The sequence below is a fragment of the Heptranchias perlo genome, unplaced genomic scaffold (assembly GCF_035084215.1).
Source record: "Heptranchias perlo isolate sHepPer1 unplaced genomic scaffold, sHepPer1.hap1 HAP1_SCAFFOLD_125, whole genome shotgun sequence".
Lineage (NCBI taxonomy): Eukaryota > Metazoa > Chordata > Chondrichthyes > Hexanchiformes > Hexanchidae > Heptranchias > Heptranchias perlo.
This window is the reverse complement of record NW_027138483.1, coordinates 245,714-317,802: the sequence shown is the minus strand read 5'-3', so window position 1 is coordinate 317,802 and position 72,089 is coordinate 245,714. Positions and strand designations below refer to the sequence as shown.

General features: G+C 42.9%; 3 protein-coding genes across 3 annotated transcripts; 2 read left to right on the top strand and 1 right to left on the bottom strand.

Annotated features, from left to right (window-relative positions):
• Positions 1-20,979: 20,979 nt before the first annotated feature.
• Positions 20,980-22,785, bottom strand: LOC137308248 (probable G-protein coupled receptor 139). Its single transcript, XM_067977082.1, has 2 exons — positions 22,716-22,785; positions 20,980-21,881 (listed from the first exon to the last, which is right to left on the bottom strand). Exons 1-2 carry the CDS (start codon positions 22,783-22,785, stop codon positions 20,980-20,982), a joined length of 972 nt encoding a protein of 323 aa, XP_067833183.1.
• A 28,050-nt stretch (positions 22,786-50,835) lies between these two features.
• On the top strand, positions 50,836-52,147 carry LOC137308247 (probable G-protein coupled receptor 139). Its single transcript, XM_067977081.1, has 2 exons — positions 50,836-50,905; positions 51,231-52,147. Exons 1-2 carry the CDS (start codon positions 50,836-50,838, stop codon positions 52,145-52,147), a joined length of 987 nt encoding a protein of 328 aa, XP_067833182.1.
• Positions 52,148-61,841: 9,694 nt separating this feature from the next.
• LOC137308246 (probable G-protein coupled receptor 139) lies at positions 61,842-64,376 on the top strand. The gene is made up of 3 exons (XM_067977080.1): positions 61,842-62,075; positions 62,948-63,020; positions 63,469-64,376. The coding sequence occupies exons 1-3, from the start codon at positions 61,842-61,844 to the stop codon at positions 64,374-64,376; spliced, it is 1,215 nt and encodes a 404-aa protein (XP_067833181.1).
• Positions 64,377-72,089: the final 7,713 nt, after the last annotated feature.

Below are 72,089 nucleotides of genomic sequence, written 5' to 3'. Positions count from 1 at the left end.
AGTGTCGCACTAATGTTATACCGGCTGCTGTGACACGATTGATCACTCTACTAGTGTCGCACTAATGTTATACCGGCTGATGTGACACGATTGATCACTCCACTAGTGTCGCACTAATGTTATACCTACTGCTGCGACAGCAGTGATCAATATGCTAGTGTCACACTGATGTTATACCTACTGCTGTGACACTAGTGATCACTCTACTAGTGTCGCACTAATGTTAAACCTACTGCTGTGACACCAATGATCACTCTACTAGTGTCGCATTAATGATATAACTACTGCTGTGACACCAGTGATCACTGTACTCGTGTCGCACTAATGTTATACCTGCTGCTGTGACACGAGTGATTACTCGACTAGTGTCGCACTAATATTATACCTGCTGCTGTGACACGATTGATCAATCTATTAGTGTCGCACTAATGTTATACCGGCTGATGTGACACGATTGATCACTCCACTCGTGTCGCACTAATGTTAAATCTACTGCTGCGACAGCAGTGATCAATCTGCTAGTGTCACACTGATGTTTTACCTACTGCTGTGATACCAGTGATCACTCTACTCGTGTTGCACTAATGTTATACCTACTGCTGTGACACTAGTCATCACTCTACTATTGTCGTACTAATGTTATACCAACTGCTGCGACAGTAATGATGAACCTACTAGTGTCGCACTAACGTTATACCTGCTGCTGTACACGAGTGATTACTCGACTAGTGTGGCACTAATATTATACCTGCTGCTGTGACACGATTGATCACTCTACTAGTGTCGCACTAATGTTATACTGGCTGATGTGACACGATTGATCATTCCACTAGTGTCGCACGAATGTTATACCGGCTGCTGTGACACGATTGATCACTCCATTAGTGTCACACTAATGTTATAGCTACTGCTGCGACAGCAGTGATCAATCTGCTCGTGTCACACTGATGTTATACCTACTGCTGTGACACTAGTGATCACTCTACTCGTGTCGCACTAATTTAAACCTACTGCTGTGACACCAGTGATCACTCTACTAGTGTCACACTGATGTTATACCTACTGCTGTGATACCAGTGCTGACTCTACTTTTGCAGCAATGTAGTTCTAGCTACTGTTGGTACCCCAGTGCTGACTCTGCTTTTGTCGCACTGATGTTATACCTACTACTGTGACACAAGTGCTGACGCTACTGTGGACTGGAAGTCTTATCTTTAAAGTAATTTGCAAAAGAACCAGATAGGTGATACAAAGCTTTATTTTACGCAAGGAGTTGTTATTTTCTGGAATGCACTGCCTGAAAGGGCGGTGGAAGAAGATACAATGACAACTCTCAAAAGGAAATTGGATAAATACTTGAAAAAAATGTAGGGCTCTGAAGGAAGAGCAGAGGAGTGGGACTAATTGGACAGATCGTTCAACGAGCCGGCACAGGCATGATGGGTCTTCTACTGTGCTGTAAGTTTCTATGATTCTGTGATTTTATGAACAGTCTCCGGCCAAAAATGAAATTAAATTGCGGTCAAACATGTGTCACATTCTTTACCTCTGATCACTGATTCCCTGCCAGGCCGATCGAATGTATTCAATTTTACAAATCGGAAGGAAGCCATTTTGCCCATCAACCCTGTGCCGCCTCATTGGAGGAGCCATCCATTCATTCCGAGCCCTCTGATTTATTGAATTATAATTCATTGAGCTGCAGGCTCTGATCTTCCACGCTCGGACACAAAATTTCACATGGGTAGAGCGCATATTGGAAAATCGAGCGAGAATGAACACATGCCTGGAAGTGAACCCGGAGCCCGCCTGAAAAGGGAACCTAATGTTAAGGTTATGCTGCCTTCTTCTGGACTCCCCCACCAGAGGAAATAGTTTCTCTCCACCTACCCTCTCAAATCCTTTAATCATCTTAAACACCTCAAGTAGATCACACTTTAATCTTCTATATTCAAGGCAATTCAAGCCTAGTCTATATAACCTGTACTCATAATTTAACCCTTTAAGTCCCGCTATCATTCTGTTGAATCTGCACTGCGCCGCCTCCAAGAGAAATATAGCCTTCCTGAGGTGCAGTGCCTTGAACTGAATGCAATACTCCAGATGGGGTCTAACCAGAGCTCTATACGAGAGCAATAGCATAACTTGCATCACTTGGTATTGCAGCCCTGTTGAGATAAAGGCCACCATTCCATTCTCCGTTTTAATTATTTTTATCTGTACTTGTCCATTAGTTTTAAGTGATTTCTGTACGTGTGCCTCTAAATCTCTATGCTCATCCACAGTTCCTAGCTTCTTGCCATGTTAAAAATACTCTGCTCTTTCTTTCTTAGGTCCAAAGTGGATGACCTCACACTTTCCTACCCTGAATTCCATCTGCCATCATTTTGCCCACTCATTTAATGTATCAATGTCCCTTTGCAACGTACTGCTCCCATCCACACTGTTTAATGTGGCACCTAACGTAGTGTCGTCAACAAACTTAGATATACGGTTTGCTATTCCTTCATCGAAGTAATTTATAAATATAATGGAACGCTAAGGTTCCATTACAGATCCCTGGGCGACAACAATAGCCATCTCTTGCCAATTTGAGCACATACCCATTGTCCCTAATCTCTGCCTCCTACCATCTATCCAATTCCCTATCCAGCGAATAAATTGACTACAATTTCACGCACTCTCATTATTGTTAACAGTCTGTTATGTTGTGCCTTGCCAAATGCCTTCTGTAAGTCCATATAAATAACATTCATATTCACTCCCTTTTGTACCACATTTGTTACCTCCTCAAAAATTCAGCTAGGTTTGTTAGACATGACTTACCTTTTACAAGTCCACGTTGTCTCTCTCTGATCCGCTCATATTTGTCGAAATCCTCAGTCACTCCTTCCCGAATGCCAGATTCCAGTAACTGCTCCACAACTGACGTTTGATTAATAGGCCTGTAATTTCGTCATTTATCTCTCCTACCCGACTTAAATAATGGAGTGGCATTGGCAGTTTTCCAATCCATGGGGACAATTCTTGAATCGAGAACATCAATAATTTCCTCGCCTACTTCTTTTAATACGTAGGGTCCTGGAGATTTGTCTATCTTTAATCACATTAGTTTCTCCATCACCATTTTTGAACTTATATTAGATCTAGTAATTTCCTCCCGTTGATTTATTTTCCATTTTCCTTGTATCGTTGATCCGATATTCCCAATTACATTATCACCTGCGTCTGTCATTATGGGCCATGTTACTACTCGCCACCCTCTTTCTCTTAATAGATTTGTAAAAACAGTTATTGTTTTCCTTGATATCCCTCGCAAGCTTTATCTTGCATTCCCTTTTTGCAAACCTTACCTCTTTCCTTGTATCCCTTTGCTGTTCTTTATATGTCTCTCAGTCCACGGGATGTTTACTGTGCTTTGCGTTCATGTAAGCCCTTACTTTTAGTTTCATTCCATATCTCACTTCCCTTGCTGACCAAGATTGTTTAATTACACACGTAGAGCTGTTGCCCCTGACGGGGGTGTACAGGTTTTGTATTCGAGCAAATGCTTCTGTGAATGCCTTCCACTTTTCATCCATAGTTCTCTCCGTTAATAGTTTTGCCCAGTCTATTGTGTTCAATTCCGACTTCATCTCTCCAAATTCAGCCTTAACTAAATGGATCACCTTAGTTCGTGACTCACCTTTCTTATTTTCATGCCTAATATCGAATTCTATCATATAAAGGTCAGTGTTAGCGAGGTGTTCCCTTACCGTAAGATTATTGACTCATTCAAGCTTATTTCTAATCTCTGATCTGAATCTGGCCCGTTTCGTTGTTGGTTCAAGAACATATTGTTCCAGAAAACTGTCGCAAAGGTGAAACTTCATAATTTATTTAAAAATCATTATGAAAGTGAAAAGACGAAACCTCAATAATTATTCACACATATAAACATTGGAAAAAGTGCAAACACGACATCCTAACATCAATTCAGAAGTGTTAATAAAAAACGAAATTACACAATTATTTCAAGATTTTAACGTTGGAAAAGTGCAAACAAGAAAATTGAACAATTTTCAAAAAAACTCTGTCAGCTGCCTCCCCCACCCAACTCCCCTCTCCCTCAGTGGACGACAGGGAAGAGAAAGTGGAGTTAATAGAGACAAAAATGATGTTCATAAGAACATAAGGACAGAAGAAATAGAAGCAGGAGTAGGCCCTTCGAGCCTGCTCCGCCATTCAATAAGTTCATGGCTGATCTGATGCTAATCTCAAATCTAAATTTATGTCCAATTGCCCGCCCGCTCCCCGTAACCCCTAATTCCCTTTACTTCTAGGAAAATGTCTATTTATGTTTTAAATTTATTTAATGATGTCGCTTCCACAGCTTGCTGGAGCAGCAAATTCCACAGACCTACTACCCTCTGAGTGAAGAAGTTTCTCCTCATCTCAGTTTTGAAAGAGCAGCCCCTTATTCAAAGATTATGCCCCCTAGTTCTAGTTTCACCCATCCTTGGGAACATCCTTACCGCATCCACCCGATCAAGCCCCTTCACAATCTTATATGTTTCAATAAGATCGCCTCTCATTCTTCTGAACTCCAATGAGTAGAGTCCCAATCTACTCAACCTCTACTCATATGTCCGCCCCCTCATCCCCGGGATTAACCGAGTGAACCTTCTTTATACTGCCTCGAGAGCAAGTATGTATTTTCTTAAGTATGGAGACCAAAACTGTATGCAGTATTCCAGGTGCGGTCTCACCAATACCTTAAATAACTGCAGCAATACCTCCCTGTTTTTATATTCTATCTCCCGAGCAATAAAAGCCAACATTCCGTTGGCCTTCTTGATCACCTGCTGCACCTGCATACTATCTTTTTGATTTTCTTGCAGTAGGAATGAATCCCAGATTCCTTTGAACTGCAGTACTTTCCAGTTTCTTGCCTTTAAGATAATAACTTTCTCTCTGATTTTTCCTGCCTCACATTTTCCAATATTGTATTGCATCTGCCAAATCTCCGCCCACTCACCAAGCCTGTCGAGATCCCATAGTAGGTTTTTTATGTCCTCCTCACTCTCCACTTTCCCTGCCATCTTTGTATCATCTGTAAACTTTGATATATTATACTCTGTCCCCTCCTCCAAATCGTTAAAATAAATTGTAAAGAGTTGGGGGCCCAGCACCGACCCCTGCGGAACACCACTGGCTACTGGTTGCCAGTCCGAGAATGAACCATTTATCCCTACTCTCTGCTTCCTGTTAGAAAACCAATCCTCCACCCATGCCAGAATATTACCGCCAATCCAGTGATTATTAATCTTGAGCAATAATCTTTTATGTGGTACCTTGTCGAATGTCTTCTGGAAGTCTAAATACACTGCGTCCACTGGTTCCCCTTCATCCACCCTGTACGTTATGTTTTCAAAGAACTCAAGCAAATTTGTCAGACATGACTTCCCCTTCGTAAAGCCATGCTGACTTTGTCCTATTAAATTGTGTTGATCCAAATGTTCTGCTACTGTCTCCAAAATTTTACCCACCAAAGATGTTAGGCTAACTGGTCTATAATTTTCAGCCTTCTGCCTAATACTCTTTTGAAATAAGGGTGTTACATTCGCAGTTTTCCAATCTGCCGGGACCTTTGCCGAGTCCAGAGAATTTTGGAAAATTATTACCAAAGCATCCACAATCCCTACTGCCACTTCCCTCAAGACCCCAGGATGTAAGCCATCAGGCTCAGGGGATTTATACGCCTTGAGTCCCATTAATTTACTGAGTACCAATTCCTTAGTGATTTTAATCGTATTTAGCTCCTCCTCCCCAGAGTCCCCTGTTTGTCCAGTGTTTTGATATTCTTAGTGTCCTCTACCATAAAGACTGAAACAAAATATTTGTTCAGCATTTTTGCCATCTCCATGTTTCCCACCATTAATTTCCCGGTCTCATCCTCGAAGGGACCTACGTTTACCTTATCCACCCTTTTTCTTTTTATATAACTGTAGAAACTCTTGCTATCTGTTTTTATATTTTTTGCTAATTTATTTTCAAAATCTATATTTCCTTTCTTAATCAATCCTATAGTTACTTTTTGCTGTCTTTTGAAGACTTCCCAATCTTCTCTCCTCCCACTAGGTTTGGCTACCTTTTATGTCCTTGTTTTTAGTCGGATACTATCCTTAATTTCTTAACTTAGCCACGGATGTCTGTCATTTCTTTTACACCCTTTTTTCCTCAGTGGAATATATATTTTTTGAAAGTTGTAAAATAACTCCTTAAATGTACACTACTGTTCATGTACCGTCTTACCCTTTAATCTATTTTCCCAGTCCACTTTAATCAATTCCGCTCTCATACCATCATAGTCTCCTTTATTCAAGCTCAGTACGCTTGTTTGGGAACCAACCTTCTCACCCTCTAATTGTATATGGAATGTAACCATGTTATGGTCACTCATTTCAAGGGGATCCATAATTGTGACATTATTTATTAATCCTGGCTCATTACACAAGACCAGGTCGACGGTTGCTTTACCCCTAGTAGGATCAGTTACATACTGCTCAAGAAATCCATCCCGAATACATTCAATAAACTCTTCCTCAAGGCTGCCGTGCCCAATTTGATTTGTCCAGTTAATATCATAGTTAAAATCCCCCATAATTATAGCTGTTCCCTTATTACATGCCCCGACTATTTCCTGATTAATACTTCTTCCAGCAGAGTTGCAACTATTAGGAGGCCTATATACTACGCCCATTAGTGTTTTTTCCCCTTATTATTCCTTATCTCTACCCAAATTTTTTCATTATCTTGATCCTTTGTCCCAATATCATTTCTCTGTATTACAGTGATTCCTTCCTTTATTAACATAGCCACCCCACCTCCCCTTCCTTCCTGCCTGTCCTTCCTGATTGTTAAATACCCTGGCATATTTAATTCCCAGTCGTTGTCACCCTGCAGCCATGTTTCTGTTTTGGCCACGTGATCATACCCATATTTGTGCCGCTAACTCGTCCATTTTGTTACGAATTCGACTTGCATTCAGACAAAGAACTTTCAATTATGTTTTGTGAGACTTAGATCCTGCTTTTTCCTTTTTTAACACTTTACCTTTTACTCCATACCTTCTGTCCCTTCCTGACACGCTTTCCTCTGTCTCCCTGCTCAGGTTCCCAACCTCCTGCCACAGCTTTGATGCTGGGTTAATCGCCTTACGCCTCCTTGTTTTTATTTTATCTGTCGTGCCAAGAGTACACTTTTTTTCTGCTGCTCTACGCTTTTCCCTTTCACTTGTTCCTGAACAACTGTTTGTACTATTTGTATTGTAGATTTCCCCTCTCTTGTTGCTCTCAACTTCATTCCCTTGTGACTCCCCGCTCAGGTTCCCATCCCCCTGCCACTCTAGTTTTAACCTTTCCAACAGCACTAGCCATCACCCCCGCGAGGACATTGGTCCCGGTCCTGCTCGGGTTCAACCCGTCATGCTTGTACAGGTCCCACCTTCCCCAGAAGCGGTCCCAATGTCCCAGGAATCTAAATCCCTCCCTCCTACACCATCCCTGCAGCCACACATTCATCCTGTCTATTCTCATGTTCCTATACTCACTATAATGTGGCACCGGTAGTAATCCTGAGATCACTACCTTTGAAGTCCTGCATTTTAATTTATCTCCTAACTCCTTAAATTCACCTTGCAGGACCCCATCCCTTTTTTAAATATGTCGTAGGTACCAATATGGACCACGACGACTGGCTGTTCACCCTCCCCCTCCAGAATGCCCTGCAGCCGCTCCGTGACATCCTTGACCCCAGCACCAGGGAGGCAACATACCATCCTGGAGTCACGTTTGGGGCCGCAGAAACGCCTATCTGTTCCCCTTACAATTGAATCCTCCATCACTATAGCCCTGCCACTCTTCTTCCTCCCCTCCTGTGCAGCAGAGCCACCCGTGGTGCCACGAACGTGGCTCTTGCTGCTTTTCCCTGATAAGCCATCTCCCCCAACAGTATCTAAAGCAGAATATCTGTTTGAGAGGGAGATGGCCCCTGGAGACTCCTGCTCTACCTGCCTTGTCCTTGTACTCTGCCTGGCGGTCACCCATTTACTTTCTGCCTGCGTAGTCCTTACCTGCGGTGTGACCACCTCACTGAACGTGCTATCCACGATAGTCTCAACATCGCGGATGCTCCACAGTGAATCCACCCGCAGCTCCAGCTCCTACTCTCTCAAGGCACCCCACTTTCCCCAGTGCCCTGATGAACTCTTCTATCTGCTTCCCCCTGCACTGTCTGCCAGTCACTGTAGATTGCACGTCTACCAGCGGTGTGCTGGAGGAATGTAGGTCTGATGAGCCTTTGGCCTGTGACTTGCCGACTCTTATGGCCATCTGTCTCTGGAGCAGGGATGCTGCTGCCTGCATTCTAGGATTGAGGTCCTAAGCTGCTTCGTGCAGTGTGCCGTGTGTAGCTGACAACATGCCTGCTGCTGTAAAGATGTGTGATATTTACTCGGCAGCTGATTCGATATCGCGCATTCTGAACTATTGCCCACAGATAGACTTAACCCCGGTGAACTGCAATAAGAATATCATTGGGAATCCGTCAACGCTTCAAACATGCAGCAACAAAAGTGAGATTGTCTATGGTGGGTCTTGAAGCTCAACCCTTTTATCGAACTGGAGCACTCAGTAATAAATTCAGCTTTTATAATATCCGGCATTAGTTCCAGTCTATTAACCAGGAAGTAGCGATATTCCAGTTCAGCGCAATACTGGACCGCAAATGGAGCAATGACGCAACTCAGCCCATGAAATTTTGTCCATTCAAGTTAAGGAATGTGAAATCAGACCGTTCATTGTGCGCTCTGGGCTCTCCCGGGACCACTGAAGTGAACATCCTCCCCACTCATTTTGTAATTCTGTGGAACATTTATAAAGATTCAAACATTGTTTGCAACGTGAAAGTTGTATTCGTGTATCCCGGGTGCTGACCCTACTCGAGTATTTTGGTGGTGATCCTGCACTACCGTTATCGGCGCAGATCCTTCTCGAAAATGACTGATCTTCACAAAACTCTTGCATTTCTGCAAGGCGACCTTCCTACTTCAGTACTGCTGATGACCACATACTTGCAGTGGAGCTCCTATCGATGTTCTTCAATGAACTGGTGGTGATCCTCCTCTTGTATTGTTGGTGGTGATTCGATTCCTGCGGAACTGGCGGTGATCCTCCTCTTGTATTTTGGTGGTGATACGACTCCTGGAGTACTGGCGGTGGCCGCCGTCTAACATTAATAATGAAGGTTTTATTCTGACAGCGTTTGCCGGTCACAATACTCTGATAGAAGCTCTAATCATCTCCTCTTGCATGATTTGTGTTGAGATTACTCTTTCATTGGTCGTGGTGAAGATAACGTCACAGTGCTGATGATGACTCCACTCCACCAGTGCTAGTGGTCACCTTCGTGTTGCAGCATTATTGACGACCCTATTCTTACAGTAAAGGTGGTGCCTCCAATCTCGCTGTCGCTGTGGTCACTGTACTCTTCCAATCTGAGTGATAACCTTGCTTTTACAGTGTGGGCGGTGAGCCTAACTTACAACACTGCCGGTCGCCTTATTTTTGCAAACTGTTGTTGTTTCTATTAATACAGGTGGTATCAGTACACATGCACCATTGGAGGCGACAGTAACATTGCAGTACTGAAGGCAAATGAAATTTGCAGTATCCTTGGTGACAACACACATGCAGCACCGATGGTGACCCAACGGTGACATTAATTGTGCTCACCCTATTCGTACAGTAATAATACCCACACTGCTGCAAACGTAACGGTAGTGACCCTGCTCTCGAGATACAAGTGGTGATCTTACGTTCGCAGGGCAGCTGGTGACTCTACTCCCAGTCATGTCTAATCATGTCCAGCTTGTAGCCATGTCCCGATTTGCAGTCTGGTGCTCAGATATAGTAGGAATAAAATATCCGCATTGTCCAGTTAAGTTTTGAAACTACATTTAGCGACCATCTTTTCTGACTCATTTGATCGTGCGGCCGCATAAATAACATGGGGGAATCTCTCCTGGTGCTTCCCAAGCCTAACTCCATTGGGGTTACTGCAGCCCCTGTGCCTGGCACGGCTTACTGTCACTTGCTGAGCGGTTTGGTCTTTCAGTTCAATTCCCACAATGCCCGAGTGATTCAGGCTTTGCACTCAAGGCCACATCTGCAACCAGTGTTTGTTCGACCAGCCTCGATGTATATCAGGAGTGAATATCTGAGAAACACTGACTCGGCCTGATTCCTCCCAGTATCGACGTTGGAAGCTGACTTGGGAAATGGCTCGGGTCACGTTTCTTCATTTTTTGTTCATTTCTTCATTTATTCGAAATGTCTCTTGATTATCAGGAATTCGTACAATTAAGGTTCTGTGACGTTGAAGCTGAACGAACAGTCTGATATATATATGGAACCTTCCCTTCCATTGAAGCACATGTGATTAAACGGACAGTGGTTTTTTGGGACCACTGCTCTTTCTGATTTATATTAATGACCTGGACTTGGGTGTCGAGGGCATAATTTCAAAGTTTGCAGCTGACACGAAACTCGGAAATGCAGTAAACATTCAGGAGAACAGTAAAAGGCTTCAGGAGGATGTAGACAGATTGTTGAAATGGGCAGACACATGGCAGATGAAATTTAAGGTATGGAAGTGTGAAGTGATTCACTTTGGGAGGAAGAATGAGGAGAGGCAATATAAACTAAATTTTAAACTCTTAATGGTGCCGCAGCAGCAGACAGATCTGGGGTATACGTACAAACGTCCTTGAAGGGGGCAGGAGAAAATTTTTTTTTAATTTATCATTGGATGTGGGCGTCGCTGGTAAGCCCAGCATTTATTGCCAATCACTAATTGCCCTTGAGAAGGTGGTGGTGAGCCGCCTCCTTGAACCGCTGCAGTCCGTGTGCTGAAGTTTCTTCCACAGTGCTGTAAGGCAGGGAGTTCTCGGATTATGACCCAGAGATGATGAAGGAACGGCGATATATTTCCAAGTAGGGATGGTGTGTGGCTTGGAGGGGAACGTGCAGGTGGTGTTGTTCCCATGTGCCTGCTGCCTTTTTCCTTCTAGGTATAGAGGTCGCAGGTTTGGGAGGCGCTATCGAAGAAGTCTTGGCGAGTTGCTGGAGTGCATCCTGTAGATGGTACACACTGCAGCCACAGTGCGCCGGTGGTGAAGGGAGTGAATGTTTAGTGTGGTGGATGGGGTGCCAATCAAGCGGGCTGTTTTGTCCTGGATGGTGTGGAGCTTCTTGAGTGTTGTTGGAGATGCACTCATCCAGGCAAGTGGAGAGTATTCCATCACACTCCTCTCTTGCGCATGTAGATGGTGGAAAGGCTTTTGGGAGTCAAGAGATGAGTCACTCGCCGCAGAATACCCAGCCTCTGACTTGCTCTTGTAGCCAAAGTAGTATGTGGCTGGTCCAGTTAAGTTTCTGGTCAAAGGTGACCCCTAGAATGTTGATGGTGGGGAATTCGGCGATGGTAACGCCGTTGAATGTGAAGTGAAAATTGTCAGGTTCTCTTTTATTGGAGATGGTCATTGCCTGGCACTTGTCTGGCGCAAATGTTACTTGCCACTTATGAGCCCCAGCCTGGATGTTGTCCAGTTCGTGCTGCATGAGGCCTCGGACTGCTTCATTAACTGAGGGGTTGTGAATGGAACTGAACACAGTGCGATCATCAGCGAACGTCCCCTTTTCTGATCTTATGGTGGAGGGACTTTCATTGATGAAGCAGATGAAGATAGTTGGGCCTATGACACTGCCCTGAGGAGCTCCTGCAGCAATGCCCTTTGGCTGAAATGATTGGCCTCCAACAACCACTATTATCTTCCTTTGTGGTAAGTATGACTCCAGCTATTGGAGTGTTTTCCCCTTGATTCCCATTGACTTCAATTTTACTAGTGCTCCTTGGTGCCACACTTGGTCAAATGCTGCCTTGATGTCAAGGGCCGTAGCTCTCACCTCACCTCTGGAATTCAGCTCTTTTGTCCATGTTTGGACCAAGGCTGTAATGAGGTCTGGAGTCCAGTGGTCGTGACACCCCATGGCCTTTCCACCATCTCCAATGCACAAGTTAGAACTGAGATGGATTACTCTCCTTTTGCCTGGGTGAGTGCAGTTCTAGCTACTCTCAAGAAGCTCTACACCATCCAGGACAAAGCAGCCCGCTCGATTGGCATCCCAGGCACCACCCTGAATATTTAATCCCTTCACTACCGGCGCACTATGGCTGCAGTGTGTACCATCTACTGGATGCACTGCAGCAACTCGCCAAGACTCCATCCACAGCACCTCGCAAATCCTCGAGGTCTACCGCCTAGAAGGACAACGGCAGCAGGCACATGAGAACAAAACCAACTGCACGTTCCCGTCCAAGTCACACACCATCCCGACTTGGAAATATATCGACGTTCCTTCATTGTCACTGGGTCAAAATTCTGGAATTCCCTACCGAACAGAACTGTGGGAGAACCATCACCACACGGACTGCAGCAGTTCAAGAGGGCGGGTGATCAGCACCTTCTCAAGCTCAATTAGTGATGGGCAATAAATGCTGGCCTTGCCAGCGATACCCACACCCCATCAACGAATAAAAAATAAGTAAAAATGAACAAGTGGCTCCGTTCGTATTGCTGAGATTATGACCCGTGTGGTCCGAGCTCCTGATGCTCCCTTACCTGGACCTCCTCCCTGTTCTTTCCTCTGTCATTGGACCCGACATGCCCCACAGCAACTGGATCTCAACCCTCCATTTTCAAGTTTCTCTCCAGTTGCGCTGAGGTAATTTTTATCCTGGCAACAGGGAGACAACACACTCTCATGGACTGTCGGTTATGACTGCAGTGGATGCTATCGAGACCCCTAATTATCCAATCTGCTATTGATGAACGTTACAAATTCTATTTTGAACACCACCACTCGCCACACCGCCTTGTACTGTCTCCTGCTCCACGTTGCCATGGTTAGCTTCAACGCATCCTTCCTACATCCTTCACCCTTATCCTCACAGGCAGAAAGTACGTTGTACCTGTTAGAAATAACCAGTGTCTGCTTGACTTGCTTCTCTGCCTCCACTAGGTTCTGCCTACCCTGCTGACTGACAGTCACACTCACCCCTCCCTACAGCTGTACTTTCGACTGAGCTTTGACTGTACTGTGGAGAGAACTATCCAGAAATTCCTTCACCTTCCATACGTGTCAGAGTATCTCTAACTCGCAGTCCAGCTCAATGATTCTGAGCTGGAATGTTTCAATGCAGAGATATTACCGACAGGAGTAGTTATCCGGTACAATCTCCCTGTTCACAATTTCCACAGTCTGCAGTCCCGACACATGGCCTGTGCTGTAATTTCTAATCTTTATTTAATTATTTATTCATTGTTAGCCGTCATTTATTTCTAGAGCTAATAGATTCATTTGAGATCTACATTATAATTAGTAGATGAATTTATTTTGATTTCACGTTGGTTAGTAATCAATTACACTGGTTATTAATTAATTATTTACTTACATTGCTTAAGATATTTAATCAAGGATAACAACCATATACTTAAAGTAGATTGTGGATGATAAATTAACAGTTAGCTGAAATTAATTGGGCTCCGCCGCTCCTTCCGTTGCATTCACCAGCACTTCAATTTTCTCGAATATTCCCCCGTATTTGTTCACCCTCTCGCTTGGCACCCTTTTTTGAAGGTTATGGGCCGCACCAGTGATGCTACTCTCCGAATTAGAAAAAGAGGGCAGGCAAATTAAGGGAACACAGTAAATGTGCAATTAAAAATAGTATACAGGGGAATACAGTAACTGTTTAATTAGAAATAGAGAACACGGGAATATAGAGGGAACAGAGTAAGTGTTTAACTAGAAATAGAGAAGAGGGGAATTTAGCGGAACACAACAACTGTTTAAATAGAAATAGAGAACAGGGGAACAGATTAACTCTTTAATTAGAAATAGAATGAAGGGGAATTTAGGGAACAGAGTAACTGTTTAATTAGAAATAGAGAACAGGGGAATTGAGCGGAACACAACAACTGTTTAATTAGAAATAGAGAATACGGGAATTTAGGGGAACAGAGTAACTGTTTAATTAGAAATAGATGACAAGTGAATGTAATGGAACTCGTTAACTGTCCATTTAAAAATCGAAACAAGTGAATTAAAGGGGAGTACAGAAATTTTTAAATTGTAAATAGGGGCCAGAGGAATTAAGGGTTACACAGCGACGTTTCAATTATGAATAGATCAACGGGGAATTTAGGGGAACAAAGTGACTGTTTAATTAGAACTAGAGAACAAGGTAATGTAGGAAGAACACAGAAACTGCTTAATTAGAAATAGAATAAAGGGAATTTAGGGCAATACAGTAACTGTTCAATTAGAGATACAATAAAGGGGAAAAGGCGGAATACGGTAACTGTTTAAGTAGTAAAATAATAAAAGGAAATATCGGGGGATAAAGCCTCTGTTAAATTAGAAATGCAATAATGGGAAATATCGTGGAACACAGTTAATATTTAATTAGAAAGAGTGGACTTAATTAGAAGTAGAATAAAATGGAATTAAGGGGAGCACGGTAAATGTCCAATTAGAAATAAAAGACGGGGAAGTTCGGGGAACACATTAGCTGCTTAATTAGAAATGGAGGACAGAGAAGTTTAGGGGAGCAATCTAACGAACAGGGGAACATTGATGAACACAGTAATTGTCTAATTAGAAATAGAGGACTGTATAATTTAGGGGAATAAAGTAACAGTTTAATGAGCAATAGAGAACACTAGAATTTAGGGGAGCACAATAACAGTATAGATGGGAATAGAAGCCATGGAATTTAGGGGATAATTAGGAATAATGGACAGTGGAATTCAGGAGAACACAGTAAGTGTTTAATTGGAAAAAGAAGAACGTAGAATTAACAGGAGCAATGTATTTCCTTAATTGGACCGAGAAAACAGGGGAATGCATGAAACACAATAGTGGTTTGATTAGAAACATAATTAAGGGGAAGGTAGGGGAACACAGTAACTGTTTGATTAGAAATAGAGGGCACTGGATTTAGGGAACACCGGAATTGTTCAATTAACAATAAAAAACTTCGAAATTTAGGGGAATACAGTAACTGTTTAACTCTAAATAGAATGAAGGGGAATATAAGGATAAAACAGGAACTGTCCATTTAGAAATATAATGAAGGGGAATATAAGGCGAACACAGTAACAGTTTAATTAGAATTAGAGGTTAGGATAATATAAGGGGAACTCAGAAACTGTTTCATTAGAATTAGAGGATGGATAATATGAGGGGGCACAATACCTGTTTATTAGAATTAGAGGACAGGATAATATAAGGTGAACACATTACCTGTTTAATCAGAAATAGAGGTTAGAATAATATAAGGGGAACAAAGTTATTCTTTAATTTGAAGTAGAGGATAGGATGATATAAGGGTTCACAACAATTCTTTAAGTAGAAATAGAAGAAAGGATAATATAAGGGGAGCACAATAACTGTTTAATTTGAAATAGTGGGCACGATAATATAAGGAGAACATATTGAAATAGATGAATTGTGAATTAATGTGAATACATCAACTGTGTAATCAAAAATAGAAGACAAGGCAATTCAGGGGAACACACTAACTCTTTAAATTGAAATTGAAGCCAGGAGAATTTAGAGGAACACAATGTCTGTTTAATTAGAAATAGTTAACGGGGTAATTTCAGGGAACACAGTAACAGTTCAATTAGAAATAGAGAAGAGGGGAATTAGAGGAACAATGCAACTGATATATAAAAAATAGAGGACAGGAAAATTGAGGAAAATATAGTAACTGTTTAATTACAAACAGGGAGCCGCGAAAGGCAGTAACCATTTACGTAGAAGTAGGGGACAGGGGATGACTTTGCTTTCTATTTTATCCTTAGTTCCTGACACTTCGCTTTCTCACGATTATAACTGGTTGCAGATGCATCGCTGACTGATGGAATTTAAATCCCAGCCTGATGCCTGACTCCTGTCTTAAATACTGTTGGCCGTTTGAATGCAGTTAAAGAAGAATGTGCCTGTTACACAGAAGTGCCTGCTACTCATCACCACTTCCTCCAAAAGCTGGACGCCAGCCGGATTGGCAGAGCCTGGGATGCACGGGGACCTGCAACTATGTGAAGTTTGGCATTTGGAGAAACTCAGGTTATTGTAGAAGGTGAGATAGTGACGGATAAAGTGGGCACCTAGTCACAATTGATAAATTAAGCCCAATATAATTAAAGTATAAAGGCTATTGTTAGTGTAAGGTTTTAGACAAGGCTTTTTCAAATTGAAGTGAGGTGTCATAGGTTTATTGAACACACAGAACATTCAATAGTGCTTAAACCTACACTTAAAACATAGTGATTAGAACCACAGCTGTTGGTTGGGGCATCAAACGTGTTCCAGTTCTGAGCTCATTCTCTTAGGCCTTTACGAATACGAATTCTCATCACAACTTGCTACTTTTTATACATTTTCTGACTCCCTGTACGTGTCAATCTACACAATTCTGCATTACATAGTCATATAACAGTTACAATACAAATCCACATATGGAGAATTGAATTGACTTTTCCTTTATCCTCTATCTAAACATTTCCGCCTTCTACCACTCTCTCCTCCTTTAAGACGCTCGTTCAAACCTATCTCTTTGACCAAGCTTTTGCTCATCTGTCCTAATACCTCCTAATGTGACTCGGTGATAAACTTTGTTTGCGAACGCTCCTGTGAAGCGCCGTGTGCCGTTTTATTACATTAAAGGCGCGCTATAATTGCAAGTTGTTGCTGATGTTTTTGAAGTTGTTTTTCAAGAACGATATTTTCCCTTACCTAACAACCTCTTTTCCAGTTCGGCTGACACCGAAAATTCACTTAGTTCGTTATCTTTTCAACAACTTCAGTCTTGATCCATTTCATTGCAATTCGACCAAGTGAAATCTATAAATATAAGTCTGTCTTTCTTTTGTATCATTTGTGCGAATTAAAATGAATGAAGAATGTCCAGAATCTTTCCTTTGCAGAACTACCTGCTTTCCCACACTGTTATCAAATCATGTATGTTCTATGAAATTGATCAATCAGTATATAATTGCATGTCTTTAATTAAATCTCTCACCACTTTATCCTGAAAATGACCATTGCCGCAGGGTCAACCCTGGCCCAACAGCGTAGTGGGACTTGAATTTGACTTATACTTCGTTGCTTAACAGGCAAAGGCGAATATTAAGGTTACTACAATATTCATTTAAACCAATACAGTAAAACATTAGCAGATCTCATGACAGTCTGATTCACCTTTTCATAGAGCACCCCCTTTGTTGGCATTAGAGTATTTAAGGTCAACAGTAAACAATATCTCATCACCATCATTTATCCATCTCGATCTATTGTATTGCGCAGGTCTCTGCTCGTTGATTTTACATTGTCCAGATCCTCATTACCCATTTCATGTAGTGTTGTTATGAGGAGACTGACCATGCCTTGGGCCCGTTCGTCAGCGTATTTTCATCATGCATGTCGAAAGCTGTTTGTTTCATGTGTAACACGTCACTTCTGTACACACAGCGATATCCCAGGCTCATGCAGCACGAGACATCCGATACAAGCCAGTCCTGTCCCTTCTGGATCTCTCTCAATAGATCGTGCAGGTGTTTGATTAGAATCTCCCCCTGCACGATCCCGATGTTTCGGGTAGTGGCCAAGCATCAAATATATTCATCTCATTGTTCAGTATAAGCAAGGACACAACCATCTCGAAGAGAAACATTACAAATAACTATCTTAACTACAGTTTCCTTAATTTCACTCGACTGCATATTGATACCAGATTGATATCTATTAACGAGTCGTGCCCGGGTGATTTAGGTTAGGAACGGATGGTACAGGATTAATATAAATAGACTGCTTCCATTCGTTGAGGGATCAAGAATTAACGGCCAAAGATGAAAGAATACATTGAAGAGATTTAAAACTGAGAGTAAGAGAAACCTGTTTTCACAGAGAGTTGGGAGGCAGTCGAATTCACGGAAGCAGAAATTAGATCAATATTCACCATTAAATTGGATAGAGAGATAAGGAATAAAAAGTTGAAGGGATGTTGAGGTAGAGTGGGTAAAGTAATTGGAACTATTTACTCAGTCGGAAGGTAAACGCCAACAAGGACTGGTTGGCTCGATTGACTTGTTCCCCTGGTATAATATTCCAATATTTTGATGGTCAGTTGAAACTTCAAGTAAATATCTGCAAACAAAGATGCCTAACGTCACAGTGACGAGTCAACTTCCAATTGCCTCCATCTTACTTATCAGTAAAGCCAGGACCGGTTCAATTTGGCCAGGAAACAATGGGGGGAGGGAGGCCGGAGTCTGCTGGGGAGACCAGCGGCAGCAATATTCACACCGAAATTACAGAAGAATTCCAAATAACTACGATTGTAACACATTTTGATTTCTACATTACAGAAAACTTTATCCATTGATTAAACTGACACGCCTCATGCCAATAGCTGCGGTGTGAGGCAGTTAACGCTGACGCCACATGTTCCACTCCACTGCTGAAGCTCAATCGTGAATGTTCTCTTTGAATCATGAGCGGAAATTCCGCAGTTTCAGGAAGAAATGATTCTGTTCACCCGCAGAAAGCAGCAGACATCAAAAAGCATGGGACAAAATGGACGAAATGTTCTCTGATACCTGTTCATTTTCACAAGGACAATCCGTTTTCTTCAAAAACGAAATAAGGCAATTCTAATAGGAACATGGATTGTAATGGGTTAATAAATGACAGCCAATATAAATTTGTTGAAGGCAAAACTTGTCTGATAAACTTGATTGAGTTCTTCGATGAAATAATAGAGATAAGGGTAGGACATTCTAAGTTGTGTTCATGGACTTTCAAAAAGGCGTCGAATGAAGTGTCACATAATTGACTTGTTAGCAAAATTGAAGTCCATGGGATTATTTGGGCAATGGTACCGTGGATTTGACTAAGATACAGAAAGCAGACATTGGTGAACGGTAATTTTTTCAGACAAGGAAGGATACAGTGGTGTCCCACATGGGCCAATGATAGGACAATTGCTCTTTTCAATAGATATTAATGACCTGATCTTGGGTATAGAGGGTATAATTTCAAAGTTTGCAGATGACACGAAACTCGAAAATCTATTAAACAGTGACGAAGGGATAGAAGGCAGAGAGCAGTGGTGAACAGGTGTTTTTCTGACTGTATGCTGCGGGGTCCCCAGGGGTCAGTATTCGGGCCAATGCGTTTCTTGTTATATATAAATAACCTGGACTTGGGTATAGAGACTACTATCTCGAAGTTTGTGGATGGTACCAAACTTGGCAACGGAGTTAATGGTGAGCAGAATAGTAGCAGAGCTCAGGAGGACAAAGGCAGACTCGTGAAATGGGCAGACACATGGCAGATACAACTTAATGCGGATAAGTTTGAAGTGATGCACTTTGGGAGGCATAACGTGGAGAGGCGGTATAATATAAACGGTACAATTTTGAGGGGGAGGGTCCTGCAAGAGCAGAGGGACCTGGGGTTGCATGTTCAGAAATCTTTGAAGATGGCAGGGCAAGTTGATAAGGTGGTGACGAAAGCGTATGGGATACTTAGCTTTGTAAATGGGGACATTGAATACAAAAACAAGGAATTCATGCGAAACCTTCTTAAATCAATGGTTGGGCCTCAGCTGGAGTATTGTTTACAATTGTGGGCACCACACTTTAGGAAGGATGGCAAGGCATTGGCGAGCGTACAGAGGAGGTATCCCAGGATGATATCAGGGATGAAGGATTTCAGCTATTTAGAGAGATTAGAGAAGCTGGGATTGTTTTCCTTCGAGCAGAGAAGGTTAAGGGAAGACCGAATAAGAAAGAAAGAAAAGAAAGACTTGCATTTATGTCTTGCTTTTCATGACCTCAGGACGTCCCAAAGCACAGGCAGGATGGGCCGTATGGCCTCTTCCTGTCCTTTAAGTTTCTACGTTTCTGTGATTCTAAGGATAGTGGCAATATTCGAGAGGGCATTGATAGACTGGTGAAATGGGCAGACACGTGACTGATAGAATTTAATGCAGAGACGTCTGAGGTGATGTATTTTGGAAGGAAGAATGAGGGGAGGCACTATAAACTGAATGGGGCAATTTTAAAGGGGGTGCAGGAAAAGACATATCTGGACCATTACGTACACAAATCTTTGAAGGTGGCGAAACAAGTTGATGAGGCTGTTAAAAAATCGGGACCTTGGGCTTTCCAAAAAGAGGCATAGATTACAAAAACAAGGAAGTTATGCTAAACCTTTGTAAATATATGGTTAGGCCTCAGCTGGGGTATTCTGTCCAGTTCTGGGCACCACACTATAGGAAGGATGTCACGGCCTTGGAGAGGGTGCAGAGGCGATTCACTTGAATGGTACCAGGGATGGGTGACTTCAGTTATGTGGAGAGACTGGAGAAGCTGGGATTGTTCTACTTAGAACAGAGAAGGTTAAGGCGTGAGTTAATAAAGGTGTTCAAAATGGTGATGGTTTTGAAAGAGTTTATTGGCAGAAACTCTACACAATGGCAGAAGGATTCATAACCAGTGGACAACGATTTAAGAACATTTGCAAAAGAAGCAGTTGGACGATGAGGATTTTTTGAAGCAGCGAGTTGTTCTGATCTGGAATGCACTGCCTGAAAGGGTGGCGGATGGATATTCAATCGTAACTTTCAAAAGGCATTTGGATAAATACTTCAAAAGTAAAAACATGCAGAGCAATTGGGAAAGAGCACAGGAGTGGAATTAATTGAATCGGTCTTTCAAGAACAGGCACAGGGACGATGGGCTGCAAGATTCTATAATTCTATATTTGAGCTTTAGTTAGGAGAGGAAGCTTGGGTTAGATTTTTCTTTCATTTCACCAATGTCAGAATAAACGTCCAAGGAAATGTCATCATCTTCTTCAGTTCTTCCCTGAATTTAGTTTGGGTCGCTGCATAAATACACGTGTTTGTACAGGAACTCAAATACATGAGCAGATATCCGGTTTCAGTGCTGATATAAGCAGGGGTTTCATACTCGCCTGGATAATGCACGGTGTTTGTCAGTTTGGTAGCTAAAAAACTCACTGCAGCTGTCAGCCACAACAGTATGAAACAGCCCGAAACCGTGAACAGTAAAACGATGGATTTCCTTCGGTTCTCCATCTCTGGATCGCTCTGATTCTCACTGCTGCGACCGCGGTTTCCCCTCCGGGCTCGACTGGCTACGACAATACGCCTGACTGTCAAACAATTGAACAGTAATATCAAAGCAAAAGGAAGCCATGGAATTAAAATACTGTGTAACCAAGAGTAGACGACGCCTGCAGGCTTTGAAAAAAAGTCCACTCTGATGCGGCAACCCCAGTGAACATTGTTAATTATTCGTTCAGGTTCATATGCAAAGCAAAAGGGGATGTCCTTTAAACAGAACAGGGCAGTGACGGTTGTTAAAACCGCAGCCGCAGTTCTCACTGTGCAACATTTTGTTTTAAACTTATGACAACATATAGCTACAAATCGGTCAAATGTGAACAAGACTGTGAACCACACCGACATATCCAGCGCAGCAGCATTCATGTAAATAATGAACTTACAAACGGCAGTGTAGGACAGGAATGAATATGGAAAGTGATAACTGAAAATGTGAAACACTATTACACTGAAGATGATGACCAGCAGATCTGCTGTTGCCATGGCCACCATGTAGACAGAAATACATTTGGAAAGGCCGCAATTTCCTCTGGAGAGAATCACGATTGTCACCAGGTGCGCTGTAAGAAAGAGGGACAAGAGGTAATTACCGGGGACACTCAGCTAAATCTCACAGCATATTGTGGAGAAATATTTAGATGTGTCCCTGCGTGGGTTATGTGCACGGATTCTTTTTTTAATACAGGCGAACATTGACAAAAGTTTGTTTAAAAGGAATCAATCATTGAACAATAGAGGGACTAAAAATCCGGCGTCCTTCCAGTATCCTTCAGTCAGACATCGTCAAGTACTGAATATCATTGCATAGGAATTACTGGAAAGATATGAACACAAATAAAACATTCAGCTGAGGCAAAGGCAGTCAATTCACGTCGAGAATGAGTTTTTTCTATTCATATTCGGCCCGAAGGAGCTGCTCGGTACCAGAGCTGGAGCTGGTGGAAAGGCGAAGGTTTTTTTTGCAGCCGAGTGGAAGAGAGCATCTCCCTGAACGGCAATTATTTCTGAAATTATCTTTCAAAGGCCCTTGTTGGGTGCAGATGTCTGCAGACCGAGGAATTATCAACTTAAAGTGGACCGGGAACAAAGGTACAAATAAAATGGTGACCATGGACACGAAGCAACACGTTCTTTAATGATCGATGTATTGTTAATTGGGCCGGGGAATCAGTCTCGCCCTCCCTCGGTATGATGAAGAAAGTTGATCGCTCGTTGCCCACAATCTATCGACCAGAGCAGCGGCTCGCCGGCCTTGAGGACCGGTAAGATTCCTGCTGCTATTCACCAACTTATCCCGGTGGATAACTGACTCTGCAATGAGAACAATCTCGGAATCTGTTTCAATAACATTGAGACAGTCAACAGCTATTAAACAACAGGACTCATTGACTTACCGGGAACACCAAAGGCCGCGAGAACAGGGTAGTAGGTATTCTTTATCTGTAAAATTATTGGCAGTTCCATTATATATAATAATGGGTGAATTCTGTCCGGCTTTACGGTTCCGATTGGAGTGTGTCTGAGATCCGTAAATATTCCCCCTTTATAGAACAATCGGTGTCCGGTGAGAAAATCAGGTTACACAATAATTGGCATTAGTTACAGTCACTTAACAAACAAGGCGCGATTTTCCCTTCTGTGCGTTGGGAAGTCAATGGGGAAATTGCACATCTCCGTCTATGAAACTCCGTCGAATAACATCAATGAGCAGAAAGGGCTGTTTCATACTGTTGTGGCTGACAGCTGCAGTGAGTTTTTTAGCTACCAAACTGACAAACACCGTGCATTATCCAGGCGAGTATGAAACCCCTGCTTATATCAGCACTGAAACCGGATATCTGCTCATGTATTTGAGTTCCTGTACAAACACGTGTATTTATGCAGCGACCCAAACTAAATTCAGGGAAGAACTGAAGAAGATGATGACATTTCCTTGGACGTTTATTCTGACATTGGTGAAATGAAAGAAAAATCTAACCCAAGCTTCCTCTCCTAACTAAAGCTCAAATATAGAATTATAGAATCTTGCAGCCCATCGTCCCTGTGCCTGTTCTTGAAAGACCGATTCAATTAATTCCACTCCTGTGCTCTTTCCCAATTGCTCTGCATGTTTTTACTTTTGAAGTATTTATCCAAATGCCTTTTGAAAGTTACGATTGAATATCCATCCGCCACCCTTTCAGGCAGTGCATTCCAGATCAGAACAACTCGCTGCTTCAAAAAATCCTCATCGTCCAACTGCTTCTTTTGCAAATGTTCTTAAATCGTTGTCCACTGGTTATGAATCCTTCTGCCATTGTGTAGAGTTTCTGCCAATAAACTCTTTCAAAACCATCACCATTTTGAACACCTTTATTAACTCACGCCTTAACCTTCTCTGTTCTAAGTAGAACAATCCCAGCTTCTCCAGTCTCTCCACATAACTGAAGTCACCCATCCCTGGTACCATTCAAGTGAATCGCCTCTGCACCCTCTCCAAGGCCGTGACATCCTTCCTATAGTGTGGTGCCCAGAACTGGACAGAATACCCCAGCTGAGGCCTAACCATATATTTACAAAGGTTTAGCATAACTTCCTTGTTTTTGTAATCTATGCCTCTTTTTGGAAAGCCCAAGGTCCCGATTTTTTAACAGCCTCATCAACTTGTTTCGCCACCTTCAAAGATTTGTGTACGTAATGGTCCAGATATGTCTTTTCCTGCACCCCCTTTAAAATTGCCCCATTCAGTTTATAGTGCCTCCCCTCATTCTTCCTTCCAAAATACATCACCTCAGACGTCTCTGCATTAAATTCTATCAGTCACGTGTCTGCCCATTTCACCAGTCTATCAATGCCCTCTCGAATATTGCCACTATCCTTAGAATCACAGAAACGTAGAAACTTAAAGGACAGGAAGAGGCCATACGGCCCATCCTGCCTGTGCTTTGGGACGTCCTGAGGTCATGAAAAGCAAGACATAAATGCAAGTCTTTCTTTTCTTTCTTTCTTATTCGGTCTTCCCTTAACCTTCTCTGCTCGAAGGAAAACAATCCCAGCTTCTCTAATCTCTCTAAATAGCTGAAATCCTTCATCCCTGATATCATCCTGGGATACCTCCTCTGTACGCTCGCCAATGCCTTGCCATCCTTCCTAAAGTGTGGTGCCCACAATTGTAAACAATACTCCAGCTGAGGCCCAACCATTGATTTAAGAAGGTTTCGCATGAATTCCTTGTTTTTGTATTCAATGTCCCCATTTACAAAGCTAAGTATCCCATACGCTTTCGTCACCACCTTATCAACTTGCCCTGCCATCTTCAAAGATTTCTGAACATGCAACCCCAGGTCCCTCTGCTCTTGCAGGACCCTCCCCCTCAAAATTGTACCGTTTATATTATACCGCCTCTCCACGTTATGCCTCCCAAAGTGCATCACTTCAAACTTATCCGCATTAAGTTGTATCTGCCATGTGTCTGCCCATTTCACGAGTCTGCCTTTGTCCTCCTGAGCTCTGCTACTATTCTGCTCACCATTAACTCCGTTGCCAAGTTTGGTACCATCCACAAACTTCGAGATAGTAGTCTCTATACCCAAGTCCAGGTTATTTATATATAACAAGAAACGCATTGGCCCGAATACTGACCCCTGGGGACCCCGCAGCATACAGTCAGAAAAACACCTGTTCACCACTGCTCTCTGCCTTCTATCCCTTCGTCACTGTTTAATAGATTTCCGAGTTTCGTGTCATCTGCAAACTTTGAAATTATACCCTCTATACCCAAGATCAGGTCATTAATATCTATTGAAAAGAGCAATTGTCCTATCATTGGCCCATGTGGGACACCACTGTATCCTTCCTTGTCTGAAAAAATTACCGTTCACCAATGTCTGCTTTCTGTATCTTAGTCAAATCCACGGTACCATTGCCCAAATAATCCCATGGACTTCAATTTTGCTAACAAGTCAATTATGTGACACTTCATTCGACGCCTTTTTGAAAGTCCATGAACACAACTTAGAATGTCCTACCCTTATCTCTATTATTTCATCGAAGAACTCAATCAAGTTTATCAGACAAGTTTTGCCTTCAACAAATTTATATTGGCTGTCATTTATTAACCCATTACAATCCATGTTCCTATTAGAATTGCCTTATTTCGTTTTTGAAGAAAACGGATTGTCCTTGTGAAAATGAACAGGTTTCAGAGAACATTTCGTCCATTTTGTCCCATGCTTTTTGATGTCTGCTGCTTTCTGCGGGTGAACAGAATCATTTCTTCCTGAAACTGCGGAATTTCCGCTCATGATTCAAAGAGAACATTCACGATTGAGCTTCAGCAGTGGAGTGGAACATGTGGCGTCAGCGTTAACTGCCTCACACCGCAGCTATTGGCATGAGGCGTGTCAGTTTAATCAATGGATAAAGTTTTCTGTAATGTAGAAATCAAAATGTGTTACAATCGTAGTTATTTGGAATTCTTCTGTAATTTCGGTGTGAATATTGCTGCCGCTGGTCTCCCCAGCAGACTCCGGCCTCCCTCCCCCCATTGTTTCCTGGCCAAATTGAACCGGTCCTGGCTTTACTGATAAGTAAGATGGAGGCAATTGGAAGTTGACTCGTCACTGTGACGTTAGGCATCTTTGTTTGCAGATATTTACTTGAAGTTTCAACTGACCATCAAAATATTGGAATATTATACCAGGGGAACAAGTCAATCGAGCCAACCAGTCCTTGTTGGCGTTTACCTTCCGACTGAGTAAATAGTTCCAATTACTTTACCCACTCTACCTCAACATCCCTTCAACTTTTTATTCCTTATCTCTCTATCCAATTTAATGGTGAATATTGATCTAATTTCTGCTTCCGTGAATTCGACTGCCTCCCAACTCTCTGTGAAAACAGGTTTCTCTTACTCTCAGTTTTAAATCTCTTCAATGTATTCTTTCATCTTTGGCCGTTAATTCTTGATCCCTCAACGAATGGAAGCAGTCTATTTATATTAATCCTGTACCATCCGTTCCTAACCTAAATCACCCGGGCACGACTCGTTAATAGATATCAATCTGGTATCAATATGCAGTCGAGTGAAATTAAGGAAACTGTAGTTAAGATAGTTATTTGTAATGTTTCTCTTCGAGATGGTTGTGTCCTTGCTTATACTGAACAATGAGATGAATATATTTGATGCTTGGCCACTACCCGAAACATCGGGATCGTGCAGGGGGAGATTCTAATCAAACACCTGCACGATCTATTGAGAGAGATCCAGAAGGGACAGGACTGGCTTGTATCGGATGTCTCGTGCTGCATGAGCCTGGGATATCGCTGTGTGTACAGAAGTGACGTGTTACACATGAAACAAACAGCTTTCGACATGCATGATGAAAATACGCTGACGAACGGGCCCAAGGCATGGTCAGTCTCCTCATAACAACACTACATGAAATGGGTAATGAGGATCTGGACAATGTAAAATCAACGAGCAGAGACCTGCGCAATACAATAGATCGAGATGGATAAATGATGGTGATGAGATATTGTTTACTGTTGACCTTAAATACTCTAATGCCAACAAAGGGGGTGCTCTATGAAAAGGTGAATCAGACTGTCATGAGATCTGCTAATGTTTTACTGTATTGGTTTAAATGAATATTGTAGTAACCTTAATATTCGCCTTTGCCTGTTAAGCAACGAAGTATAAGTCAAATTCAAGTCCCACTACGCTGTTGGGCCAGGGTTGACCCTGCGGCAATGGTCATTTTCAGGATAAAGTGGTGAGAGATTTAATTAAAGACATGCAATTATATACTGATTGATCAATTTCATAGAACATACATGATTTGATAACAGTGTGGGAAAGCAGGTAGTTCTGCAAAGGAAAGATTCTGGACATTCTTCATTCATTTTAATTCGCACAAATGATACAAAAGAAAGACAGACTTATATTTATAGATTTCACTTGGTCGAATTGCAATGAAATGGATCAAGACTGAAGTTGTTGAAAAGATAACGAACTAAGTGAATTTTCGGTGTCAGCCGAACTGGAAAAGAGGTTGTTAGGTAAGGGAAAATATCGTTCTTGAAAAACAACTTCAAAAACATCAGCAACAACTTGCAATTATAGCGCGCCTTTAATGTAATAAAACGGCACACGGCGCTTCACAGGAGCGTTCGCAAACAAAGTTTATCACCGAGTCACATTAGGAGGTATTAGGACAGATGAGCAAAAGCTTGGTCAAAGAGATAGGTTTGAACGAGCGTCTTAAAGGAGGAGAGAGTGGTAGAAGGCGGAAATGTTTAGATAGAGGATAAAGGAAAAGTCAATTCAATTCTCCATATGTGGATTTGTATTGTAACTGTTATATGACTATGTAATGCAGAATTGTGTAGATTGACACGTACAGGGAGTCAGAAAATGTATAAAAAGTAGCAAGTTGTGATGAGAATTCGTATTCGTAAAGGCCTAAGAGAATGAGCTCAGAACTGGAACACGTTTGATGCCCCAACCAACAGCTGTGGTTCTAATCACTATGTTTTAAGTGTAGGTTTAAGCACTATTGAATGTTCTGTGTGTTCAATAAACCTATGACACCTCACTTCAATTTGAAAAAGCCTTGTCTAAAACCTTACACTAACAATAGCCTTTATACTTTAATTATATTGGGCTTAATTTATCAATTGTGACTAGGTGCCCACTTTATCCGTCACTATCTCACCTTCTACAATAACCTGAGTTTCTCCAAATGCCAAACTTCACATAGTTGCAGGTCCCCGTGCATCCCAGGCTCTGCCAATCCGGCTGGCGTCCAGCTTTTGGAGGAAGTGGTGATGAGTAGCAGGCACTTCTGTGTAACAGGCACATTCTTCTTTAACTGCATTCAAACGGCCAACAGTATTTAAGACAGGAGTCAGGCATCAGGCTGGGATTTAAATTCCATCAGTCAGCGATGCATCTGCAACCAGTTATAATCGTGAGAAAGCGAAGTGTCAGGAACTAAGGATAAAATAGAAAGCAAAGTCATCCCCTGTCCCCTACTTCTACGTAAATGGTTACTGCCTTTCGCGGCTCCCTGTTTGTAATTAAACAGTTACTATATTTTCCTCAATTTTCCTGTCCTCTATTTTTTATATATCAGTTGCATTGTTCCTCTAATTCCCCTCTTCTCTATTTCTAATTGAACTGTTACTGTGTTCCCTGAAATTACCCCGTTAACTATTTCTAATTAAACAGACATTGTGTTCCTCTAAATTCTCCTGGCTTCAATTTCAATTTAAAGAGTTAGTGTGTTCCCCTGAATTGCCTTGTCTTCTATTTTTGATTACACAGTTGATGTATTCACATTAATTCACAATTCATCTATTTCAATATGTTCTCCTTATATTATCGTGCCCACTATTTCAAATTAAACAGTTATTGTGCTCCCCTTATATTATCCTTTCTTCTATTTCTACTTAAAGAATTGTTGTGAACCCTTATATCATCCTATCCTCTACTTCAAATTAAAGAATAACTTTGTTCCCCTTATATTATTCTAACCTCTATTTCTGATTAAACAGGTAATGTGTTCACCTTATATTATCCTGTCCTCTAATTCTAATAAACAGGTATTGTGCCCCCTCATATTATCCATCCTCTAATTCTAATGAAACAGTTTCTGAGTTCCCCTTATATTATCCTAACCTCTAATTCTAATTAAACTGTTACTGTGTTCGCCTTATATTCCCCTTCATTATATTTCTAAATGGACAGTTCCTGTTTTATCCTTATATTCCCCTTCATTCTATTTAGAGTTAAACAGTTACTGTATTCCCCTAAATTTCGAAGTTTTTTATTGTTAATTGAACAATTCCGGTGTTCCCTAAATCCAGTGCCCTCTATTTCTAATCAAACAGTTACTGTGTTCCCCTACCTTCCCCTTAATTATGTTTCTAATCAAACCACTATTGTGTTTCATGCATTCCCCTGTTTTCTCGGTCCAATTAAGGAAATACATTGCTCCTGTTAATTCTACGTTCTTCTTTTTCCAATTAAACACTTACTGTGTTCTCCTGAATTCCACTGTCCATTATTCCTAATTATCCCCTAAATTCCATGGCTTCTATTCCCATCTATACTGTTATTGTGCTCCCCTAAATTCTAGTGTTCTCTATTGCTCATTAAACTGTTACTTTATTCCCCTAAATTATACAGTCCTCTATTTCTAATTAGACAATTACTGTGTTCATCAATGTTCCCCTGTTCGTTAGATTGCTCCCCTAAACTTCTCTGTCCTCCATTTCTAATTAAGCAGCTAATGTGTTCCCCGAACTTCCCCGTCTTTTATTTCTAATTGGACATTTACCGTGCTCCCCTTAATTCCATTTTATTCTACTTCTAATTAAGTCCACTCTTTCTAATTAAATATTAACTGTGTTCCACGATATTTCCCATTATTGCATTTCTAATTTAACAGAGGCTTTATCCCCCGATATTTCCTTTTATTATTTTACTACTTAAACAGTTACCGTATTCCGCCTTTTCCCCTTTATTGTATCTCTAATTGAACAGTTACTGTATTGCCCTAAATTCCCTTTATTCTATTTCTAATTAAGCAGTTTCTGTGTTCTTCCTACATTACCTTGTTCTCTAGTTCTAATTAAACAGTCACTTTGTTCCCCTAAATTCCCCGTTGATCTATTCATAATTGAAACGTCGCTGTGTAACCCTTAATTCCTCTGGCCCCTATTTACAATTTAAAAATTTCTGTACTCCCCTTTAATTCACTTGTTTCGATTTTTAAATGGACAGTTAACGAGTTCCATTACATTCACTTGTCATCTATTTCTAATTAAACAGTTACTCTGTTCCCCTAAATTCCCGTATTCTCTATTTCTAATTAAACAGTTGTTGTGTTCCGCTCAATTCCCCTGTTCTCTATTTCTAATTAAACAGTTACTCTGTTCCCTAAATTCCCCTTCATTCTATTTCTAATTAAAGAGTTAATCTGTTCCCCTGTTCTCTATTTCTATTTAAACAGTTGTTGTGTTCCGCTAAATTCCCCTCTTCTCTATTTCTAGTTAAACACTTACTCTGTTCCCTCTATATTCCCGTGTTCTCTATTTCTAATTAAACAGTTACTGTATTCCCCTGTATACTATTTTTAATTGCACATTTACTGTGTTCCCTTAATTTGCCTGCCCTCTTTTTCTAATTCGGAGAGTAGCATCACTGGTGCGGCCCATAACCTTCAAAAAAGGGTGCCAAGCGAGAGGGTGAACAAATACGGGGGAATATTCGAGAAAATTGAAGTGCTGGTGAATGCAACGGAAGGAGCGGCGGAGCCCAATTAATTTCAGCTAACTGTTAATTTATCATCCACAATCTACTTTAAGTATATGGTTGTTATCCTTGATTAAATATCTTAAGCAATGTAAGTAAATAATTAATTAATAACCAGTGTAATTGATTACTAACCAACGTGAAATCAAAATAAATTCATCTACTAATTATAATGTAGATCTCAAATGAATCTATTAGCTCTAGAAATAAATGACGGCTAACAATGAATAAATAATTAAATAAAGATTAGAAATTACAGCACAGGCCATGTGTCGGGACTGCAGACTGTGGAAATTGTGAACAGGGAGATTGTACCGGATAACTACTCCTGTCGGTAATATCTCTGCATTGAAACATTCCAGCTCAGAATCATTGAGCTGGACTGCGAGTTAGAGATACTCTGACACGTATGGAAGGTGAAGGAATTTCTGGATAGTTCTCTCCACAGTACAGTCAAAGCTCAGTCGAAAGTACAGCTGTAGGGAGGGGTGAGTGTGACTGTCAGTCAGCAGGGTAGGCAGAACCTAGTGGAGGCAGAGAAGCAAGTCAAGCAGACACTGGTTATTTCTAACAGGTACAACGTACTTTCTGCCTGTGAGGATAAGGGTGAAGGATGTAGGAAGGATGCGTTGAAGCTAACCATGGCAACGTGGAGCAGGAGACAGTACAAGGCGGTGTGGCGAGTGGTGGTGTTCAAAATAGAATTTGTAACGTTCATCAATAGCAGATTGGATAATTAGGGGTCTCGATAGCATCCACTGCAGTCATAACCGACAGTCCATGAGAGTGTGTTGTCTCCCTGTTGCCAGGATAAAAATTACCTCAGCGCAACTGGAGAGAAACTTGAAAATGGAGGGTTGAGATCCAGTTGCTGTGGGGCATGTCGGGTCCAATGACAGAGGAAAGAACAGGGAGGAGGTCCAGGTAAGGGAGCATCAGGAGCTCGGACCACACGGGTCATAATCTCAGCAATACGAACGGAGCCACTTGTTCATTTTTACTTATTTTTTATTCGTTGATGGGGTGTGGGTATCGCTGGCAAGGCCAGCATTTATTGCCCATCACTAATTGAGCTTGAGAAGGTGCTGATCACCCGCCCTCTTGAACTGCTGCAGTCCGTGTGGTGATGGTTCTCCCACAGTTCTGTTCGGTAGGGAATTCCAGAATTTTGACCCAGTGACAATGAAGGAACGTCGATATATTTCCAAGTCGGGATGGTGTGTGACTTGGACGGGAACGTGCAGTTGGTTTTGTTCTCATGTGCCTGCTGCCGTTGTCCTTCTAGGCGGTAGACCTCGAGGATTTGCGAGGTGCTGTGGATGGAGTCTTGGCGAGTTGCTGCAGTGCATCCAGTAGATGGTACACACTGCAGCCATAGTGCGCCGGTAGTGAAGGGATTAAATATTCAGGGTGGTGCCTGGGATGCCAATCGAGCGGGCTGCTTTGTCCTGGATGGTGTAGAGCTTCTTGAGAGTAGCTAGAACTGCACTCACCCAGGCAAAAGGAGAGTAATCCATCTCAGTTCTAACTTGTGCATTGGAGATGGTGGAAAGGCCATGGGGTGTCACGACCACTGGACTCCAGACCTCATTACAGCCTTGGTCCAAACATGGACAAAAGAGCTGAATTCCAGAGGTGAGGTGAGAGCTACGGCCCTTGACATCAAGGCAGCATTTGACCAAGTGTGGCACCAAGGAGCACTAGTAAAATTGAAGTCAATGGGAATCAAGGGGAAAACACTCCAATAGCTGGAGTCATACTTACCACAAAGGAAGATAATAGTGGTTGTTGGAGGCCAATCATTTCAGCCAAAGGGCATTGCTGCAGGAGCTCCTCAGGGCAGTGTCATAGGCCCAACTATCTTCATCTGCTTCATCAATGAAAGTCCCTCCACCATAAGATCAGAAAAGGGGACGTTCGCTGATGATCGCACTGTGTTCAGTTCCATTCACAACCCCTCAGTTAATGAAGCAGTCCGAGGCCTCATGCAGCACGAACTGGACAACATCCAGGCTGGGGCTCATAAGTGGCAAGTAATATTTGCGCCAGACAAGTGCCAGGCAATGACCATCTCCAATAAAAGAGAACCTGACAATTTTCACTTCACATTCAACGGCGTTACCATCGCCGAATTCCCCACCATCAACATTCTAGGGGTCACCTTTGACCAGAAACTTAACTGGACCAGCCACATACTACTGTGGCTACAACAGCAAGTCAGAGGCTGGGTATTCTGCGGCGAGTGACTCATCTCCTGACTCCCAAAAGCCTTTCCACCATCTACATGCGCAAGAGAGGAGTGTGATGGAATACTCTCCACTTGCCTGGATGAGTGCATCTCCAACAACACTCAAGAAGCTCCACACCATCCAGGACAAAACAGCCCGCTTGATTGGCACCCCATCCACCACACTAAACATTCACTCCCTTCACCACCGGCGCACTGTGGCTGCAGTGTGTACCATCTACAGGATGCACTCCAGCAACTCGCCAAGGCTTCTTCGATAGCGCCTCCCAAACCTGCGACCTCTATACCTAGAAGGAAAAAGGCAGCAGGCACATGGGAACAACACCACCTGCACGTTCCCCTCCAAGCCACACACCATCCCTACTTGGAAATATATCGCCGTTCCTTCATCATCTCTGGGTCATAATCCGAGAACTCCCTGCCTTACAGCACTGTGGAAGAAACTTCAGCACACGGACTGCAGCGGTTCAAGGAGGCGGCTCACCACCACCTTCTCAAGGGCAATTAGTGATTGGCAATAAATGCTGGGCTTACCAGCGACGCCCACATCCAATGATAAATTTTAAAAAAATTTTCTCCTGCCCCCTTCAAGGACATTTGTACGTATACCCCAGATCTGTCTGCTGCTGCGGCACCATTAAGAGTTTAAAATTTAGTTTATATTGCCTCTCCTCATTCTTCCTCCCAAAGTGAATCACTTCACACTTCCATACCTTAAATTTCATCTGCCATGTGTCTGCCCATTTCAACAATCTGTCTACATCCTCCTGAAGCCTTTTACTGTTCTCCTGAATGTTTACTGCATTTCCGAGTTTCGTGTCAGCTGCAAACTTTGAAATTATGCCCTCGACACCCAAGTCCAGGTCATTAATATAAATCAGAAAGAGCAGTGGTCCCAAAAAACCACTGTCCGTTTAATCACATGTGCTTCAATGGAAGGGAAGGTTCCATATATATATCAGACTGTTCGTTCAGCTTCAACGTCACAGAACCTTAATTGTACGAATTCCTGATAATCAAGAGACATTTCGAATAAATGAAGAAATGAACAAAAAATGAAGAAACGTGACCCGAGCCATTTCCCAAGTCAGCTTCCAACGTCGATACTGGGAGGAATCAGGCCGAGTCAGTGTTTCTCAGATATTCACTCCTGATATACATCGAGGCTGGTCGAACAAACACTGGTTGCAGATGTGGCCTTGAGTGCAAAGCCTGAATCACTCGGGCATTGTGGGAATTGAACTTAAAGACCAAACCGCTCAGCAAGTGACAGTAAGCCGTGCCAGGCACAGGGGCTGCAGTAACCCCAATGGAGTTAGGCTTGGGAAGCACCAGGAGAGATTCCCCCATGTTATTTATGCGGCCGCACGATCAAATGAGTCAGAAAAGATGGTCGCTAAATGTAGTTTCAAAACTTAACTGGACAATGCGGATATTTTATTCCTACTATATCTGAGCACCAGACTGCAAATCGGGACATGGCTACAAGCTGGACATGATTAGACATGACTGGGAGTAGAGTCACCAGCTGCCCTGCGAACGTAAGATCACCACTTGTATCTCGAGAGCAGGGTCACTACCGTTACGTTTGCAGCAGTGTGGGTATTATTACTGTACGAATAGGGTGAGCACAATTAATGTCACCGTTGGGTCACCATCGGTGCTGCATGTGTGTTGTCACCAAGGATACTGCAAATTTCATTTGCCTTCAGTACTGCAATGTTACTGTCGCCTCCAATGGTGCATGTGTACTGATACCACCTGTATTAATAGAAACAACAACAGTTTGCAAAAATAAGGCGACCGGCAGTGTTGTAAGTTAGGCTCACCGCCCACACTGTAAAAGCAAGGTTATCACTCAGATTGGAAGAGTACAGTGACCACAGCGACAGCGAGATTGGAGGCACCACCTTTACTGTAAGAATAGGGTCGTCAATAATGCTGCAACACGAAGGTGACCACTAGCACTGGTGGAGTGGAGTCATCATCAGCACTGTGACGTTATCTTCACCACGACCAATGAAAGAGTAATCTCAACACAAATCATGCAAGAGGAGATGATTAGAGCTTCTATCAGAGTATTGTGACCGGCAAACGCTGTCAGAATAAAACCTTCATTATTAATGTTAGACGGCGGCCACCGCCAGTACTCCAGGAGTCGTATCACCACCAAAATACAAGAGGAGGATCACCGCCAGTTCCGCAGGAATCGAATCACCACCAACAATACAAGAGGAGGATCACCACCAGTTCATTGAAGAACATCGATAGGAGCTCCACTGCAAGTATGTGGTCATCAGCAGTACTGAAGTAGGAAGGTCGCCTTGCAGAAATGCAAGAGTTTTGTGAAGATCAGTCATTTTCGAGAAGGATCTGCGCCGATAACGGTAGTGCAGGATCACCACCAAAATACTCGAGTAGGGTCAGCACCCGGGATACACGAATACAACTTTCACGTTGCAAACAATGTTTGAATCTTTATAAATGTTCCACAGAATTACAAAATGAGTGGGGAGGATGTTCACTTCAGTGGTCCCGGGAGAGCCCAGAGCGCACAATGAACGGTCTGATTTCACATTCCTTAACTTGAATGGACAAAATTTCATGGGCTGAGTTGCGTCATTGCTCCATTTGCGGTCCAGTATTGCGCTGAACTGGAATATCGCTACTTCCTGGTTAATAGACTGGAACTAATGCCGGATATTATAAAAGCTGAATTTATTACTGAGTGCTCCAGTTCGATAAAAGGGTTGAGCTTCAAGACCCACCATAGACAATCTCACTTTTGTTGCTGCATGTTTGAAGCGTTGACGGATTCCCAATGATATTCTTATTGCAGTTCACCGGGGTTAAGTCTATCTGTGGGCAATAGTTCAGAATGCGCGATATCGAATCAGCTGCCGAGTAAATATCACACATCTTTACAGCAGCAGGCATGTTGTCAGCTACACACGGCACACTGCACGAAGCAGCTTAGGACCTCAATCCTAGAATGCAGGCAGCAGCATCCCTGCTCCAGAGACAGATGGCCATAAGAGTCGGCAAGTCACAGGCCAAAGGCTCATCAGACCTACATTCCTCCAGCACACCGCTGGTAGACGTGCAATCTACAGTGACTGGCAGACAGTGCAGGGGGAAGCAGATAGAAGAGTTCATCAGGGCACTGGGGAAAGTGGGGTGCCTTGAGAGAGTAGGAGCTGGAGCTGCGGGTGGATTCACTGTGGAGCATCCGCGATGTTGAGACTATCGTGGATAGCACGTTCAGTGAGGTGGTCACACCGCAGGTAAGGACTACGCAGGCAGAAAGTAAATGGGTGACCGCCAGGCAGAGTACAAGGACAAGGCAGGTAGAGCAGGAGTCTCCAGGGGCCATCTCCCTCTCAAACAGATATTCTGCTTTAGATACTGTTGGGGGAGATGGCTTATCAGGGAAAAGCAGCAAGAGCCACGTTCGTGGCACCACGGGTGGCTCTGCTGCACAGGAGGGGAGGAAGAAGAGTGGCAGGGCTATAGTGATGGAGGATTCAATTGTAAGGGGAACAGATAGGCGTTTCTGCGGCCCCAAACGTGACTCCAGGATGGTATGTTGCCTCCCTGGTGCTGGGGTCAAGGATGTCACGGAGCGGCTGCAGGGCATTCTGGAGGGGGAGGGTGAACAGCCAGTCGTCGTGGTCCATATTGGTACCTACGACATATTTAAAAAAGGGATGGGGTCCTGCAAGGTGAATTTAAGGAGTTAGGAGATAAATTAAAATGCAGGACTTCAAAGGTAGTGATCTCAGGATTACTACCGGTGCCACATTATAGTGAATATAGGAACATGAGAATAGACAGGATGAATGTGTGGCTGCAGGGATGGTGTAGGAGGGAGGGATTTAGATTCCTGGGACATTGGGACCGCTTCTGGGGAAGGTGGGACCTGTACAAGCATGACGGGTTGAACCCGAGCAGGACCGGGACCAATGTCCTCGCGGGGGTGATGGCTAGTGCTGTTGGAAAGGTTAAAACTAGAGTGGCAGGGGGATGGGAACCTGAGCGGGGAGTCACAAGGGAATGAAGTTGAGAGCAACAAGAGAGGGGAAATCTACAATACAAATAGTACAAACAGTTGTTCAGGAACAAGTGAAAGGGAAAAGCGTAGAGCAGCAGAAAAAAAGTGTACTCTTGGCACGACAGATAAAATAAAAACAAGGAGGCGTAAGGCGATTAACCCAGCATCAAAGCTGTGGCAGGAGGTTGGGAACCTGAGCAGGGAGACAGAGGAAAGCGTGTCAGGAAGGGACAGAAGGTATGGAGTAAAAGGTAAAGTGTTAAAAAAGGAAAAAGCAGGATCTAAGTCTCACAAAACATAATTGAAAGTTCTTTGTCTGAATGCAAGTCGAATTCGTAACAAAATGGACGAGTTAGCGGCACAAATATGGGTATGATCATGTGGCCAAAACAGAAACATGGCTGCAGGGTGACAACGACTGGGAATTAAATATGCCAGGGTATTTAACAATCAGGAAGGACAGGCAGGAAGGAAGGGGAGGTGGGGTGGCTATGTTAATAAAGGAAGGAATCACTGTAATACAGAGAAATGATATTGGGACAAAGGATCAAGATAATGAAAAAATTTGGGTAGAGATAAGGAATAATAAGGGGAAAAAACACTAATGGGCGTAGTATATAGGCCTCCTAATAGTTGCAACTCTGCTGGAAGAAGTATTAATCAGGAAATAGTCGGGGCATGTAATAAGGGAACAGCTATAATTATGGGGGATTTTAACTATGATATTAACTGGACAAATCAAATTGGGCACGGCAGCCTTGAGGAAGAGTTTATTGAATGTATTCGGGATGGATTTCTTGAGCAGTATGTAACTGATCCTACTAGGGGTAAAGCAACCGTCGACCTGGTCTTGTGTAATGAGCCAGGATTAATAAATAATGTCACAATTATGGATCCCCTTGAAATGAGTGACCATAACATGGTTACATTCCATATACAATTAGAGGGTGAGAAGGTTGGTTCCCAAACAAGCGTACTGAGCTTGAATAAAGGAGACTATGATGGTATGAGAGCGGAATTGATTAAAGTGGACTGGGAAAATAGATTAAAGGGTAAGACGGTACATGAACAGTAGTGTACATTTAAGGAGTTATTTTACAACTTTCAAAAAATATATATTCCACTGAGGAAAAAAGGGTGTAAAAGAAATGACAGACATCCGTGGCTAAGTTAAGAAATTAAGGATAGTATCCGACTAAAAACAAGGACATAAAAGGTAGCCAAACCTAGTGGGAGGAGAGAAGATTGGGAAGTCTTCAAAAGACAGCAAAAAGTAACTATAGGATTGATTAAGAAAGGAAATATAGATTTTGAAAATAAATTAGCAAAAAATATAAAAACAGATAGCAAGAGTTTCTACAGTTATATAAAAAGAAAAAGGGTGGATAAGGTAAACGTAGGTCCCTTCGAGGATGAGACCGGGAAATTAATGGTGGGAAACATGGAGATGGCAAAAATGCTGAACAAATATTTTGTTTCAGTCTTTATGGTAGAGGACACTAAGAATATCAAAACACTGGACAAACAGGGGACTCTGGGGAGGAGGAGCTAAATACGATTAAAATCACTAAGGAATTGGTACTCAGTAAATTAATGGGACTCAAGGCGTATAAATCCCCTGAGCCTGATGGCTTACATCCTGGGGTCTTGAGGGAAGTGGCAGTAGGGATTGTGGATGCTTTGGTAATAATTTTCCAAAATTCTCTGGACTCGGCAAAGGTCCCGGCAGATTGGAAAACTGCGAATGTAACACCCTTATTTCAAAAGAGTATTAGGCAGAAGGCTGAAAATTATAGACCAGTTAGCCTAACATCTTTGGTGGGTAAAATTTTGGAGACAGTAGCAGAACATTTGGATCAACACAATTTAATAGGACAAAGTCAGCATGGCTTTACGAAGGGGAAGTCATGTCTGACAAATTTGCTTGAGTTCTTTGAAAACATAACGTACAGGGTGGATGAAGGGGAACCAGTGGACGCAGTGTATTTAGACTTCCAGAAGACATTCGACAAGGTACCACATAAAAGATTATTGCTCAAGATTAATAATCACTGGATTGGCGGTAATATTCTGGCATGGGTGGAGGATTGGTTTTCTAACAGGAAGCAGAGAGTAGGGATAAATGGTTCATTCTCGGACTGGCAACCAGTAGCCAGTGGTGTTCCGCAGGGGTCGGTGCTGGGCCCCCAACTCTTTACAATTTATTTTAACGATTTGGAGGAGGGGACAGAGTATAATATATCAAAGTTTACAGATGATACAAAGATGGCAGGGAAAGTGGAGAGTGAGGAGGACATAAAAAACCTACTATGGGATCTCGACAGGCTTGGTGAGTGGGCGGAGATTTGGCAGATGCAATACAATATTGGAAAATGTGAGGCAGGAAAAATCAGAGAGAAAGTTATTATCTTAAAGGCAAGAAACTGGAAAGTACTGCAGTTCAAAGGAATCTGGGATTCATTCCTACTGCAAGAAAATCAAAAAGATAGTATGCAGGTGCAGGTGATCAAGAAGGCCAACGGAATGTTGGCTTTTATTGCTCGGGAGATAGAATATAAAAACAGGGAGGTATTGCTGCAGTTATTTAAGGTATTGGTGAGACCGCACCTGGAATACTGCATACAGTTTTGGTCTCCATACTTAAGAAAATACATACTTGCTCTCGAGGCAGTATAAAGAAGGTTCACTCGGTTAATCCCGGGGATGAGGGGGCGGACATATGAGTAGAGGTTGAGTAGATTGGGACTCTACTCATTGGAGTTCAGAAGAATGAGAGGCGATCTTATTGAAACATATAAGATTGTGAAGGGGCTTGATCGGGTGGATGCGGTAAGGATGTTCCCAAGGATGGGTGAAACTAGAACTAGGGGGCATAATCTTTGAATAAGGGGCTGCTCTTTCAAAACTGAGATGAGGAGAAACTTCTTCACTCAGAGGGTAGTAGGTCTGTGGAATTTGCTGCTCCAGCAAGCTGTGGAAGCGACATCATTAAATAAATTTAAAACATAAATAGACATTTTCCTAGAAGTAAAGGGAATTAGGGGTTACGGGGAGCGGGCGGGCAATTGGACATAAATTTAGATTTGAGATTAGCATCAGATCAGCCATGAACTTATTGAATGGCGGAGCAGGCTCGAAGGGCCTACTCCTGCTTCTATTTCTTCTGTCCTTATGTTCTTATGAACATCATTTTTGTCTCTATTAACTCCACTTTCTCTTCCCTGTCGTCCACTGAGGGAGAGGGGAGTTGGGTGGGGGAGGCAGCTGACAGAGTTTTTTTGAAAATTGTTCAATTTTCTTGTTTGCACTTTTCCAACGTTAAAATCTTGAAATAATTGTGTAATTTCGTTTTTTATTAACACTTCTGAATTGATGTTAGGATGTCGTGTTTGCACTTTTTCCAATGTTTATATGTGTGAATAATTATTGAGGTTTCGTCTTTTCACTTTCATAATGATTTTTAAATAAATTATGAAGTTTCACCTTTGCGACAGTTTTCTGGAACAATATGTTCTTGAACCAACAACGAAACGGGCCAGATTCAGATCAGAGATTAGAAATAAGCTTGAATGAGTCAATAATCTTACGGTAAGGGAACACCTCGCTAACACTGACCTTTATATGATAGAATTCGATATTAGGCATGAAAATAAGAAAGGTGAGTCACGAACTAAGGTGATCCATTTAGTTAAGGCTGAATTTGGAGAGATGAAGTCGGAATTGAACACAATAGACTGGGCAAAACTATTAACGGAGAGAACTATGGATGAAAAGTGGAAGGCATTCACAGAAGCATTTGCTCGAATACAAAACCTGTACACCCCCGTCAGGGGCAACAGCTCTACGTGTGTAATTAAACAATCTTGGTCAGCAAGGGAAGTGAGATATGGAATGAAACTAAAAGTAAGGGCTTACATGAACGCAAAGCACAGTAAACATCCCGTGGACTGAGAGACATATAAAGAACAGCAAAGGGATACAAGGAAAGAGGTAAGGTTTGCAAAAAGGGAATGCAAGATAAAGCTTGCGAGGGATATCAAGGAAAACAATAACTGTTTTTACAAATCTATTAAGAGAAAGAGGGTGGCGAGTAGTAACATGGCCCATAATGACAGACGCAGGTGATAATGTAATTGGGAATATCGGATCAACGATACAAGGAAAATGGAAAATAAATCAACGGGAGGAAATTACTAGATCTAATATAAGTTCAAAAATGGTGATAGAGAAACTAATGTGATTAAAGATAGACAAATCTCCAGGACCCTACGTATTAAAAGAAGTAGGCGAGGAAATTATTGATGTTCTCGATTCAAGAATTGTCCCCATGGATTGGAAAACTGCCAATGCCACTCCATTATTTAAGTCGGGTAGGAGAGATAAATGACGAAATTACAGGCCTATTAATCAAACGTCAGTTGTGGAGCAGTTACTGGAATCTGGCATTCGGGAAGGAGTGACTGAGGATTTCGACAAATATGAGCGGATCAGAGAGAAACAACGTGGACTTGTAAAAGGTAAGTCATGTCTAACAAACCTAGCTGAATTTTTGAGGAGGTAACAAATGTGGTACAAAAGGGAGTGAATATGAATGTTATTTATATGGACTTACAGAAGGCATTTGGCAAGGCACAACATAACAGACTGTTAACAATAATGAGAGTGCGTGAAATTGTAGTCAATTTATTCGCTGGATAGGGAATTGGATAGATGGTAGGAGGCAGAGATTAGGGACAATGGGTATGTGCTCAAATTGGCAAGAGATGGCTATTGTTGTCGCCCAGGGATCTGTAATGGAACCTTAGCGTTCCATTATATTTATAAATTACTTCGATGAAGGAATAGCAAACCGTATATCTAAGTTTGTTGACGACACTACGTTAGGTGCCACATTAAACAGTGTGGATGGGAGCAGTACGTTGCAAAGGGACATTGATACATTAAATGAGTGGGCAAAATGATGGCAGATGGAATTCAGGGTAGGAAAGTGTGAGGTCATCCACTTTGGACCTAAGAAAGAAAGAGCAGAGTATTTTTAACATGGCAAGAAGCTAGGAACTGTGGATGAGCATAGAGATTTAGAGGCACACGTACAGAAATCACTTAAAACTAATGGACAAGTACAGATAAAAATAATTAAAACGGAGAATGGAATGGTGGCCTTTATCTCAACAGGGCTGCAATACCAAGTGATGCAAGTTATGCTATTGCTCTCGTATAGAGCTCTGGTTAGACCCCATCTGGAGTATTGCATTCAGTTCAAGGCACTGCACCTCAGGAAGGCTATATTTCTCTTGGAGGCGGCGCAGTGCAGATTCAACAGAATGATAGCGGGACTTAAAGGGTTAAATTATGAGTACAGGTTATATAGACTAGGCTTGAATTGCCTTGAATATAGAAGATTAAAGTGTGATCTACTTGAGGTGTTTAAGATGATTAAAGGATTTGAGAGGGTAGGTAGAGAGAAACTATTTCCTCTGGTGGGGGAGTCCAGAAGAAGGCAGCATAACCTTAACATTAGGTTCCCTTTTCAGGCGGGCTCCGGGTTCACTTCCAGGCATGTGTTCATTCTCGCTCGATTTTCCAATATGCGCTCTACCCATGTGAAATTTTGTGTCCGAGCGTGGAAGATCAGAGCCTGCAGCTCAATGAATTATAATTCAATAAATCAGAGGGCTCGGAATGAATGGATGGCTCCTCCAATGAGGCGGCACAGGGTTGATGGGCAAAATGGCTTCCTTCCGATTTGTAAAATTGAATACATTCGATCGGCCTGGCAGGGAATCAGTGATCAGAGGTAAAGAATGTGACACATGTTTGACCGCAATTTAATTTCATTTTTGGCCGGAGACTGTTCATAAAATCACAGAATCATAGAAACTTACAGCACAGTAGAAGACCCATCATGCCTGTGCCGGCTCGTTGAACGATCTGTCCAATTAGTCCCACTCCTCTGCTCTTCCTTCAGAGCCCTACATTTTTTTCAAGTATTTATCCAATTTCCTTTTGAGAGTTGTCATTGTATCTTCTTCCACCGCCCTTTCAGGCAGTGCATTCCAGAAAATAACAACTCCTTGCGTAAAATAAAGCTTTGTATCACCTATCTGGTTCTTTTGCAAATTACTTTAAAGATAAGACTTCCAGTCCACAGTAGCGTCAGCACTTGTGTCACAGTAGTAGGTATAACATCAGTGCGACAAAAGCAGAGTCAGCACTGGGGTACCAACAGTAGCTAGAACTACATTGCTGCAAAAGTAGAGTCAGCACTGGTATCACAGCAGTAGGTATAACATCAGTGTGACACTAGTAGAGTGATCACTGGTGTCACAGCAGTAGGTTTAAATTAGTGCGACACGAGTAGAGTGATCACTAGTGTCACAGCAGTAGGTATAACATCAGTGTGACACGAGCAGATTGATCACTGCTGTCGCAGCAGTAGCTATAACATTAGTGTGACACTAATGGAGTGATCAATCGTGTCACAGCAGCCGGTATAACATTCGTGCGACACTAGTGGAATGATCAATCGTGTCACATCAGCCAGTATAACATTAGTGCGACACTAGTAGAGTGATCAATCGTGTCACAGCAGCAGGTATAATATTAGTGCCACACTAGTCGAGTAATCACTCGTGTACAGCAGCAGGTATAACGTTAGTGCGACACTAGTAGGTTCATCATTACTGTCGCAGCAGTTGGTATAACATTAGTACGACAATAGTAGAGTGATGACTAGTGTCACAGCAGTAGGTATAACATTAGTGCAACACGAGTAGAGTGATCACTGGTATCACAGCAGTAGGTAAAACATCAGTGTGACACTAGCAGATTGATCACTGCTGTCGCAGCAGTAGATTTAACATTAGTGCGACACGAGTGGAGTGATCAATCGTGTCACATCAGCCGGTATAACATTAGTGCGACACTAATAGATTGATCAATCGTGTCACAGCAGCAGGTATAATATTAGTGCGACACTAGTCGAGTAATCACTCGTGTCACAGCAGCAGGTATAACATTAGTGCGACACGAGTACAGTGATCACTGGTGTCACAGCAGTAGTTATATCATTAATGCGACACTAGTAGAGTGATCATTGGTGTCACAGCAGTAGGTTTAACATTAGTGCGACACGAGTAGAGTGATCACTAGTGTCACAGCAGTAGGTATAACATCAGTGTGACACTAGCATATTGATCACTGCTGTCGCAGCAGTAGGTATAACATTAGTGCGACACTAGTGGAGTGATCAATCGTGTCACATCAGCCGGTATAACATTAGTGAGACACTAGTAGAGTGATCAATCGTGTCACAGCAGCCGGTATAACATTAGTGCGACACTGGTAGAGTGATCAATCGTGTCACAGCAGCAGGTATAATATTAGTGCGACACTAGTCGAGTAATCACTAGTGTCACAGCAGTAGGTATAACATTAGTGCGACACCAGTAGAGTTATCATTGGTGTCACAGCAGTAGGTATAACATTAATGCGACACTAGTAGAGTGATCATTGGTGTCACAGCAATAGGTATAACATTAGAACGACACTAGTAGAGTTATCACTGGTGTCACAGCAGTAGGTACAACATTAATGCGACACTGGTAGATTGATCATTGGTGTCACAGCAATAGGTATAACATTAGTGCGACACTAGTAGAGTGATCACTAGTGTCACAGCAATAGGTAGAACATTAGTACGACACTAGTAGAGTTATCACTGGTGTCACAGCAGTAGGTATAACATTAGTGCGACACTAGTAGAGTGATCACTAGTGTCACAGCAATAGGTAGAACATTAGTACGACACTAGTAGAGTTATCACTGGTGTAACAGCAGTCAGTATAACATTAATGCGACACTGGTAGAGTGATCATTGGTGTCACAGCAGTAGGTATAACATTAGTACGACACTAGTAGAGTGATCACTGGTGTCACAGCAGTAGGTATAACATTAGTACGACACTAGTGGAGTGATCATTGGTGTAACAGCAGTAGGTATAACATTAATGCGACACTGGTAGAGTGAGCACTGGTGTCACAGCAGTAGGTATACAACCAGTACATCAAAAGTAGGGTCAGCCCTGGTGCGCCAGCAGTAGATATATCACGAGTGCTGCACATGTAGTATCAGCACTGGTTTCAAAGCAGTAGCTATTCCTCCAGTCCTGCAAAAGTAGAGTAAGCACGAGCGCCCAGTACTCGGTATATCAGCAGTTCTCCAACTGTAGCCTCATCGCCTGTACCAGAGGGGTTGAGACATCGGCAGTGCAGTAAGTGTAGCGCATCCAAGAGCATTGTAGCAATAGGATCAGCACTTTCGCAGTTAGAGCTTTGTGACCTCTGGTGCAAGTGTAGGGTAGCACAACACGGTCATCTCCAGCGTAAGTGTACGGTACAGCTAGTACCAGAGGAGAACAGTCAGCCCTGGTGTGAATATAGAAGTAACACGAGTGCCGGAGGAGCAGGGTCACATCTAGCGTAAGTGTAGGATACCACTAGTCCCGGAGCAGCACAGTCACCTCTAATGTAAGTGTAGGATAGCACTAGCACCGGTGGAGCATTTATCACCTCTACTATAATGTAGGGTATCACTATTGCCGGTGAAGAACGTTCACCTTCTGTGTAACTTTACTGCATCACTAGTTCTGGAGGAGCACGGACAACTCTCCTGTAAGTCTAGGGTATCACTAGAGCCGGAGAAAGATCAGCTCTAGTATTACTGTAGGGTACTACTAACAACAGGCGAGAACAGACACCTCCAATGCAAGAGCATTGCACCACGAGTACCGGAGGAGCGCAGTCACCTCTCGTGTAAGTGCAGGCTACCACTAGTACAGGAGGAGCACAGTCACATCTAGTGTAAGTGCAGGATACCACTAGTATAGGAGGAGCGCAGCCACACCTAGTGTAAGTGCAGGATACCACTAGTCCAGGAGGAGCGGAGCCACATCTAGTGTAAGTGCAGGCTATCACTAGTACAGGAGGAGCGCAGCCACATCTAGTGTAAGTGCAAGCTCCCACTAGTATAGGAGGAGCGCAGCCACATCTAGTGTAAGTGCAGGCTATCACTAGTACAGGAGGAGCGCAGCCATATCTAGTGTAGGTGCAGGCTATCACTAGTACAGGAGGAGCGCAGCCACATCTAGTGTAAGTGCAGGCTCCCACTAGTACCGGAGGAGCGCAGCCACATCTAGTGTAGGTGCAGGCTATCACTAGTACAGGAGGAGCGCAGCCACATCTGGTGTAAGTGCAGGATACCACTAGTACAGGAGGAGCGCAGCCACATCTAGTGTAAGTGCAGGCTCCCACTAGTACCGGAGGAGCGCAGCCACATCTAGTGTAAGTGCAGGCTATCACTAGTACAGGAGGAGCGCAGTCACATCTAGTGTAAGTGCAGGCTCCCACTAGTACCGGAGGAGCGCAGCCACATCTAGTGTAAGTGCAGGCTATCACTAGTACAGGAGGAGCGCAGCCACATCTAGTTTAAGTGCAGGCTCCCACTCGTACCGGAGGAGCACACTCACATCTAGTGTAAATGTGGGGTACCACCAGTATCGGAGGAGCATGGTCACCTTTAATCTAAATGCATGCTACACTAGTACAGGAGGATCACACTCACATTTACTGTAAATGTGGCGTGCGACCAGTACCGGAGGAGCACGGTCACCTATAATATAAATGCAGGCTGCACTAATACAGGAGGCGCACACTCACATCTAGTGTAAGTTTGGGGTACCGCCAGTACCGGAGGAGCACGGTACCTCTATTGGACGTGCAGAGTTACCACTAGAACAGAGGAACAAGGTCATCCCTAGTGTAATTGTAGCTTTCCACTAATACCGGAGGAAAATGCTCACCTCTAGTTTAAGTCCAGGGGCAGCACTGGTACCGATGCAGCATGGTCAACTCGGGAACTATCTGGAACAGTGCGTTTTCAGCCCAACCAGAAAGGAGACGATGCTGGATCTAGTTCTGTGGAATGAAGCGGGGCCGGTGGAGTGTGTTTCAGTGGGGGAGTATTTAGGCATTAGTGATCATAATATAATTAGGTTGAGAATAGTTATGGTAAAGGACAAGAAACAATCAGGCGTAAATATACTTAACTGCAGGAGGTTAATTTCAGTGAGTTAAAAAGGATTCATCCCCAGGTGGATTGGAATCAAAAATTGGCAGAACAGTAAATCAGCAATCATGTAAGAGTTAGTTCGGGTACAGAGTAGACACATTTTCACGGTGGTGGTGGTGGTGGCGAGGGGGATGGGTGGTGGTGGATGGGGTGGGTCGAAAGAAGGACATCGAAAACTACAGCTCCCTGGATTCCTAAAGATATGCAGATGAAAAGAAACAGAAAAATGAGGCGTATGGCGAATGTAAGGATAATATTGCAGTTGAGAACCTGGCTGAATACAGAAAGCACAAAGAAGATCAAAACAAGGGAATAAGAGGGCCAAGGAGAGAGCATGAGAATACATTAGCGGCTAACATAAAAGGGCAACCAAAAGTGCTTTATAATCATATAAATGGTGAAGGCTAGTCAAAGGAAGGGTGTGGCCGATTAGGGACAAAAAGGCGATATTCTTGTAGTGGCTGAGGGCATGGTTGAGGAACGAAATGGACAATTCGCATCCGTCTTCAATGGAGAAGAGGATGCTGCCATTGTAGCAGTAAATGTTGGGGGGGGCGCGGGGGGAGGGGGTTAGTAGCGATATTGGATGCGATAAAAATAGACAAAGGGGAGATCCTTAAATGATTGGCACTCAAAGTAGAAAAGTCACCCGGTCCAGATGGGATGCATCCTGGGTTTTGAAGGGAAGTGAGGGTGGAAATTGCGACGTGTCTGGGCAAAATCATCCAATCCTCCTTAAATATGGGGATGCTGCCGGAGGACCGGACGATTGTGAATGTTACACCCCCGTTTACAAAGGGGAGAGGGCTAATCCCGTCATTTACAGGCAAGTCAGCCTAACGTTGGTGGTGGGGAATGTTTTAGCGTCAATAACCCGGGACAAAATGAATTAGAGCTTGGAAAATGTTGGGCTAATAAATGAAAGTCATCACGGATTTACAATAGCTAAATCGCGTTTGATTAAATTGAATGAGTTCTTTCATGAAATAACGGAGATAGTTGATGAGGGTTGTGCGTTTGATGTTGTGTGCTGGACTTTTAAAAAGCACCTGGAAAATATAACATTATCGAATTGTTAGCAAAATTGAAGCCCGTGGGATTACAGGAACAGTGGCAGCACGGATGCAACATTGGCAAGGGGACAGAAAGCAGAGAATAGTGGTGAATGGTTACTTTCAGACTGGAGGGACGTGAACAGTGGTGTTCCCCAGGGGTCGGTATTAGGATCACTGCTCATTTTGATATATATTAATGGCCTAGTCTTGAGTATAGAGTACATAATTTCTAAGTTTGCAGATGACACAAAACTCGGAAATGTAGGAAACAATGTGGAGGATAGGAACAGACTTCAGAAGGAAATAGACAGACTGGTGAACTGCACAGAAACATGGCAGATGGTATTTGAAGCAGAGAAGTGTGGAGTGATACATTTTGGTAGGAAGAAGGAGGAGAGGGAATATATACTAAATGGCACTATTTGATTGAGGGTGCAGGAACAGAGAGACCTGGGGTTGCACATATATCAAGCTTCATGATGGCAGGACAAGTTGAGAAGGCAGTTTAAAAAGTAAATGGGACGCTCGGCTTTATTAATAGAGACATAGCGTAAAAAAGCAAGGAAGTTATGGTAAACATTAATAAAACGTTCGTTAAGCCTCAGCTGGAGTATTGTGTCCAATTCTGGGCACCACAATTTAGGAAGGATATCTCGGCCTTCGAGAGGGTACAGAAGAGATTTACTAGAATTGTACCAGGGATGAGGGACTTCAGTTATGTGGAGAGATTGGAGAAGCTGGGGTTATTCTCCGTGGAGCAGAGAAAATGAAGGGGAGATTTGATAGCGGTGTTCAAAATCATGAACGGTTTTGATAGATTAAAGAAGGAGCAAATCTTTCCAGTGGTAGAAGGGTCGGTAGCCAGAAGGTGATCGGCAAAAGAGGCAGAAGCAGCATGAGGAATCATTTTCTTACCCAGTGAGTTGTTATGATCTGGGATTCACTGCCTGAAAGGGTGGTGGAAGCAAGTTCAATAGTAACATTCAAAAGGGAATTGGAAAAATACTTGAAGTGGAAAATTACATTGCTCTGGTGAAAGAGCAGTGAAATGGGACCAATTGGGTAGCCCTTTCGGAGAGATGGCATACGTACGATGGACAGAATGAAATCATCCTTTACAGTACCTACCATGATAATATCATACTGTGATACCTCTAGTGTAAGTGTAGAGTGCTACTAGTACCGGAGGAGCACGATTATCTCTACTGTAAGTGCAGCATGCCACAAGTACTGGGGAAGCACAGTTTTCTCTAGTGTCAGTGTAGTGTACCACAAGTAACGTAAAGCACAGTTATCTCCAGTGTAAGTTTAGTATACCACAAGTAATGTAAAGCACAGTTATCTCTAGTATAATTGTAGTATACCACAAGTAATGTAAAGCACATTTATCTCTAGTTTAAGTGTAGTACACCACAAGCACCGGAAAGCACAATTATCTCCAGTGTAAGTGTAGTATACCACAAGTAATGTAAAGCAGTTATCTCCAGTGTAAGTGTAGTATAGCTCAAGTAAAGTAAAGCACATTTATCCCTAGTTTAAGTGTAGTATACCACAAGTACTGTAAAGCACAGTTATTACTAGTGTAAGTGTAGTGTACCTCAAGTGATGAAAAGCAAAGTTATCTACAGTGTAAGTGTAGTGTACCACAAGTAATGTAAAGCACATTTATCTCCAGGGTAAGTGTAGAATACCACAAGTAATGTAAAGCACAGTTATCTCCAGTGTAATAGCAGTACACCAGAAGAAATGTAAAGCACAGTTATCTCCAATGCAAATGTAGTATACTACAAGTGATGTAAAGCACAGTTATCTAAAGTGTAAGTGGAGTGTACCACAAATAATGTAAAGCACAGTTATCTCTAGTTCAAGTGTAGTAGGCCACAAGTACTGTGAAGCCAGGATATCTCTAGTGTAAGTGTAGTATACCACAAGTAATGTAAAGCACAGTAATTTCTAGTGTACGTGTAGGGTACCACGAGTACCGGAGGAGCACATTTATCTTTAGTGAAAGTGTTGGGGCACCACGAGAGCCAGAGGAGTACGGCAAATTCTGGCATTAGTGTAGGGTATCACCAAAGGAGCAATGTCACAACTAATGTAAGTATAGGGCACCACTAGTATCGGAGAGCACGGTCACATCTAATGTAGGTACAGGGTATCACTAGTATCGGAGGAGCACATTCACATCTAATATAAGTATTGGGTATCACTAGTACCAGCAGAGCACAGTTATCTCTCATGTAAGTGTAAGGTGCCACTAGTACCAGAGACGCGCGCTCAGGTCTAATGCTGCAAGACTGCGGTCATCTCCAACATTGCAGGATTAGTTTCCGCAACTGCACTGAGAGAGTTGGGGCACTCGGTGTGAGTCAAATGCAGCGTCAGCGTGATTACTTCAAGGGTAGCTGCCTCCACCAGTCATGTAGTTATCGGGTCAGGACCGTTACTGGGAGATTCCACTTTCCATTTGTAAAGAATGTTTTAATTGTGTAATTTCTTAAAATGTCCAATAACCGTTTCAACTATTTCTCTGAATTCAATGCCTCAGACCAAAAAATCAACTTCTCTGAGTCTATTTGTTAAATGACTGTAACTAATGCTAGTTATGGTGCAACATGATTGACTCCCTGGACGATTGATGTGTGTATAAATGTAGGAATCCCTTCCATTGCCTCAGCTGTACACTGGTCAGAGTCGTGTCAGGTCCTGGAGATTTATCTATTCTCACAGAAAATGGGGCAACCAACTATTCTGCTGATAAAACAGATTTACTACCCGATTCTCGCAGCCGTCCGTGTCCCAGGTGAGCCGTTGTAACCTGTTTCTTGTCAATCTGTGTTAACTGTATCACTGTTCTTATTGCATGATCGATAAGGTAACGTTTTTCCCAAACGTCAGCGTTTCAGTGGATTTCGTGACCGTCTTGTCTCCCCGTGCAGAGTGAGCGCTGCAGCAGCTCATTATAATGTGTGGGTCGGTTTCCAAAGGTAGTGACTCGAATATTAATCCTGCTCTCACACTGGTCCGTGTTGATAATCACACCGAATGGAGCAAAATGCTTTCAACAGGTATCTCCACATATATTTCAAACAGTGGAATATTATTTCTCTCTTCTCTCTTTCTTACAGCGAACTTGATGACAATTGTGATTCTCTCCCGAGAAAACTGCGGCCTTTCCAAGTTTATCTCTGTCTACATGGTGGCCATGGCAACAGGAGATCTACTGGTCATGATCATCAATATTATAGTTTATTATATTTTCAGTTATCACTTCCCACTTTCATTCCTCTCCAACACTCCCGTGTGTAGGTTCATTCTATACATGACTGTTATCGCCCTCGATTTGTCTGTTTGGTTCACCGTCTCCTTCACATTTGACCGTTTTGTTGCTCTCTGCTGCCAGAAGTTTAAAAACAAGTATTGCAACGAGAGAACTGCGGCCGCGGTTATAACAACGGTCTCGTTTCTGATCTTTTTAAAGGACATCCCCTTTTTTTTTGCATTTGAGCCTCACCACATAATTAACAAAGTGCAGTGGGGCTGCCGGCCAAGAGTGGCAATTTTCTCCTCCCCTCAAGGTGCAACGTACGTCTGGTTTCACGTCATCTCGCTCATTTGTCTTCCTTTTTCATTGATTGCCTTGTTTAATTATTTGACCATCAGACGGATTTTAGTGGCTAATAGAAAGCGCAGGGGTCTGCGGGGACACAGCAGTGAGAATCAGTGTGATCCAGAGATGGAGAACCGAATGAAATCCATCATTTTACTCTTCACTGTGTCGGGCAGTTTTATACTGTTGTGGCTGACAGCTCTAGTGACTTTTGTAAGCACCGGACTGTCAAACCCCAATTATTACCGAGGTGACCACACAAACCCAGGATATATCGCCACCGAAGCCGGAGCTATGCTGAAGCATTTGAGTTCCTGTCCAAACACCTGTATTCATGCAGCTACCCAGAGGAAATTCAGAGAAGAGCTGAAGAAGCTGCTGAAATCTCCCTGGACACTGATTCTAAGATTGGTTGGAACACGAACTCCGAACTAGACCTCCCTTTGGAACATTAGAATTCAGTTTTAGCACCAATTCTATCTTAGACTGGGGTTCCCTCTCCTAACAGATTATTTAATGACGGTTCTTGTAAAAACTCACAGGTACGCGATTATATTTCCTGCACTTTATAGAATCTAGCGCCAACTTTGACCGCGGGTTTCGACAGTTCATTGGCCGACTGACTCCTGACAAATAAGGACAGTCCCCCTTAAGTATGAAAAGTGTCAGTGATGTAGTGAACTTTATTAGTGGAATAGAATATTTGATCAACGAGTTTAATATCACTGTGCGAGGAATGTAATTCAATTCTACCGTGTAATTGACAGGAAGATACATCAGTTTTCGGTAAAGATTCGATCGTTTCGAATTCCTGGTGAATTTACTTTTTCTCGGAGGTTTGATGAACACGGTGCTTGGACTGACGTCAGCTGCACCGACCGCTTCATCCTTCTCCAGTGAATAAGGAGCGGAGCCGCTGTCTCGTTCGCAGTGCTGCGAGGTTTCACCATTTTTGAATGTTAACAGTTGTTGCCTTGTTCGATCTGCTTTTTCTGAAATCTCGATTAATGAGAAATATTTGAAGGCTGTCCAGCAACATTAAAAATAAAGTCTTTACCTGTTGTCACTAAATGTATCTGACTGTTACTAATCTGAATCAGCGATCCGGTAAAACTGGTAAAATAATGTAAGAACCAAGAATGTAAAATAACCTTCATAATCAGGTAATTTGTTGCATCGTTCTGCAATGAATGCTCTCATATATTGGAATGGAATAATCCGCTCTGTGTGTTGATGCACAGATGCACATGTAATATCCCCTGCCCTTGGATCAAATGGTGTTGTTTGGGCATCCCAGTGCGAGGCTGTGCATTCGGAGTTCCGACCGGTCACACTGCAGACCGGGGTTTGAGAGCGTTGCCCGGTGCAAAGGTATCAGATGAAGACTTGTGCCAATTAACTGGCAATTCGTCCGCCCGCCTGTTTCTGTGTCTCGGATGAAACTGTTTCCCGATTTATCCTAATTGGTGCAAATTTCAGGGATTCTGTGACGCGTCACCAATTCTATTCAGGAGCTCGTGCATCTTTCACTCCTTGAAGTTTGTTTGTTCAGCAGTTAGATTTTAATTTTACAGTTCAAAGATAACAAATAAATCGCTAATATTGATATTTACTATTTAATTGTTGTAGCTTTTATTAGTCTGCTGGGCGTCAGCGCTGGGCACTGATTTTCTTCCCTTTAATATAACGTAAAATTTTCCAGACTGCGCTCCGTCCAGGCGAGGTTTAAAGACCAGGTGATAAATACAAACATTTCCCCCTCCATTTTTAACCATTTTAATATTGTGGGGGAAGACTGCCCACCATATCTTCCTCACATTAAAATCATAGTATCGTAGAATCATCGTATTGTACAGCACAGGTGGATGCCGTTCGGCCCATCCTGCCGGTTCTTTGAAAGAGCTATCCAATAAGTCTCATTCCCCGGCTCTTTCCCCATACCACTGCACAATGTTCCCAGCAAGTATTTATCCAATTCCCTTTTGAAAGTTACCATTGAAGCTGTTTTCACCACCCTTTCATCCAGTGCATTCCAGATCATTACAATTCTCTGCGTAAATTTCTCATGTGTCGTCTGGTTACCCACCCTTTCCGGCCCAACGAGGAAGGAGGCATTGCTGGATCTGGTTCTGGGGAATGAGATGGGTCAAGTGGAGCAAGTGTCAGTGAGGGAACATTTAGGGAACAGTGATCATAGTATCATAAGGTTTAGATTAGTTATGGAAAAGGAAAAGGACCAATCTGGAAAAAAATACTTAATTGGAGGAGGGCAAAATTCAGTGGCTTGAGAAGGAACCTGGCCCGGGTAAATTGGAATCAAAGATTGGCAGGCAAATATGTAATCGAACAATGGGCGGCCCTTAAAGAGGAGATGATTCAGGTAGTCTAAGTACATTCCCACGAGGGGAGAAAGGTAGGGCAACTAAATCCGGAGCTCCCTGGAGGATGAATGAGATCGAGAGTAAGATGAAGCTGAAAAAAGTGGGCGTATGACAGATGTCAGGTTGATAATACAAGTGAGAACCAGGCTGAATATATAAAGTTCAGAGGAGAAGTGAAAATGGAAATAAGAGGGGCAAAGAGAGATTATGACAATAGACTGGCGGCTAACATAAAAGTGAATCCAAAAGACTTCTATCGGCATGTAAACATCAAACGGGTAGTAAGAGGAGGTGTGCGGCCAATTAAGAACCAAGTCTGTACTTTCCCTTCGATTTCATGGGCTTGAATCGTAGCTAACAGTCTCTTACGTGGGACCGTATCAAATGCCTTCTGGAAGTGCATACAAATTACATCCATTGACATTCCCCTGTCCACTACTTTAGTCACCTCTTCAAAAAATTCAATCAGGTTTGTCAGGCACGATATACATTTCACAAATCCATGCTGGCTCCCTCTGATTAACTGAAAATTCTCGAGGTGTTCAGTCGCCCTATCCTTAATTTTCAACTCCGGCATTTTCCCCACAACAGATGTTAGGCTAACTGGTCTATAATTTCCTGTTTTCCCTCTCTCTCCTTTCTTAAAAACCGGAGTGACATATGCAATTTTCCAATCTAGAGGGACATTTCCTGAATCTGGAGAACTTTGAAAGATTATAGTTAGGACATCTTCAATCTGCTCACCTATTCCCTTTAAAACCCTGGGATGGAAATCATCTGGTCCTGGGGATTTGTCACTCTTTAGTGATATTATTTTCTTCATTTCTGTTGCTTTACTTATGTTAATTTTATCGAGTCCGTCTCCCCGATTCAATATAAGTTTTGTTGGGATTTCCGGCATGCTCTAAATACTGATGCAAAGTAATTATTCATCATGTCTGCCATTTCCCCATTGTCAATGACAATATCCCCACTTTCAATTTTTAAGGGGCCAACACTGCTCCTGATCACCTTCTTTTTCATAATGTAACTATAAAGATTCTTTGTTTTGGTTTGATATCACTTGCAAGTTTCTTTTCATACTCTCTTTTTGTAGCTCTTACCATCTGTTTTGTGGCCCTTTGTTGATCTTTGTATCTTTCCCAATCGCCAGGATCTGTGCTATTTTTTGCCATTTATATGCCCTTTCCTTATGTCTTATACTGTCCCTCACCTCTTTAGTTGCCCATGGCTGTTTTATTTTGGCAAGTAGAGTTCTTGCCCCTCAGGGGTATAAACCGATTCTGTATCACGTTAAATGTGTCTTTAAACATTTCGCACTGATCATTGGTCGTTTTACCCATTAACAGATTTGCCCAGTTTACTGTGGACAGTCTCTCTCTCATCCCATTGAAATCGGCCTTACCCAAGTCTAGAATCTGAGCAGCTGATTCACTTTTTTCCCTTTCAAACACTACCTTGAACTCGATCATGTTATGATCGCTATTGGATAGATGTTCGCGTACAGTTAAGCCGTTAACTAAATTTGGTTCATTACTCATTACTAAATCTAGCATGGCTTGCCCCCTTGTTGCCTCTAGGACATACTGCACATGCACTCCAAGGCCTCTCACTTCCTCTAACCGTCTCAATATATTCCTGTTTACTGCGTATTCCCTTTTACTGTTTGCCCTCCCTAAGTGCATTACCTCACACTTCTCCGGGTTGAACTCCATTTGCCACTTTTCCACCCACTCCACCAACCCATTAATATCTTCTTGGATTCGACAGCTATCCTCTTCACTATCAACTGCAACGCCAATTTTTGTGTCTTCTGCCAATATTCCAACCGTGTCCTCTATATTCAAACCCAATTACTTAATATGTACCACAAACAGCAAGGAACACAAAACTGAGCCCCGTGGCACACCACTGGAAACGGATTCACATTCGCAAAGACATCCATCGACTTTTACCCTTTGTTTCCTGTTACTGAGCTAATTTTGCAACCAATTTGACACGTTTCCCTGTATCCCATGGGCTTTTACCTTTCTGACCAGTCTGCCATGTGGAACCTTGTGAAATGCCTTACTAAAATCAATGTAGACAATATCCACTATACTACCGTCATCAATCCTCCTTGTCACTTCCTCAAATAATTCAATCAGGTTTGTAAGGCATGACCTTCCCTGAACAAATCCTTGCTGACTATCCCTGATTAAACCATGCCTTTCCAAGTGACAGTTTAACCTATCTCTCAGTATTGATTCTAATCGTTTGACCACCACCGAGGTAAGACTGACCGGCCTATAATTGTTGGCCTTTCCCTTGTACCCTTTTTAAACAATGGTACTACGTTTGCAGTCTTCCAGTCCTCCGGTACCTCCCCTGTATATAGTGAGGATTGGAAAATGATGCTCAGAGCATCTTTTATTTCCTGCCTGGTTTCCTTCAATAGCCTAGGAAACAATGCACCCGGACCTAGTGACTTATCAACTTGCAAGGATTCCAGTCCTTCTAGTGCTTTCTCTCTCGTTATGTTTACCTTATCCAATGTTTCATACCGCTCCTCTTTAACTTCTACGTCCGGATCATCCCTTTCTTTTGTGAATACGGAGACAACATATTCATTTAAAACCCTGCTCACATCTTCTGCGTCTGCACATACGTTACCCTTATCATCCCTGATAAGTTCCACCTTTTCCTCAGCTATCCTCTTGTTCTTAATATACTAATACAACATCTTTGGATTTTCTTTAATCTTACTAGCTAATATTTGTTCATGCCCTCTCTTTGCATTCCTTATTTCCCTTTTTACGTCATCCCTGTATTTTCTATGCTCCTCTCGGCTTTCCGCAGTATGAAGCTGTCATAAGCTTTCTTTTTCTGCTTTATCTTGCCCCGTATGCTTCCAGACAACTACACGGCTCTAAATTTGGCAGTGCCATACCTTTTCCTTTGAGGGGACGTGTCTGCATTGTACCCATAGAATTTCACTTTTTCGTGCCAACCACCGGCTTGCCACTGAGTTCTCCTCAAGTAGTTGTGTCCAGTCCACTTCTGCCAAATCACCTCTTAGTTCTGCAAAATTTGCCTTCCCCCCAATTTAAAACGTTTGCTTCTAATTTAACTCTGTCCTTTTCCATAATAATGCTAAAACTAACTGAATTTTCATCACTATCCCCAATATGGTCACCCAGTATCACTTCACCCACTTGCCTATCTTCATTTCACAGGATTCAATCTAGAATTGCATCCCCTCTTGTTGGGCTTGTCACGTAGTGGCTAAAAAAAGTTCTCCTGGACACATATAAAGAATTTTAGGCCCTCTGTGCCCCTCACACTGTTTGAATCCAAATTGATGTTAGGGTAGTTGAAGTCCCCTACTATTATTGCCCTCTTATTTTTGAACTCAGTAATTTGCCTATATCTTTGTTTTTCTATCTCCCTTTCGCTATTCGGGGGTTGATAGCACACTCCTAGTGTTGTGACTGTAACCTTTCTTATTTCTTAGTTCAACCCATACGACCTTGATTGATGATCCATTTCGCATATCAACCCTTCTCACAACTGTAATTGAATATTTAACCAATAATGCTGCCACCCCTCCTTTTTAATACCCACTCTATCCTGCCTGAAAACTCGATATCCACAGATATTGAGCTGCCAATTATCCCCCTCTTTAAACCAGGTTATAGCAATGATATCATGCTGCCACGTGTCGATCTGTGCCCTTAGCTCGTCTGCTTTGTTTGTAATACTCATTGCATCGAAGTATATACCCTTTAACCCCGTCGAATTCCTGTGCTGAACACAATTTAAACTTTGCTTCCTCGGCCTTTCTGAGTCGCTGACGACGTCACTAACTGCTTTTCTACTGGTCTGAATTTGTCCTATTATTACCTGGCTTTGGTTCCCATCCCCCTGCTATACTAGTTTAAACCCTCCGCAAAATAAGTAACAAATGCCCCCTATAGTAACTTCACTGGTGGTGACGCGATACTAACTTCACAGTTAGTGGCCCGATACTAACTTCATTGGTGATGACCCTATACTAAGTTCGCTGTTAGGGGCCCTATACTAACTTCATTGGTGGTGACCCTATACTAAATTCGCTGTTAGGGGCCCGATACTAACTTCATTGGTGGTGACCCTACATCAACTTCACTGGTGGTGACTATACTAAATTTACTGTTGGGGTCATATACTAACTTCACTGTTGGTGGCCCTATACTAACTTCATTGGTGATGACCCAATAGCAACTTCACTGGTGGTGACTCCATACAAAATTCACTGTTGGGGTCATATACTAACTTCACTGTTAGGGGCGCTATACTAACTTCACTAGTGGTGACCCTATACTATCTTCACTGGTGACCTTACACTAACTTCACTAGTGGTGACCCTATACTATCTTCACTGGTGACCTTACACTAACTTCACTGGTGGTGACCCTATTCTAACTTCACTGGTGTTGACTCCAACGAACTTCCCTGGTGGTGATCCGATACTAACTTCCATATGGTAACCCTACATTAACTTCACTGATATTCTCACCACACTAAATTCACTGGTGGTGACGTTATACTCAATACATTGGTGGTGAAACTATACTAAAGTCACTGGTGGAGATCCAATATTAAATTCACTGGTGGTCACCCCAGCCCAACTTCACTGGTGGTGACTCTGTACTAAATTCACTGTTAGGGGCCCTATACTATCTTCACTGTTAGGGGCACTATCCCAAATTCACTGGTGGTGACCCTATACTCAATTCACTTGTGATGACCCTGCACTAAATTTACTGGTGGTGACCCGATACTCTCTTCACTGGTGGTGTCCCGATACTCTCTTCACTGGTGGTGACCGTATACTAACTTCACTGGTGGTGACCCTATACTAACTTCACTGGTGGTGACCCTATAGTAACTTCACTGGTGGTGACCCTATATTAACTTCACTGGTGGTGACGTTCTTCAAACATTACTGTTATTATTGCTTTCTCACATTGCTGCTGATTATTCCGTATTCCCACTATATTCGTAATGACATTACTGCTGCTGATTATGATACAAGTTTCAACACCTGGTACCTCAAGCGTCCGCTGCTAAAAAAACACATAAATGCCTTTATTACTTGCTTGCTCGATTGAGACAAAGATGTCCTCGCCAACCCCCGTCACCCCATGAACTCAAGATCCTCAAAACCATTACTATTTGTAACATATTCTGGCGAAAAGTGCTCATAGTATCATAATGTCATAGTAGGTCCAGCACAGAAGGAGGCCATTCAGCCCTTCGTCCCTGTGCTGGCGCTTTGAAAAAGCTATCCAATTAATCCCATCCCTCTGATCTTTCCCCACAGCTCCGTATTTTTTTCCATTCAAGTATTTATCCAATTCCCTTTTAAAAGTTACTTCTGAATCTGTTTCCAGCACTCTTTCTGACAATGCATTCCAGATCATTACAACTTCCTGCAAAAAATATCCTCATTTCGCCTCTGGCTCTTTCACTGATCACCTTATAGCCGTGTCCTCTGTTTCCTAACCTTCTGCCACTGGAAACAGTTACACTTTATTTATTTAATCAAAACCGTTCATGATTTTGAACACCTCTACCAAATATCCCCTAACTTTCCCTGCTGTAAGGTGAGCAACCACAGATTCTCCAGTCTCCCCACATATATGAAGTCCCTCATCCCTGGAACCTTTCTTGTAAATCTCTTCTATACCCATTCCAAGGCCTGACATCTTTCCTAAAGTGTGGTACCCAAAATTGAACACAATACTCCAGCTGAGGCCTAACCAGTGTTTTATAGAGGTTTAACATAACTTCCCTGCTTTTGTACTCTATGCCTCTGTTGTTAACGTCCAGGATCCCGTATGCTTTTTAACAACCTTCTCAACTTGTCCTGCCGCGTTCAAAGATATTTATTCCCCGTTCTCTCTGCTCCTGCACCTTATTGGAGCTCCAGATTTTCACTTCGTAGGAACCTATCGACTCTGTACCCCAATCCATTCCTCCTTGAAGGCAGCCCTTTGTTCAATTGCTGCTTTGCCTCCCAATTTGTGATTCCAATCCACATCAACGAGATCGCTTTTCAACTCACTGAAATTTGTCTTCCTGCAGTTAAGTTTTTTTTTAGATTTGATTGTTCCTTGTCCTTTTCCATAACGATTCTAAACCTAAGGATATTATGATCACTGTTCCCCAAATGCTCCCCCACTGGGTTTGGCTGGAGACATATTGATCCAGAAGTTTCTCTTGTACACATTTCAGGAATTCCTCCCCCTCTTCGCCCTTTACACTTGTATTGTCCCAGTCTATAGTTGGATAATTGAAGTGCCCCATTATTATTACATAAGAACATAGCAACATAATAAATAGGAGCAGGAGTAGGCCATACGGCCCCTCAAGCCTGCTCCACAATTGAGTAAGATCATGGTTAATCTTCGACCTCAACTCCACTTTCCCGCTCGATCTCCATATCCCTTGATTCCGCTAGAGTCCAAAAAGCTATCTCGCTCAGCCTTGAATATCCGCAACGAGTGAGCATCCACAGCCCTCTGTGGTATAGAATTCCAAATGATCTCGATCCCCTGAGTGAAGAAATTGCTCCACAACTCAGTCCTAAACGTCCCACCCCTTATCTTGAGACTATGCCCTCTCGTTCTGGACTCTCCAGCCAGGGGAATCATTCTGTCTACCCTGTCAAGCTCTCTTAAAATATTATACGTTTCAAAGAGATCATTCTTCTAAACCCCAGAGAGTGTAGGCCAAATCGAGTCAATCTTTCTTCATAGGACAACACTCTCATCCCAGGAATTAATCGAGTGAACCTTCGCTGCACCGCCTCTAAGGCTTCTATCCTTCCTTAGGTAAGGAAACTAAAACTGCCTACAATACTATAGGTGTGGTCTCAACAAAGCCTTGTACAATTGCAGCAAGACCTCCTTACTATTGTACTCCAAACCCCTTGCAATAAAAGCCCACATACTATTTGCCTTCCTAATTGCGTGCTGTACCTGCATGTTAAATTTCTGTGTTTCTTGTACCAGGACACCCAAATCCCGCTCAACACCAACATTTAATACTTTTCCACCATTTAACAAATATTCAGTTTTTCTCTTCTTACTACCAAAATGAATAACCTCACATTTCTCCACATTATACTCCATCTGCCAACTTCTTGCCCACTCACTTAACCTGCCGATATCCCTTTGCAGACCATTTGCAGTCCTCCTCAAAGCTTACTTTCTCAGCTAGCTTTATATCGTCAGTAAACTTGGATACATTACTCTCGGTCCCTTTATCTGAGCTATTAATATAAATTGTAAATAGCTGAGGCCCAAGCACTGATCCCTGCAGCCACCCATTAGTTACAGCCTGCCAACCTGAGAATGACCCGTTTATTCCTACTCTCTGTTTTCTCTCCTTTAATCAATCCTCTATCCATGCTAATATATTACCCCCAACCCCATGAGCCATTACCTTGTGTAACTACCCGTTGTGACTCACCTTATCGAATGTCTTTTGAAAATTCATGTATACTACAATGGGCCGAATGGCATTCTCCTGTTCTGTACCTACTATCACACTAAGTCACTAAAATGCATCTAGTGTAATTGTAGGGTGCCACCAGTAACGGTGGAGCGAGGTTTTCTCTAGTGTATGTGTGGTATTCCATGAGTCTCAGAGGAGCACAGTTATCTGGTGTAAGTGTGGTATACCATGAGTACCTGAGGAGCGCGGATATCTCTCGTGTAAGCATGGTATACCATGAATACCTGATGAGCGCGGTTATCTCTCGTGTGTGTGTGGTATACCATGAGTACCTGAGAAGCGCGGTTATCTCTCGTGTAAGTGTTGTATACCATGAGTACACGAGGAGCACAGTTATCACTAGTGTTTGTGTGGTATACCATGAGTACCTGAGGATCGCGGTTATCTCGAGTGTAAGTGTGGTATACCATGAGTATCTGAGGCACGCGGATATCTCTAGTGTAAGGGTTACCACAAGTACAGGAGGAGCACGGTCACATCTAATGTAAGTGTAGGGGCACCACTATTACCGGAGGAGCACGGTCACCTCTATTGTAAGTGTAGGGGACCCACTAGAACCGGAGTAGCACGGTCACCTCTATTGTAAGTGTAGGGGCACCACTAGTACAGGAGGAGCACGGTCATCTCTATTGTAAGTGTAGGGGTACCACTGGAACCGGAGGAGCACGGTCACCTCTATTGTAAGTGTAGGGGACCCACTAGTACAGGAGGAGCACAGTCACCTCTATTGTAAGTGTAGGGGACCCACTAGTACAGGAGGAGCACGGTCACCTCTATTGTAAGTGTAGGGGACCCACTAGTACAGGAGGAGCACGGTCACCTCTATTGTAAGTGTAGGGGCACCACTAGTACCGGAGAAGGGTGATCAGGTTTAATGCTGCAAGACTGAGGTCATCACCAGTATTGCAGGATTAGGTTCCGCACCTGTTGCTGGTGGAGTTGGGTCACCGGGAGTGAGTCTAAGGCAAGGTCAGGGCGATTACTTCAAATGTAGCTGCCTCCACCAGTCCTGTAGTTATAGGGTCAGGACGAGTATTGGGAGATTCACACTTTCCATTTGTAAAGAATGTTTTAAATGTGTGATTTTTTAAACTGTCCACTAATAATTCCAACTATTTCTCTGAATTCGATGTCTCAGACCAAAAAAGAACTTCCCTTAGTCTATTTGACTGTGAGCAATGTTAATTATGATGTAACCTGATTGACTCCCTGGTGAATTGATATGGGTATAAATATAGTGATCCCTTCTCCCGTCTCAGCCAGGCACTAGTCAGAGACATTCAGCTCCGACAGAATTCATCCATTCTCACAGAAAATGGGGCAAATAACTACACTGCTGATAAAAGAGATTTACTACCCGATTCTCGCAGCCGTCGGTGTCCCAGGTGAGCTATTTTAACCTGTTAGTTGTTATTCGCTGTTAATTGTATCACTGTTCTTACCGCATGTTGGATAAGGTAACGTATTTCCCAGATGTCAGCATTACACAGTCAGTAGTTACCGGAACCAACTCGTGAACCATGGGTCTGCAATTTCTGCGTTCCCCTTAATCTGATCATTTCACTGATGTTACAATATTCTTTGAAGCTCCAATACAAGCGTTTTAGCGGAATTACAGACCGTTTCTTCACCCCGTGCAGAGTGAGCGCTGCAGCAGCTCATTCCACTGTGTGGGTCGGTTTCCCAGGCAGTGACTCGAATATTAATCCTGCTCTCACACTGCTCCGTGTTGATAATCACACTGAATGGAGCAAAATGCTTTCAACAGGTATCTGCAAATATATTTGCAATTAGACACTGGAATATTATTTCTCTCCTCTCTCTTTCTTACAGCGAACTTGATGACAATTGTGATTCTCTCAAGAGGAAACTGCGGCCTTTCGAATTGTATCTCTGTCTACATGGTGGCCATGGCAACAGCGGATCTCCTGGTCATGATCATCAATATAATTTTCAGTTATCACTTCCCACTTTCATTCCTCTCCCACACTCCCGTGTGTAGGTTCATTTTATACATGGCCACTGTCACCCTCGATTTGTCTGTTTGGTTCACCGTCTCTTTCACATTTGACCGTTTTGTAGCTCTCTGCTGCCGGAAGTTTAAAACCAATTATTGCACCGAGAGAACTACGGCCGCGGTTATAACAACGGTCTCTGTCCTTATTTTTTTAAAGGGCATCCCCATTTTGTTTGTATATTCACATGAACAAATAATTAACAAAGTTCAGTGGGGCTGCCGGTCTAGTGAGGCTTTTCTCTCCTCACCTCCAGCAATACCGTACGGCTGGTTTCACGGCATCTCGCTCATTTGGCTTCCTTTTACTTTAATTGCCTTGTTTAATTCTTTGACCATCAGACGGATTGCAATGGCGAATAGAACCCGCAGGAGACTCCGGGATCACAACAGTGAGAATCAGAGTGATCCAGAAATAGGGAACCGAAGGAAATCCATCATTTTACTGTTCACTATATCGGGCAGTTTTATACTGTTATGGCTGACAACTTCTGTGAGTTTTGTAACTACCAGACTGACAAACACCAATTATTACCGAGGGGACCGCACAAACCCAGCATATATCGCCGCAGAAACCGGAGCGATGCTGAAGTATTTGAGTTGTTGTCCAAACACGTGTATTTATGCAGCTACCCAGAGGAAATTCAGAGAAGAGCTGAAGAAGCTGCTGAAATCTCCCTGGACACTGATTCTAAGATTGGTTAAAAATGAAAGAAATGCGAACTAGAGCTCCCTTTGGGACATTAGATTTCACTTTCAGCCTCTATTCCAGTTTAGACTGAGGTTCCCTCTCCTCACCGCTACATAAAGATGGTTCTTATAAAAACCCACAGGTCTGCGATTACATATGTGATTTCAATTCCATTTCATGCTAACTTTGACCGATGGTTTCTAAAGTTCATTGGCCGAGTGATTCCTAAAATGTAAGGATATCAGCCGTTACTTCTGTCTCAGAGATGAAGTGAGCTTTAATAGTGGAATAGAATATTTGATCACCGAGTTTAATATCACTGTGCGAGGACGGTAATTAAATTCTGCCGTGTAATTGACAGGAAAATCCATCCGTTTTAGGTAAAGATTCGGTCGTTTAGAACTCCTGGTGAATTTACTTTTTCCGGGAAATATGATGAAAATATTTCTTGGACTGGTGTCAGCTGCACCGACCGTCTCATCCCTTCTCCAGGGAATAAGGAGGAGCCGCTGTCTCGTTCGCAGTCTTGCGAGGTTTCAGCATTTATTTAATGTTAACAGTTGTTGCCTTGTTTTATCTGCTTTTTTATGAGATCTCGATTAATTAGAAATACTTGTAGGCTGTCTGGCAACATCAAACATAACGTTTTTATTTGTTGTTATTAAATGTAACACAGGGATCCTGACTGCTATTAATCTTAATCAACGACCCAGTAAAAATGATAAAGTAACGTGAGAAGTAGGAATTTATAACAATCAGGACATTTGAGGCAATCAATACTTTCAGATATTGAGAAGGATTAATCCACTGTGTGTGTTGGTGCAGAGACAGTAGCATCTAATGCCCCCTCCGCTTTTACCAAGGCTGTGCATCGGAGTTCAGTCCGGTAACACTGCAGACCGGGTTTGAGAGCGTTGCTCGGTGCGAAGGCATCAGATGGCGACCTGAGGCAATTAACTAAAACTTTGTCCTCCCGCCAGTTTTTGTGCCTCGGATGAAACTGTTTCCGAATTTATCCTGCAGTAAAGGGGTTACAGATTGGAAGATGTCGAGGAGAGGCTGCCCCTGGGAATGGTCAAATCCACCGTTCACACTGCAGCATGTGTGAGATCATCAGAGGAGATGTCTCTGACTGCTTCCATTGTTCTATTCAGTACACGCGGTTACACATGGCATACAGACAGCGCTTTGTGTTCGTTCGATCTTTACAAACTCTGTGATTGATGGGCACCGCAAATATTGATTGCTGTGTTGTTTCAAATTTCCTTTAAAATTTATTGACATTCATGTGTTTTATTTTGGTCTGCCGATTTATAATTTTAGCGAGATGCATTCCATCGGCTGGACAGCTGAACAGCGTGAAATTTCTATACTTACCTCATAGATAGGGACTAAACTCGCCACAAAACGCTGGGGCTTGTCCATTCCAGTGTAAGTTCCTTTTTAACAGCGTGGTAAGTCTTAATTACTGCCAAACAATCTCTCTGGCCCTGAAAATTAACGTTTACAAGTATGGAGTCTCTTTCCTTCAGCTTCTAATTATTGTCGGACATTTAAAAAGTATTTTGAAACATTTTAAAAGACATTTTCTATCCCTCTCTTTACTTCACTCACTGCGCCTAATTTGACATTGAATTCATTATTCCAACTTAAACTTCCTGGTCGAGACTCTGTTCTGCTCATCATTAACGATTCTTCAATCTGATTGGTCATGGAGATACGAAGTTGCTTGAGCTGTTCACAAAGCGACCAGATGTCTATTAGAGGGCGCAACGCCATTTGGCTGCCCCGTTGACAGCAACGTGCCGTCAAAACCCCAGAGAAAGCCTTTAACTAAGAGCAAGTCTAACGAAAGGCTGGCGTCGTTCACAGCAAAATCCGGCCCAATGTATATTTGGTTTATTAAGGGGCAAAAACCTAACGGTAAAAACATGCTGAGGCTCATCCTCTCAGCAATGCGAAATCGCAGCTCACCAGATATACAGCGCCCCCTGCTGACTGTGAAAGGAAATTACACTCGCTTCACCTTTCCTTCCACCTGCCAGGAGCACAGGCAGGGTCAGAACACCAGGTCTCTGAAAAAGGCTCCACAGATAATTTCATCTCATGCTTTTTAAAGGTGCGGATTGTAAAAGCACTACACGTGTGCAGCAAGTCAGTGACTGGGAATGAGCAGCTGCCCAGGTATTGAGAGATCAGAGACAGGGAAACAATTTTTGCTGATTCACTTCAGCTGTGGTATTTTATTTCGCTTATTTTTCACAGGAGAGGAGAAAAAGATCACCACAGAGTTAATAATAAACATTCACAGATCCTCTCGCCAGCAACAAACCCTAAGCTTTTAGAAATGCATCATTCCATCGTCTACCTTTTCTGTTAATATTGTGACTGTGCTGAGACTATTTATCGCGTGTTACATTTCAATTTGCAGAAGCAAGAATCAGAATCGACGTTAGTCCAGGAAATGCAGAGAGGGAGAGAGAGTGGGAGAAATGAAAGAAAACGTTCCACAAACGCGGGGATTTCCAGCATTTATTTAGCGGTTAAAATGTTCCTTTCTGTTAGCCATTTCCATCAGCCGCATCACTGACGACCCCAGGCAGCGGCTGCACACTTAAGGCCCAGACAGCGGAGTTTGGGGAATATCTTGGAGTGTCGATATTCAGCTGTCCAATGTCACAGGCTAGGGTTGCGAAAGTAAATGACATACCGTAACCCCGCAAAGTGGAAAACCTTCCCAGGTTCCTAGCGATTATCGTCACAATTCCATCAATAGAGATAAAGTGGTTACATTTCTTGGAATATTTATTTTCTTTATTTTTCAAATTTTGTGCCCATTTATTAAGATATAAAATTCTCATAATATTGGCCATTAACTTTCAACAGAGTGTTAAGGATCCATTGGTCAACAGAGGAAAGCTCATTCAAAGTTTCTGTTAAGTATGAACTGATAGCACAGGCAGTGTGTGAGGACTTCAGTATGAACTGATAGCGCAGGCAGTGTGTGAGGACGACAGTATGAACTGATAGCACAGACAATGTGTGAGGATTGCAGTATGAACTGATAGCACAGGCAGTGTGTGGGGACTGCAGTATGAACTGATAGCACAGGCAATGTGTGAGGATTGCAGTATGAACTGATAGCACAGGCAGTGTGTGGGGACTGCAGTAAGTGGGAAATTGTAGACAGCGAGACTGAGCCGGTTGTCCACACCTGTGGGAAACGCCTCTGCCTTGAGACACTATGACTCAGAGTCATTGAGCTGGAGTGCGAGTGAGAGACAGATAGGGGAGGGGAAGGAATATATGGATAGTTTACTCCAAAGTGCAGACACACCTCATCGTAAAACACAGGTGCATGAAGGGCAGAGTGAGACTGTCAGTCAGCAGTGTGGGGGGGGCGGGGCTTAGGGTTGGTAGAGAAGGAAATACCACAGGCACGTGCCCGATCTAATTGCTACCTGTGAGAATAAGGATAAAGTTTGCAGGGAGAATGACCAGAATCACATCCAAGACACCGTGGAGTAGGAGGCAGTCCAAGGGGACGGGGGGGGGGGGGCGGGGAGGAGCAGAAAAGAAATGTTTTGGATTGTTATCATCGGAGATTCGATATGTAGGGGGTTAGATAGCACCCTCTGCTGCCACCACCGAGTGTAAAGGGTGGTCGCCTACCTGATGCAAGGGTAAATGGTATCTTGAAAGAACTGGAGAGGAACTTGGAAAGGGAGGGGGAAGATACGGTTTTTGTGGTCCATATCGGGACCAATGACACAGGGAAGAACAAGGAGGCGGTCCTGTTAAGGGAGTATCAAGAGGGAGTATCAGAAACGTAGGACCCCAAGGGTGGTAATCTGAGGATTACTACCCTAGAGACGTGCCAATTGGCAATGGGGATAAACAGATCAGAACGGTGAATGCGTTGTTGAAAGAGTCGTGTGGAAAAGAGGGGTTCCATTTCGTGGGACTTTGGCACCAATGCTGGAATGGGGGAGATCATTGATAAACTAAACAAACTGAGAGAGGATAAAACGTCGGGTCTCGGTGGATTGCATCCATGCAGAATAAAAGAAACTAGAGAAGAAACAGCAGAAAAGGGAATAGTGCGAGATGGCTGGAGATCAGCTAATGTTATTCATATTTAGAAAGAGAAATAGAACCAATACAGGCAATTATAGACCAGTGAACTTCACATCAGTAAATATAATAGAAAAACATCTGGAAACCGAAAATATAATAAAGGATAATCAGCACGGATTTCAAAAGGGAAGGTCACGCTTAACCAACCTAATTGAATTTTTTGAAGAAGTAAAAGGAAGAGTAGGCCGAGTAATCCAGTGGATATAATACACTTGTATTTTCAAAAAGGCTTCGATAAAGTACCGCTTAATAGATTCAGGATTTAAGTCAGAACATGCGGATTCAGGGGACAAGTAACAGAACGGTAGCAAGCTGGCTGCAAAACCGAAAACAGAGAAAACTCAGATTAAATACAGCATGAAATTCAAATAAAGCTCTGGGGTTCATTTCTAGAGGATTACAACTGAAAAACCGGGAAATTATGTTAAACCTGTATAGAATCTTTGTTAGTCCACACTTAGATGCAGTTGTTAGCGAATTTGATAGTCACGGGTATAGACAGGCGTTTCTGTAACCACTGACGTGAGTCTTGCGTGGTGTGTTGCCTCCATGGTGCCAGGGTAAAGTGCATCACTGAGAGGGGGCACAGCATTTTGAGGGGGGGAGGGGAACAGCCAGAAGTTGTGGTTCCTGTGGGAACCAATGACATAGGAAGGAAAAGGGTCAAGGTCCTGCACTCAGAGTTTCAGGAGCAAGGGAGGAAGCAAAAAACGAGACCTCAAATGAAGTAATCTCTGGATTACTCCCAGTGCCACGGGCTAGTGAGTATAGGAATATTAGGTTCAGACAGGTTAATGAGCGGGAGGGACGGATTCAGATTCCAAGGGCATTGGGTTCTGTTCTGGGGAAGGAGGGATCTGTTCAAGATGAACTAATTTGGTTGGAGGATGGACTCCTGGATGAAACTTTGAAAAGGAGAAGCAAGTTGCACAGAGGACTGGGAGGAACAAGTAGCCTTAGAGTAAAGACTCGTTCAGAAATAGGAGGGATCAGGCAGGGGGAACATGTGAGGCAGTCTAAGATGAGATTGGAGTCCATGTGTGTAAATAGACATCGCGTGGTAGCTAAGGTTAGTGAGCTGCAGGCTCAAGTCGCCACATATTATGGTGTAGTGGCAATAACATAGAGCTAGCTCAAAGAAGGGGAGGATTGGGTACTTAATATTCGTGGCTACAAGGTATTCAGGAAAGATAGGGAAGGAAAGCAAGGAGGGGGCTGGCAGTATTGATCAAAGAAACCTTTATATCTCCGGGTAGGAATGCTGTAGTTGAGGGGTCAAAGACAGAATCCACTTGCTTAGAATTGACAAATAATAGAGGAGCTATTACACTACGGGGTTTATACTATAGGCCACCAAATAGTGGGGAGGAAATAGAGGAGAACATTTACAGGCAAATTACAGAAAAATGCAAGAACTATAGAGCAATGATAATGGGGGACTTCACGTGTCCTAATATTGACTGGGACAGTAACAGTGTAAAAGGCAAAAAGGGGGAGGAATTCTTAAAATGTGTTCAAGATCATATTCGGTAACAGTTTGTTTCCAGCCTAACGAGGAAGGAAACAGCGCTGGATCTAGTTCTGGGGAAACGAAGTGGGCCAGGTGGAGCATGTTTCAGTGGGGGAGCATTTGGGGAACAGTGATCATAATCACATTAGGTTTAGAATAGTAATAGAAAAGGATAAGGAACAATTAAATCTAAAACTTGAGGAGGGCAAATTTCAGTGAGTTAAAAAGGGATCTTGCCCAGGTGAATTGGAATCAAAGATTGGTCGGCAAAACAGTAATTGAACAGTGGGAGGCCTTCAAGGAGGGGTTGATTCTGGCAATGAGTAGACAACATTCCTACGAAGGGCAAAGGAAGGGCATCCAAAGATAGCGCTCCCTAGTTGACGAAAGATACGGACATTAAAATGAAACAGAAAAAGGAGGCTTATGATGCATGTAAGGCTCATAATACGATCGAGCACTCGGCTGAATATCGAAAGTTCAGAGGAGTTCCAGTAAAGGGAATAAGAGGGGCAAAGAAAGAGTATGAGAATAAATTAGCTGCTAACATAAAAGGAACCCAAAAGTCTTTTATAAACACATAAACAGTAAAAGGGTTAAAGGAGGCGTGGGGCCGATTAGGAACAAAACAGGAAATCTTCTTGTGGAGGCAGAGGGCGTGGCTGAGGCACGAAATGAATATTTCACATCTGTCTTCACTGAAGAAGAGGGTGCTGCCATTGCAGCAGTAAAGGAGGAGGTCACAAAGCTCCAACTGCGCAAGTGCTGATCCTATTCCTACAGTGCTTTTCGAGGCACTGCACTTACTGCACTGCCGATGTCTCAACTCCTCTGGTATAGGCGATGAGTCCACGGTTGGAGAACTGCTGATATACCTAGTACTGGGCACTAGTACTTACTTTTGCAGGACTGGACGAATAGCTACTGCTTTGATCGAAAAGTTGGATATGATAAAAATAGATAAAGAGGTGGTAATTAAAAGATTGGCAGAACTCAAAGTAAAAAAAGTCACCCGGTCCTGATGGGATGCATCCTCGGTTACTGAACTGAACCTGGATTATAATAAACTGGGAGATTCAGGAGTGAAACTACTGTCTGCGGTTCTGAGGAACCCAGACTGTAAAATGCAGAAACTGGGCTAAGTATTAGATTGTGTGAGATTGTGTTTATAATAACTGGACGTCTAACGTTATGATTGGTATCAATAAGAGCATAATTAATAAACACTGTATATTATTATTCGTATCGGAAGAGGAGTTGGTCATTCAGCCCCTCGAGCCTGGTCCACCATTCAATGACCTTAGACACTGTTTGGGCCGAATGGCCTGTTTTTGTGCTGTGAATTCTACGTAATTTCAAGAACACTTTCAATATTACAATGACGTTTAAGAAAGATAATTTTCTAAAATCCAACTTCGGCCGGGCGCACAATGGCAGTAATTGGTTGGTCGCCCGTTGTACATCCGATCGCGTTTGCAACGAGGAGAATGATCATTAGTGTCACAGCCGTATATAGAACATTAATGCGACACTGGTAGAGTGATGACTGGTGTAACAGCAGCAGGTATAATATTAGTATGACACTAGTAGATTGATCACTGGTGTCCCAGCAATTGTATAACATCAGTGCAACAAATGTAGGAGCAGCATGGTTGTCACAGCCGAGGTATATCACCAGTGCTGCAAAAGTGGACGGAGCACTGGTGTCACAGCAATAGGTATACCATCAGTGCGGCAAAAGTAGGGTCAGCCCTGGGGCCCCAGCAGTACATATACCACGAGTGCTGCACATGTAGTGTCAGCACTGGTGTCAAAGCAGTAGCTATTCGTCCAGTCCTGCAAAAGTAAGTACTAGTGCCCAGTACTAGGTATATCAGCAGTTCTCCAACCGTGGACTCATCGCCTATACCAGAGGAGTTGAGACATCGGCAGTGCAGTAAGTGCAGTGCCTCGAAAAGCACTGTAGGAATAGGATCAGCACTTGCGCAGTTGGAGCTTTGTGACCTCTGGTGCAAGTGTAGGGTAGCACTAATACCAGAGCAACACGGTCATCTCCAGCGTAAAAGTACAGTACAGATAGTACCAGAGGAGAACATTCACCT

What these genes read in the sequence shown, in the direction of transcription:
- LOC137308246 (XM_067977080.1), top strand. Translation starts at nt 61,842, where the DNA reads ATGGTATACCATGAATACCTGATGAGCGCGGTTATCTCTCGTGTGTGT. An exon ending in GGCACGCGGATATCTCTAGT is followed by an intron (nt 62,076 to 62,947) that starts GTAAGGGTTACC and finishes CCATTCTCACAG; the next exon opens with AAAATGGGGCAAATAACTAC. An exon ending in CGCAGCCGTCGGTGTCCCAG is followed by an intron (nt 63,021 to 63,468) that starts GTGAGCTATTTT and finishes TCTTTCTTACAG; the next exon opens with CGAACTTGATGACAATTGTG.
- LOC137308248 (XM_067977082.1), bottom strand. Translation starts at nt 22,785, where the DNA reads ATGGAACTGCCAATAATTTTACAGATAAAGAATACCTACTACCCTGTT. An exon ending in CGCGGCCTTTGGTGTTCCCG is followed by an intron (nt 21,882 to 22,715) that starts GTAAGTCAATGA and finishes TCTTTCTTACAG; the next exon opens with CGCACCTGGTGACAATCGTG.
- LOC137308247 (XM_067977081.1), top strand. Translation starts at nt 50,836, where the DNA reads ATGGGGCAACCAACTATTCTGCTGATAAAACAGATTTACTACCCGATT. An exon ending in CGCAGCCGTCCGTGTCCCAG is followed by an intron (nt 50,906 to 51,230) that starts GTGAGCCGTTGT and finishes TCTTTCTTACAG; the next exon opens with CGAACTTGATGACAATTGTG.